The sequence below is a fragment of the Herpailurus yagouaroundi genome, unplaced genomic scaffold (genome assembly GCF_014898765.1).
Source record: "Herpailurus yagouaroundi ecotype Mexico unplaced genomic scaffold, PumYag 322, whole genome shotgun sequence".
Classification (NCBI taxonomy): domain Eukaryota; kingdom Metazoa; phylum Chordata; class Mammalia; order Carnivora; family Felidae; genus Herpailurus; species Herpailurus yagouaroundi.
In genome coordinates, this window is record NW_024412539.1 from 442,030 (window position 1) to 514,118 (window position 72,089).

Here is a 72,089-nt window from a genome sequence, read left to right on the forward strand (position 1 = left end):
ACCAAGCATGGTCCAGAAATCTAGGTAATTTAGGAACTCACTGTGAGTCTGTTCAGCGGCTTTTGTCAAGATGAATGAAGTCCAACCAGGTTGCATTTCTCTGTTACTCCACTCAACATCTGCATTCCAGGGAGGGAAGGTTGCCCATTTGGATCAAAAAAACCCTGACCCTTGACCAGGGGAAGTCAGATAGGCATTACTTAGAGTTCTACCAAGTTCCTCCAACTGAGGAAGTTATTATAGGAGACGGAAGAATAGATTTGGGCAGGTAAAAACAGATGTCTTATCTGGGTGGGTTGAGGTCACTTATGAAGGCTTTGTAAGCTGCTTTGAGGAACGGAGAATTTATTGGGTATGTAATGAAGAATGGGAGGATTTTAGCAGAGAAGTGACATGGTAAATCCCAGGCAGAATCTTTTGGCCAATTTAAGTTATCTATTTTTATCTGTAATGAGTAACCTTAACTCTTCCCACAGTTCTCAGAGACACAGAAGAGTGTCTTTTGCCTCTTCCCATAAGGCCAAACAAGTATACTTTTTGATTTTTCCTGACATTTGTGTAGAGAAAGAGAAGGAACAACGTGACCAAATCTCAACGGAAAAGGAGAGTTTTCATGTTCTTTCTGAATCAGAGTCTTCTCCATTCTACTCAGTAGTGAGCTAGAACTAACTACGTATACTGGCCCGAAAGAATCATTTGCTAAATTTCCTGGACTTTTGTAAGCCAGTTGTTAGGTACAGTCATTATTAACAATTAAACTACATAAACTTAAAGAAAATGTGAGACACAAGGGAATAAATAGTCAAAGCTCATCGCTTCTTAATTATTTGACTATTAGCTACGCTAACGGGGTTATTGGTATCTATTATAAAGTGGAAATCTTTTATAATGTTGAGCAACTATACATCTCTCCCCAGCTCTGTTTTCAGTGACATTTTGTTGGAAGCCTGAAATTAGTAGGGAATGGTTGGAGAATTTACACAGAGGAAATTGGCAAATGCTATAAACCAGGGTTTCTTCACCCTGCAGAGAGCAGTTTGTGAAGTGTTTACCAGAATACCACTGCTCCCCTCCCAAAACCCCAGTCCTCTTCTTCCCCAACCCCTCAATTCCAAAGGAAGGTAACCACGAACTGGGGCAGTCTCTTCACAGTCTAGCTTGGTTGACAAGTCAAAAGAAAAAAAAAAAAAAAAAACAAAGATGGCGAAAAGTCAGGTTAGTTTTATTTGTTTTGTAACAGTCTAACATGTGACTATTAGCTCTAACATAAGGATGTGGAGGGTCGGAGAATTCAGGACCCAATCCCAAGAATGCCTTTCTCCCTTGCTGGAGATTTCCCCCAGGAAATTTGTTAGGAGTATGCTCCTTAGCTGAGTCTTTACTAACCCTGTTTCCTAGGTGGAACGTTTTGCAGAAAAAGGCAATGGAGCCATCAATTTTTCCTTCCAGGAAACTTCATGTGATTCTTCCAGAATTCTTTGTCTGCCCTAGAGAAAGAGCTTCCAGAAGGAAGTGGGGCTAGAGCTAACAGTATGTCCCACTGCTGCCTTGGTGGTCGACTTTGGGAGCTGCAGTGTCCAGGGCAGTGGAGACTGACTTGTCTTCATTAAAGTCTTCTTTTGTCTAACTGCTGAACCTCCAGTTTCGTTTCCTTTTTCTCCTCCCTTCCCGGTTACATATTTAGTTATAGTACAATGATTACAAGAAGGGAAAGTCTCCCTATTTCAGTATCACTTCTAGGCACACACTGACTTTGTTTTACAGATTGGATTTACGCTTACAGGAGTTTTCCATCCAACCAGGCAAACCCTTTTGCATCTAAATGTTGCTAACTTGGGTTGTGTGGTCATTTGCACACAGTATGCATCGAGGAAAAATTCGGGGTGGGGGGGGAGGGGAGGAGTGGGGTGAGCTATGCTGTGTGGGTGGTAGCTTCTTTTTCACCCTGAGCATGACTTAACCACCCTCCCCAGGAGCTCACGGAGAGCAGCTGCCCACACTAGCCTTGCCCCAGGCCTTCCACATGGCTTAAACTGCAGAGTTCCTGCACATAGCTCTGCCAGTATCCAGGGGCTCCCTTCTGCTATGAGTCAGAGACTCCGGTCTCAGGGGCTGGCACATCTCTACACATGAGCCCTGGGAAGCTGACCACCTCCTGTAGCACCACCTTGAGCACTGAATTCTCGCGTGATTAAAAACGTGCTCTTTTCACAGTGTAATTCTTAGGAATTCAGGACGACAGAAACATTGCCCCCCCCCCCCCCCCCCCATTTACTTCCTTCACTTTACTTATTAGCTGACTTTTTGTCGGGATCTTAGTCAACAATCTATGCCGGATTTGAAAGTGGCAACTGTCCTTGCTTCACTATGCATTTTACAATAAGGACTTCTGACAAATTTGGACAAGGCCGTCTTCCCTTTCCTTGATTTCCAAATTAGTGAATTAAAAAAAAAAACACCCACGTATTTCTTCTAGTATGCTCATGGTGTTTCCTGGGTATCAATTCACTTGTTCTATCTTGTGAAGGAGGGGTAAAATTTGTTACACCCCCCCCCCAGTTGACTGAGGGAAAATCGTCATATGGAGCAGGTAAGTGACATCTTGGGGTCCTGGGGCAGCCAACACTTCTGACTTGACCTTCATTGTTCTTTGTGGGTAAATCTTATCCCCAGGTCACAGTGACCCTCAGGAGTATTTGTCTGATTCTGTGTGGGAGATGTCACCTGTGTGGCAAGTTGCAGTGTCACCGTGAAAAGCAGATAGGCCTTTTTATGATGCCCCAAATGCTAGGCCTAGGGATTACAGACCCAGGTTTGAAATTTCCGAACTGAACTTTGAGTTACTCTGTCCCTCCCTGTCACAGATCTCCCCTGATGGAGGAGGTGTTATAGCTGCTGTTAAGTGATTGTTCCTTTTCCTCTGGAGCAGGCTGTACTTTGGATATCCAGCTGTTCACTGATTCTTTTTATCAGTAGGTCTACATGCCCTAAGGATTTTAGTCTAACAAGGGAAGGACCCAGAGTAGGATTTAAAGCTGGACCTACTGGAGCCCAGGGGGGGATTATAATCCTGAGTCGGTCATAATTATTTGCCTCCAAACAGATACTGAGGGATCCAGCTGTACAACGTTAAGGGCCTCCACGGACACAGAGCTGCCTGCAAATGGAACCTGGGGCCTCTTCCAGAGGATGAAAGTAATTGCCAATCTGTCCCCAGTCGTTTCTCAAGGTCAAAGAGCCTCAGGTTCCTACTAAACATATGGGGGTCCAGATTCTGTTTTGAGCCTTCTCTGAGAAAACTGATCTCCAGAGTGTCTATTCCACATTGGAAAAACTCTCACTAGGTAAATGCAAAGCAGGTTGAGAGGGGGGGATGGAAACCACCCATCTCCCTTCCTTCCCAGTCTCCCTGCTGCTAGAGGAATCTTTCAGGGAGTGGTGACACTGGGCAGGGGCGGGGCGGGGAGGGGGGCTCCAGGCTTGGCGGCCAACTTGTTAATCCTTAACGATACCCCTGGAGGTAGGTTGGTGGCAAATACCATCTCTAGTTTGTAGACAGAAAACCAAGAGACACAGAGGTTAAGGGATGACAACAGCACAGCTACTAAATGGCAGAAATAGAAAAAAAAAAAAAATCCTGGTCCCTTGATGTCTGTGTCTATTTCTGCCCCCAAATAGTCTTCCTCTTTTATTGGGGAGACTAAGAGGGAAAATGGCAACTTCCCTGGTGGCGGGGTCGGTACAGACAGTGAGGCTGGATACTGCTTCATCCCGGGAAATACACCCACTTGCAGGCTCATGCCAAGACAAGGAGGCCTGCAGCCTTCACCCCTGCACCAGCAGTTTTCACTTAGAGCAGGGTGAATTCTCTTTTTCGGATGAGGTCCTTGTGGAGATAGACACTCCGTTCTGGTGATGATCAAGCTGTTCTCAGGCTCTGAGTTTATATGTTCTTGAAATGAGTGTGCAAGAGCAAAACTGTAGGAGCAATTGTGCAGCCATTGGGGTGAGCGCAGTGGCGCAGTGTCTGTTCCCAGGCCCCGGGGCGTGTAACTTGTCTCACCATAGGGAAGTTCTGGGTGGAGCGGTGTTGATTGCCAGGGGAAGAGTCAAGCAGTAGCCAGAAAGTCACATGTCTCTGAGATAAATACACCTCTTCTATTCAACTATCCACTGCCTGATACATTCTTTCACTGAAGGTTTGTCACTGTGGATTAACCTAGGTAAAATATATTTTAAGCTGTCTCTTTGAAAATGTAAAAGTTCCCCGGAGTATTTATCAAACAACCATACCTTAGAACGAATTTAATTTCTAGACCACTTTGTTTTAGAATGGGACACCACGGAATGGGAGGGGAGGAATAGTTTGGGAGGAGGCTCTCTCTGCTCTGGAAAATCCTCTTAAAAGGAAGGGGATAATCAGAGGGGCAGCAAAAGGGAATTCCTTACTCCAGGATGGGGCTGGCTGGGGGAAGACAGAATTAAGGCAGTTTTCTGGGTACTTCTTTTGGGTTCCCTGGTGGTCCCATGTCCAGATCTCTGCCGTGTCATTTTGGTTTCTATCCCTCGAAGCATAGCTTTGGTTCAGATAAACCATCCTGGTTATCACGTTGTCCCTCAGCTCTGGGAATTGATTGGCTCTAGGTGAAATTGCTTCCTGTGGGAAATATGTACTTGTACTTGAGGGTTTCTCCAAACTGGACTGCATGTTTGAGGAGTGTTGGTTGTAAGGGTCAAGGGTAGGAGAACTTTGAGATTCTTCTTGTTCCCTTTAAGCCTCTGTGTCCCTTCTAGGGAGGAGGCCTGGCCTGGGACCAGACTTTGAGGTTCTGGCTGTTTGAGCTCCCACTTGGTAAGAGGCTCTCCCTAGGACCGCCGTGATGGTCCTCCTTGTGCACATCTTATGTCTGGGCAAGGCCTGAGAGCTGACTCTCCTCAAGACGGGCCAGCAGACAGTTTATCTGCTGGCTCAGAACTGGGCTTACCTCCAGCCCCTGATAGGAAGGAGGCGTGGCTCTCAGGGTGAGCACTGATATCGGCAGAGGAGAGGAAAGAAGGGCACGTTCTTTCTTCAGGGAAGAAGACTGCGACCAGACCTCCAGGCCTTTTCAGCTCAGGGAGAGGGTCTGGGGCCTTGCCCTCTTTCCCTGATGGTGCCCCAGACAGAATTCCCACCAATTCAAGGAGTATAATCGCATCAGAAACCAGGAGCTACGGTGACCTGAGAGAGAGGTCAGTGAGAATACTGGGTATCTCCTGGGCTGACGACTTTACCCGGACACTCCAAATTGGTGAAATGAGATTTGGGCGCCCTAGACACAAGTTAAGACCATAAGTAACATGACCAATTCCACGGGAAAGCCGGGCTCACTAGTGTAGGCTCACCTTGCACATTGGTGCCCCATGGGTTAAATCTGGCTGGCACACATTTTGCTTGGCCCACATGGCATGTTTAAATTTTAGCTGGCAATATTAAAGAGGTTGGACATTTCACCGAGAAGTTTGGGCTTCTGGATTCTGTGGAAAACTCTGAAATTTCTGTGGTAACACTGCCCGGTAATCAGTGCCTGGCACTGAGCGACAGCTGCCCTCTGCCCTCCCCCCGCCAATCTTCACACCCCTAGACGTCCCATGGCATTAGAACAGGCCCACCCCACCGATTTAAAGCACCTGCCTGCATCCTGTAGGCATTTGAGTTTGGGCCCCCTGATACTTGGTCACACGGCGTCCGCTAGGGAAGCGCTGGGGAGATAAAGTCTGGCTGAGCCAGCGGGCTTGAGTCATGGCTGGTAAACAGCTGTGAGGCATCCACAGTTCTGATCGGAAGGATTCCGATGGAGAAACGGGGCGAAAGCAGAGCTCCCCACTGCAGCTGGGGTAGAGGGGCAGGGCAGTCATTTGAGACTGGGAACTTTGAGGGGACAGTGGGTTTATCTTGGTGGCCCTTTTATATGGGAAAGCTGGTTTCCTAGTTGAACAGCAAAGTACCGTACCCCTGCAGTACCTGTCCAACCAGGGGTGGGTGGGAGGGGAGGGACAGAAGACTCCAATCATGGTGGCATCCTTTACGTTTCATCTTGCCCTAGGTCAGCTCAGGGGTTTTCTTCTCTCTCTTTCTTCGGCAACACTTCACACGGTTAGATCGTCGGACCTGGCGCGGCTGCTGGTCTTGCTCAGCCTGCTCAGTGGTCTGGTGTCATCCCTGCTCGGGTCGGGACACAGTGAAGGCGACTTCTCCACGGGCAGCCCTTGCTTGGCTACCTTCTCAGCCTGCAGCTCGTCCTTCTCACCCTCCTTCCCGACCTCGGGAGTCTCCACTTTCTCCCCCTCCAGCACTGCCAGGGTCTCCTGCCCTTCCGAGCTCACTCTCTCGGCTTCCTGCCTCTTGTCTCCCACCTCCGGTTCCGCCCCCTCCTCCACGGGCTGCTCTCCCCCCTCTCCCTCCTGGGCTCCCACCTGAGCGTAGGAAGGCAGTGTCTCTTGGTAAGCCCGGGACAGGTCCCCCAGGGGCCCGGGGCCCATCTTCTCCTCGAACTGTGCGAAAGGCTTGGCAGAGAGGGGGCTGGTCTCCACCATCCCGACCTCGGTCAGAGGGAAATAGTGGGACACGATTTTCTCTTCTTCCAGCAGCTGGTAGCCCTTGGCTTTCTGGATGGAGGAGACGGCGATGGAGTGCAGGGACTTCTCGGGGATCTCCCCCAGGGGCTGCTCCACGGGCCTCTTGAAGGCCGACCGGATTCTCTTCAGGCCCAGGTGGCTCATCTCCAGAATGTTGAGGAAGAGGGACACGGAGGCCACAGACAGCATGAACAGGATGAAGATGGTCTTCTCCGTGGGCCGCGACACGAAGCAGTCCACCACGTTGGGGCAGGGCCACCTGCTGCAGCGGTAGAGGGGCAGGATCCGGAACCCGTAGAGGAAGTAGTGGCCCACGACGAAGCCCACCTCGAAGAGGGTCTTGAAGATGATGTGGCAGATGTAGGTCCTCAGCAGGGTCCCCTCCAGCCGGAACTTCTCGGTGCCTTTGCTGCTGTTGCTGCCCTTCTTGACGCTGCCCCGGTCGGCGGCTAGGGGCGCCCTGTCGCCGCCCTCGGCCGCTCCCTGCTGGCACAGCTCGTCGGCCTCGCGCTCCTTGCGCTTCTCCTGCATGCGCACGTGGTGCACGGCGTGACCCACGTACACGAGCGACGGCGTGGACACGAAGATGATCTGCAGCACCCACAGGCGGATGTGCGAGATGGGGAAGGCCTCGTCGTAGCACACGTTCTCGCAGCCGGGCTGCTGGGTGTTGCACACGAAGTCGGACTGCTCGTCCCCCCACACGAACTCGGCCGCCGTGCCCAGGATGAGGATCCGGAAGATGAAGAGCACCGTGAGCCAGACCCTGCCGATGACCGTGGAGTGCTCGTTCACCTCCTCCAAGATGTTCCCCAGGAAACTCCAGTCGCCCATGTCTCTCCCACCTGGAGGAGGCAGAAGGCAAGAGCTGAGCGGCCGCGGGGCACCCCCGAGCGAGGCTGTCTGTGCCAACCCTCGGGGTCCCTCTCCTTTCTGAGTTAACTGCCACAGTCCGCGCGTGAGCCGCTCCCCTGCAGCGCTCTTGGCGCAGAGGGTGAGGCGGGGGTGGGCGGGATGGGCGGGGGGTGGGGGGCGGGAAGCAGCCTGAAGGATCTGCTTCCACTAGCTTCCTCATCTGTAAAATGGGTTGAACGCTAACACCTGTTCGCAGTCACTGTGCAAGCAAGCGGTGGTCTGCAAGGGTACGGGAGGCAATAGGTATGGAGTTCCTCGAGTTCCACCCCAAATAAGGGTTCGCGGTTGACCATAGATAGAAACCCCATGGTTTCATGGATTTAAATCGAGACCACAAGCTTGAACTAAGCTTCAAGACGCATAACCCTTAAAGAATACCCCACCCCACGGGGGTGCGGGCCCCCAACACAGTTCTAGGGTGTGTGAGATGGTCTGTAGCCACCTTACTTTTCACCATGTGGGGATGTGTAATGATCGGGCGTTTGAAGTGGAAGGAAAGGAACACTTTTTGAACGTCTCCTTTGCGGCAGACTTTTGACATTACATTATTCCATTTAATTTGATTATGCTGGACTCTAATCTCCACGAGGATAAGGACCACGCCTGTTTTATTTACTGCTACGTGCTCAGTGCCTGCCACAGGGCCCAGCACGTAGTGAAAACTCAAAAGGTATTTAACCCATCTGGTTTGATGAGAAAACAGAAGATCAGAGAGGTTAAATAAACTAAGATCAGACAGCTAAATAGCAGGAGTTTTGTCCTCCTGGTCCCAAAGCCTGACTTCTTTCCACCACTCTGGGGAGATAACATTGCTTTTGATCAAAACTACGCAACTCCTGTACTCACAATTTATGTTTCTTCTGTCTCTGGGTTGAGATTTGGAAACCATTCTTAATAGCTTCACAAATTGAGAGCAATATTTTTTTTATATTATTGGTATAACCCTTTTACATCCAAAGGATGGGGAGAGGGCTTCAGGGAGGAATCATGTTACGGGGTGAGGAAAGTCCACGGAGACACTTTTAGTGTCCCACTGAGTAAAAAAGGTTTCAGGGTCTGTACCATGCGGCTATTTTAGTACAACTGAAAATTTGTTGGAAAAAAATGCCATTAAACATGATAGCATATAATGCCCCTAGCAGCAGCAACGACTAATGCACATGGGATCGAACTGACAGGGTGATGTGTGCAAACTGGGGCATTCATCCACTGCAACCCTGGGCTAACCTATGAAGGACTACGATCAGAACTTCCATTTTGGGGCGTCTGGCTGGCACAGTCCGGGGAGCGTGGAACTCTTGATCTTGGAGTCATGGGTTCAAACCCCACGTTGGCCGTAGAGATTACTTAAATAAATACAAAAATAAAAAAAAACTTAAAAAAAGAAAAAAAAAACCCTTCTACCTCAACCTGTGGCAGATATTCCTCCAGCTTGCACATCTCTAGAGTTGCAGTGTTTTCCTCATCACTGCTCTCAGACCAGGGCAAGAGCCCTTGTCCGAGTTGCTGCTCAGGGCTTCTTTCCGCCTCGCCCTACCCTACAGGATTAGAAGCCTATGGGGGCAAAGGAATATACCCACCACTGACAGTGGTGATTTTAATGACAGCGATATTTGTTAACCACTCGATGGGTAATGAAAAGTGATAGTTTGGGTGTAATTTTCATCGCCAGGAGAGGATACACAAAGTGGCATCTTCAAGCCTCCTTCCGACCTGTGGTTTGGAGCCTGGCCAGACAGTCCTTGGTGGCAGACAATGACGACTGGCATGAGTAATGCCCAGCCCATGCCCTCAGGTTATGTACAACCACCGTCTGCTTTTTGTTGCTCCTCTTGGAACCCCAGAAACTCCCAATTAGGTAGGGCATCCAACAGCAGCTTCTCTCCTCCTGGGAAGGTGAGAGCATCCGGGGCTCCCTAATCATGACTCCAGCATTGGAAAGAGTTCCTTGTAGGCATGGGGGTACCGAGAGTGGGAGAGGGTCCTCTACTCAGAACCAGATGTTCGGAATCCTAATCACATGTGCCTACTTATACTTCTGCAGTTGACACTCCTCAAAGTACTGTTAAATCTAGTCCTTGCCCTGTAACGAGTGGCAGCCATTTCCATCACCTTTGGGGAAAAGATGGGAAGCATCGCGAACAGGCAGCCCAAGCATAAATCCTAGTGGTGTCAGAGCCGGGAAAATCCAAGTTTCTTACAACATGAGTCAGTCTAACATTCATGTTAAAACAACAATTTATGTAATGTACTCCCACAGGATCAACTCTGGCTTTAACATACTCTAAATCTCGTGTTGCTAATGTCTTATCCCCATTGATATGTCAGCTTGCTTTTGACACTCCTCCTTGTACTGTACTGTATCAGTCCTTTGGGATTTCCGTGTGTATTTCACTCGTGTGCCACAATGAATGTGTGCAGCGAGCACACACTCCCGGAACCGTACGTCTATCAGTCTTGTTTCTTCCTTTGAGAATCAAAAGCTCTTGGAGGGCAGGGACCATTTTGTTTTCATCTTCTGTGAGCCATCATGACACAAAACAAAGACTTTCACAGAGTGGGCCCTCCATAAACACCAGTGCATGGGACCAATAGTAATCATTTCAAATCTGAACTTCTCAATCTCTGAGTGTGTGGAATACTGATATTACTTAAAGTCTGGAGAACTCCAGTCTTCTTTGCTGCAGTTAGCAATGGGGAGGCTGGGAACTTGCAGAGAAATGCTAACTACCAAAAAAGGATAGTAAATTAATCCCAAACTAGCTCTTTTGAGGCACTGTTTTGTATAAGATCAAAGGTATAAATAAACTGGAATCTAGAAAAGATTCTTGACATGTGAATGATGTGATATATGTTCATGAAACAAGAGACCCTCCTGAGCACCCCATCAGTAATTTCCAAAGTAAAGCCAAACAGGGCTCTGTCCTTCCACATTCCATGCTGCAATGCTGGGATTGAGCGTATGTGTGTGTATGTGTGTTTCATGTCTCATTACAAGGTTTCTCATAATAATGGAAAGAGAGAAACTAATTTAGGATGAAATCTTTCCAATTCCATCCTATTGAAACAGGCCAACTATGCTTTTAAGAAGAGAAGCTTTAGGGCGCCTGGGTGGCTCAGTCAGTTGAGCGTCTGACTCTTGATTTCCGCTCAGGTCGTGATCTCACAGTTCATGGGATCGAGCTCTGCACTGGGCTCTGTGCTCACTGTGTGGAGCCTGGTTGGGATTCGCTCTCTCTCCCCCTCCCCTGCTTTCTCTCTCTCTCTAAAATAAATAAACATTTAAAAAAAAAACAAGAAGAGAAGCTTTAGAGGTGCTAAGGGAAAGGTTCCTGACTTCTGCACATGAAAATTATACTCAAAGGAAGTCAGATCAGAGTATATCTGAACAAGCTATTCCACTGGAGCAGGGAGTAATCTAAACCAAAGAAAGAATATTTTTCTGCTCTTCTTCAAAGAGGAACAGATCTCTTACAGATGGAAAATAAACCGATGGAGTTCAAGCCTCCACCCCCAGGACATCCACCAGAACACCCACCAGAGGATTATGGTTTTAAGTAATGATAAAAATGACATCTTATGTTTGGGTCTCCCTTGTCTATTTATAACTGATACACTTTTCCATATCTTATTTCAGCCCTTATAACAACCTGCGAACGAGGCCCGTGGTTCTCAGCCTTGGATTTCACAGACTAGTACAATAACAACAACAAAATAGAGTGACCAACATAGGGCTACCAACTCCTAATTGTACCAAGCAAGGACATAAAAATAAGAAACTTATTAAATCACTAATTATGACTACAGTCTGTTTTCACCATCATTCCACAAAAGGGGAATTTTCACACCGCAAAACTAGAAAAGACACAATTTCAGAATAATAGGCCTTTAGACGGAACACATTTAAGTTGGTGAAAAAATGTGCTACATTGTTTACTGCATTATTACTACAGGCTGCTGAAAAGTTCATCTTGGACCAGAACTCACAGATCCACAGAATGACTATTTGAGAAAAAGAGAACCAGGCATTATCACCCCCCTCCCCCCCACCCCTTACCAGATAGGAAGGTAGACTAGGAAGTTAAATAAGTCTAAAGGGTCTCAGCTAGTGAGGGCAGAGCAGAGACGGGAGCCCTGGTTTTCCCGCTTCAAGCCCAGGGCAATTTCCAGTATAACATGACCTTCTCTTGGCTTTAAAGGGGCAGAAAAACACACTTACATCTGTGTTAACCAGTTCCCTGAAGGATTAGATGGCCACTGACCACTCTGAATTGTAAGGGAGTGTAAATATGCCTCCATTCATGTCTCTAGAGCAACCACTTGAAAGGGCAGCTCTCCTAGGGAGCCAACAGAGTCTGCTCCCAGGAAGACTTTTAGGGTCCTTAGCTAGACCTGTTCTTGTGCCCCATTAAATGCTCCAACATGAAAACACAGAGCATGAAGCCTCCTCTACACCCACAGCACTCAGTAGTCACTACCATTACTCCTATCACAGAGTTCAAGTGAAAAAGTGCAAAACTCTTTCATAAACACCAAATCGGTTTAGGTCCCTCGGGATTCCTGGAGGCATGTTAATTCATTCTGAAAAATGAGAAGACCTTAAAAAGTCAAGTTTTAGTTAGAATTTGGACATCTCCGCTCCCCTCCCTCTCCCCCACTCCTACATTCCTTTCCCTTCCAAACCTCTGCCAACTCTTAGGCCAATTCCAAGAGGGTTTTCAGAACTGGACTCTAAATCCAGCCATCCCAACCCAAGACCGAACCTTAGTGACAACGTTTTTCCTTTTGGAGAAGCCTGGATATGGTCCTTAATTAGGCTGGGAAGGAAGCTGGGGTGGCAGGGGGGAAGGCTACAAACCACCATCACCCAAGGAAAACTTGCCAATAGGAGTAAGGTCCCCCGGAGAAATATGTGCTCTCTTTCTCTCTTGGTGCTCAGCAGCAAAATGGCAACTTTGGCCTCCTTCCTTTGGCACCTAAAAGCCCACCTCCCACTTCTCTATCCCGCCCCTACTGTGCTGCACGACTGAGCAGATATGACTGGATTGGTCCTGATGGGTAGGTTTTACTGTCCAGCAATATTTTAAGCTCCCAGCCAGACAGCTTTTATGAAGGGAGGGATGTTTGGAAAACAATGGGAGAGAGAGAATGGGAGAGCTGTGTTGGGCACAGAGGGGAGGAGGGTGGAGAAAAGCTGATGCGGGAAAGCTTAGATGGGCTTCTGCAGCCTCCAAAAGTGTCTTTTAGCAGCAGACTGGCCCTCTGTTGCAGAAAGCCCTGGGCTTCTTTCCAGAGGCCCTGAGCCTGGGGGGATTTTCCCCAAGCCCTACCTTCAGCTTAGAGAATCCTAGGGAGGTAGGGACAGACAATGTTCACCTGTGTGCATCCCTCTGCCCCCGGTCAGACTGTGCCAGAGTCACCCCAGAAGAAGAGTGTTTGGTCTTTTTCAAAGGATGATCTATCCTCTTCTCTTGGGGGGTTGGTCTTGGGTCTCATAACTTGGAGCAGAGAGGGTCTTTCTTTGGAAGGAGCCTTAACACTCCAAAGAATTCTGGTGCCGTTTATCAATATAGTAACACTTCCCTCCTTGGTTTCCTCATAATTACAAATACTTTCGAGAAACTGCAGAGTCAAGGGGATTAGGCAGCGTCAGCTAACAGTTTTAGACACGAGTGCCTCCATCTGTGAAATGGGGCTATGATGGCTTAGCTCCCCAGGAAGCTCTGGAATGAAATACCAATGTGGCCTACTGAAGAATGATGTTTGGAAAGCTAGCTTGGAGGGCAAAACGCATGCTCTCTGTCTCCCTGAGGCCCACCCTCTTCCCGTTGTCTGGGACTGACCATTGAAAAATGGTTGTTTCGACCACAGTTTCCAAACCCCAAGCTGGGGCATTTTATTATACAAGTTTATGTGTGGAAATGATGGAGCAAAAATAGTCGAAACTGGGATGGTTTCAGGAAATCTACAAGGTATGATTACTAAATGGAAGGCAATTTTAGGGTAAGTCAGAAAAAAATAATCTAGGCACTTGCCTCTTCTCTACCCCTATTTCCTGTCCTTTCAGGTGTTATGGGAAAATTGCGTTTTGATGGTGGCAGTTTGAAGGGGGATGGTACCAAGGCCATAGGAGTCTCAAATTCCAATCATATTAAAATGTTCACTAGTCCACAGCCTTCTTCCCTTTAGAATTCTGATTCCTTTTGGACTTCAAATTTGAAGGCCTACTTTAACTGGGACAGAGCCTTCTAGAGAATTCCTTAAAGACAAATGGCCCGTGCCTATTCCTCAATATCAATGAGTCAGAAGAGAGAGGGAAGGAAACCAAATCAGACTTTCTTTTGAGAACATTTGGCAAATGTTGATTCCTGAAGCTTGGAATATTCTGGAACCTACAGACTTTTCAAATGAACTTCTCTCATCGATGGCATCCCTGGCTAACTTGGCTCATATAGTGGAGCAGCCCCATCTCCTGACATCACTGTGTGGAGAGATGGCCATAAAGGATGTGTTTGAGTCTGGAAAAACAAGGAATGTCCTCATAACTCTGCACCGACTCTAGTCTCTTGAGTTTGGACAAATCTAGCTTTGTCACTGAGCACTTTCTTTGCTTATTTACTCCGTTGACATTGAAGACACTCTACCAATAGTGCCCATTTTTGTGGTCAGTTGGTTTTGAATTATTTTTGTTGTCAGTTCTTCTGTTTGCAGTCTTTGAAAACATAAACACTCAACCCCTTACGTCTAGAGGAATGTTTTGAAGGAGATGGGGAGAGAGGCTCATCTCAGGCTCATCTGTCACTCAGAGATGATTGTCTATTCCTTTTTTATTAAAAAAAATTTTTAATCTTTATTTATTTTAGAGAGAGAGAGACAGCGTGTGACCAGGGGAGGGGCAGAGAGAGAGGGAGACACAAAATCTGAAGCAGGCTTCAGGCTCTGAGCTGTCAGCACAGAGCCCGACGTGGGGCTCGAACTCACGAACTGTGAGATCATGACCCAAGCCAGAGTCGGACACTCAACTAACTGACTGAGTCACCCAGGTGCCCCTCTATTCCTTTTTTTTTTTTAAATTTTTATTTAATTTTTGAGAGAGAGAGAGAGACAGAGCAGGAGTGGGGGAGGGGCAGAGAGAGAAGGAGACACAGAATCCAAAGCAGGCTCCCGGCTCTGAGCTATCAGCACAGAGTCCGATGCAGGGTTCGAACCCACGAACCATGAGATCACGACCTGAGCCGAAGTTGGACGCTTAACCAACTGAGCCACTGAGGCACCCCATGATGATTGTCTATTCCTAACCAGCAATTAGAGTCATTTTCTCAGGTCTTTCAGAGGGAAGACTTCTTGTGGTGGCTCTGTTGTTTTATTGGGTGTAAATAAATCTCTAGAACATGGGACATAACTACATTCAAATGCAAATTCTACCGTTATGTTCTGTAGTAAGGAATGGATTATTAGATCATTCACATGTTGGGTAATGTAATGGTGGCATTCTTCTACCAGGGGTACATTTTGGAAACAGTGACACAGTTATGTGTGGGATGATCATGGGATTTTCAGTGGGAAGCTCTGGCTCTGGGTGTGGCCCTTTCACTTTCTGTTTGTGAGCAGTTTGCTCAGCCTCTCTGGGGCTCAGTTTTCTCATCTGTGGACAAGAGATGATAATGACTGCCTTTCCCGTTCTGTGAAAAGGATTTTTTACAACGGTGGTGGCCGTTGATGTAACCCGTGCAATGCTGTGAATACCTTTCCACTTGTTAGTTACCTTCACTGTGATCTCCTCCCCTCTGAGTCTGACCGACTGTGTCCTGCCACCCCAGGGTCATGGGTTGGTTTGTTTCTAAGTGCGCCTTGACTACAGTCATGTATGCTCCCCTTCCAAAGGGAAAATGTCCAAACTGGAAAAGAGCAGGAGAGATCATTGGCCTCTGTTCCCTCATTTTACAGATGGGGGGACCAAAGTTCAGGGTGGAAATGACATCCTGAGGTCACGGGTGCAGCTCTGAGGCCCGGGCACTTTCCATGGCTCTGGATGTCTCCACGTACGGGGCATAGACTCACCAAGCAGCAAGACTCTAGGGAGAACCAGGGGGGCCCTATGGTGGGTAAAAGGGCAGGCAGATGGATGGGGCCCGAGGGGCCCATTCTCAGTCGATCCCAGTGACTACAACTAGGAGACACAGAACCTCTTCCCGCTGCTAGGGTGTGCCAGGGAGAATGAGTCTCTGAGAAACCCAGGACCAGGGGCCATGGGTGAATCGGGTCATTTCCCTGAATGTCCAAGCCTGGCTCTGATGAGTGGGCAACGTTTAGTGATTTATTTCATAAGCCTTTCCTGAGCTCCTACCCTGTGAGGTGTTGGGACACATCAGTGCGTAAAACAAAGATCCCCTGCTGTGGCAGAGCTTCTGGGCGAGTGAGGGAGACGGGTGATTCTCATTAACACGGGGAATCAACTCGGGGAATCACACAGTAGGTTGGCAGGTGATAAGAGTTACCCCCAAAGGCCGGGTGGAGAGGGGATTGGGAGAGCCAGTGGGGGGAGGTGGCGCTCACACAGGCCTCACGGAGAAGGTGAGGCTGGAGCCCACTTTAAGGAGGCTGAGGGAGGGAGCTGGGAAGGCGTGGGGGAAGAATAAGTCAGGCCAAGTCTGGTAGCAGCAGGCAGGCCAGGGCGGGGCCGCACCAGCGGGGGTGGACACAAACTGCTGGGAATGAAACTTTTGTCTCCGGACTGTTTATCCAAGTACGGTCCGTCCACCTGCAGGTCTTTAAAACTTCGACACCACCAAGAAACAAGATACCCAGCACCCGACGCGCCACTCTGCCCTTCCTTTCGGCCACACACTTCTGCCAAGTAGCCAGCGTGTGCCTGGCGCTGTGCTGGGGGCACCAGGATGGGTGAAGCACAGGCCCCCGGGTGAAACCTGGCACACAGAGCGTGCAGAGGCCTCGTGCCCATCTGCCCGAGGAGTGGGGGGGGGGGGACCCTGAGAATCTGGTCTCCCAGGCCCCAATTCCCACATCTGGCCTTAGTTGCTGGGGCCTCCGTCTGGTAGGAAGCTGAACAGAGAAGTGGTAACACACCAGGCTTTGGCGTGAGATAGGTTTGAGCCCCCTGCCCCCGCCCCCCCAAGTCAGCTGCCTGACCTCACTTTTGGGACTTTCCGCGGCTCCTCCTCACTTTTCTCTTGTGAAAAACAGGAACCAGCGTCTCCTCAAAGAGTCATTGTGATTAAATGACATGATGTGCATGACACGGAGTTGGGTACTAGACATTCAGGGAGCACTTGATGCATAGTAACTGCCATCACCACTGTTAGGAAGGTTTAGATACCCCTGCAGTGGGAGCAAGGGTTCTTTGCTTAACCAGCATGGGGATCAGTACCTGCTTTCCCTTGTCTGTGGCACCTGGGGGGGGGGGGCCCAGTGGTGAGCCATGGCCCTCACTGTCCCTCCTCCCTGGCCAGTTTGGTCGGGAACCAGAGATTGTTCTTTATCACGGCCACTTGGCTGAGATTCAAGGGCTCCTGTGCCCTGAGGGGCAAGGGGTGGGCTGGAGCGGGGGACAGGGGTCACTTTCACTAGGGAGAGGATTTCCCGCACAGACGGCTGTCAGGACAAGGCCGGGCACTCTATTGACCGGAGCAGCTCAGGCGTGAGAGCAGATTGCGCCAATTCTATAGAGCACGACCCCTCGGCCCTGGCTTCTCCTGCTAACAAAGTTATCTTTCCCAATCTGCTTAGGCAGAAGGGGGACACACTTCCCGACCTTGTGCTGACCGTGCAGAGCAAGCAGGACCTGGGCCAGGGCTAGGTCTGGCTCTCGGTGTGCCCCCAATTCCTCCCCTGTCCCCACCGGGAGTCTTGGGTTCTCCTCAGCTGCCCTTTTGCCTCAGTGAGAGGAGCACAGGCTACAGAAACCGGCCATTGGCCGGGGGTGACAGCAGGGAGTGTCCTGGCATTCTAGCTGCCTGGGGAGGTTGCAGAGAGAACATTCCAGAAGAGGGGTAGGGAAAGAGGCTGATGCAGCCTCAAATTCACGGGGGCGGGAATAGCTGTTGATGCTGTAAGTCAATGGGTCTCAAACTGTGGTTCCGCATCCCAGCATCGCCTGGGAACCTGTCGGGGGTGCAAGCCCTACCCCAGACCTACTGAGTCGGAAACTCTGTGGGTAGAGACCAGCAAACTCTTTTAAAAAGCCCTCCAGGTGATTCTAACGCATACTAACATTTTAGAACTGTTGCTGAAAGTAGCCCCGGCTACTAGAATTGGTCATCCTGGCCCTGGGGCCCAGAGCCTTTGCAGTGCAACCCTCCCTGATGCCCCCCTGCACTTCCTGACACTCTGCCTCCACCGCAAGGCCCTGGAAACATTTCTCTGGGTCCATCCAGAAAACAAACAACTCTTGTGGAGTTCCCTGTGGTCTCTCAGCTGCCATATTAGCCCATCCTACATATATAATATCATAAATCAGAACGGGAGAAAAAAAAAATTGTACATACATGGCGTAGGCAATTTTACTTCCATTTACCGAGACACCGCGAGGTTAAGTATTTTGCTCGGGGTCACAGACAGAAAGGGGCAGGGCGAGGACTGGGACCAGATCTGCTTGACTCCAAAGCCCATGTTTGCTCTGGCGGCCCATGCTGTCGCCTTTAATTATGAGATTCAGTCCTACAGTGCTGACCTTTCAGAGCATTTGGGGTCTCCGGTCTTTGTGCTAATCGGTTAACATTTGTGTGTTTAAAAAAGGGTGGTTTTTTTTTTGTTTCGTTTTGTTTTGTTTTGAAAAACCCACATAGCTGCAAATATTTTCTAAATAGAGGAATTCACTTGCACGTATTCATATATTTTTTTAAAAATTACAAATGTGCAGCATGAAAAAACAAACCATATAGGAACAGGCAGGATAAAAAGTAAAGATCTCAGCTCACCCTTTCTTTCTATCTCCTCGTCACTGCAACCGTGTTTAACAGTTTGGTGTATGTCCTCTCAGGCGCATTTTGCTTTTTAAAGATATACTTAATATATGCTTAATATATCTTGATATCTTTGCTGTATATGTACAGATCATTTTAATGCCAGCAATTGTGTTCCATACTAAGGACATCCTGTAAATCCGTTCAGTCACATGGTTGCTTCCGTGGTTTTTGCAATTACAAACTTAAAAAAAATAATAAACATCTATGTGTACGTATTTGGGGGTAAATGTAGGAATAGTTTTGAAGGATGTATTCCTAGAGGTAGAACTGATTGTTCGAAAGATAGGTGAAATTTAAAAGTCAGTAAGTACTACCAATTACTCTCAAAACAGACTGCCCTAGACTATACTCTCAGTATAGCGTGTGAGAGGGCACTTCATGATCTGTTCCTACCACCACCGGCTATTGTCCATCTTTACATTTTCTGGACAACAGGATGAACAGAGAATATTCTTTATTTTAATTCACAATGTTCTGATTACTGGATGACTCAGATATTTACTAGCCCGTTTGCATTTCTTCTCTGAATCGCCTACTCATATCCTGTGTCCATTTTGGGGGAGTTATTTGTCTTTTCATGTTGGTTTATAAACTCTTTTTATAGACCATGGCTGTTATTTCTCTGTCATAAATATTGTAAACTTTTTGCAAACCGTGACTTGTAACTTTGCTTTTAGTGTGTTTTGCTGTACAGAGGGTTTATATTTTTGTCTAATCAAATCTGTCACTAAACAACTTGTGGTTTCTCGTCTTTGTGCCTGGCTCAGAAAGGCTTCTACATTTCACTAAAATTCAGGAGACCATTCTGAAAAAATGGAATTGTCAGAGCAATATGAATACTGCCTATTCTCCTCCTAGTTTTGTCTATAGTGGCCTTTTAGTTTTGATAGTAAAGGAATTACATGAATTTTATTCATCATCTTGGTGCATTTGGCAACAGATTTCAACTTCATTACCGTTTTCCAGGGCCCATTCTGATTTGCAAATCAGAAAACCAAACCTGGGGATCATTCGTGTCATAGATGTTTTGTTTTGCCTCTTTACAATCCTGGATGCCTGCTCTGTACTTCTATTCAGATATCACGCGTGGGTGGGAAGAGAGCAAGAACATTATTATTTTCTTTTTCACAGGCGTATTTTCTGCCCTTTAATGGGGAGGACATTTTTTCTTTTTCTTTTTGCCGTGTCTTTGTAGCAAAGAAAATAGCTGTAGGCTGGGCCAGTTACCCCGAATTCCGGAAAAAGCCTGCCTCTTTTCTAATCCTTTAGCACTTGGTTTCTTTTTGACTTAAGTAAGAGGCTTGAATCTGACCAGATTTGTCGGGAAGAACATGGTTCTGGAGGCCTGGAAAACTTCAGTCTATGGCTTCATCTAGTTGGTCTCTCCATCACCAAGGACTTCAGTCCCTCCATCTTTGAAGTAGGGATAATGCCGATCTCCCGTACGTGACCTACCATGGTTCCTAGTCCAAAGAAGACTCAAAACAAATATTGCTTCGTGTCCATCCCTCAGCTTCCTGAACCATAACATGGATAAACAGTGTGACGTACCTGGCTGAGTTGTTTTGAGGGTTAAATAAGAGAATACAGAATTTTACAAATGAACGCGAGGAAAAGGTCAGAAGCAAGCTTGGTTCCTTTTGCCGGGGGTCATGCTGCACTTGTACCACTAGATGGCATTATTAACACAGCAAGCTGGCTAAGGTGGTTCTGTCTGAAGTCCAAGCAGGGAAAGGGGATCCCCCCCTTCATTTTCTTCCCTGTGAATGAAATATATCTAGCAACAATTATTACAGAGGTAACAAGGAAGCTTTCGTTTTTGCTGTAAATCATTTGTTACCGCCAGAGCTTTTCTTAGGCAATAGACCGCCCGAGGAGTGGTTGCAAGCAAGGCCTGGAAGCCAGAGTGGTCTTTCTGAAACACAAACTTGGCCTTCCCAAACTTCGAACCCTTCTGTAGCCTGTTATTATATACAGAGATACTATTTAACAATTTTTATTTCAGTTTCAACCTTACTTTGGAATCGAGAGTATAAAATAAGTCATTCAGGTCAAGGGCAACGTGCCCCTAGTCCTCTCTCCCGGGCACCACAGTGGACCCCTAAAGCTCTAGGAAGGAAGGCTCAAGAATCGCCACAGAATGAAGTTTGGGGCCTGTAACACGCCACATAGGGTCTTCTGCTGTCTGAAGCTTGCCTACTCCTCCAGCCCATATCTTGCCACTCATAGCTTTGCACTGGACCCTCAAAAGCTCTGATCTACTGAGTTCCCTGTACACAGCACCCCGATTCTTGCCTCTGCGCCTTTGCCCATGCAGTCCCCTCTACTTTGAACCTCCCTTTCCAATTCTGACTCATCCATCAAGGCTCAGTTTGGGCTTTACTTTCTCCAGAAATTCTTCTCTGACCCCATCTAGGTTAGATTTCAATAGTTCATTCCTTTGTCTGTCTTCCCTGCTGTTCAATGAGATTTGGGAGTGCGGGGAATGTGCCATTCTCATATCTATTTTAGGGAGACCAGGCAAATGAGAGCACTTGGTGGGTTTTTGTGGAATGAATAAATGAATGAATGATGAACAGAGAGGACATTCCACGTAGATAAGATGGCAGGAGGTGAAGCTACAGAAGTTGGAAAGGGAAGCGAGTGTTTCAGGGAATGGATTGTTTGAGTCCAGGAGTAAGGGGAATTCTTCCCATGCCCCTGGCTGAGCCACTCACGGGAGACCAGGCCCTGTCCTCTCAAAGCCCCAGTGGCGTTCATCATGAAGATCACAGAGGGTGGGGACTGTATGGCAGCTGTAAGAGGAGCCCCAGCAGTGGCCTGTTTCTAAGAATGATTTTGACAGTGACCTTCAGCAGCCTAGGATCGAGGAGCTAGAGCTTCTCAGGCTACATCTGAAAGTGAGGACCCTGCCACACATGACCTTTGCCAGAAATTACACACACACACACACACACACACACACACACACACACACTCATACAATCTCTTTCTCTGTTTTCTTCCTCTTCTGAGACCAGATTCTCTTTTTCTTCTGAGGGTCCCTGAGAAGGGTAGGACAGGACTCCAGGGTTCCTCGGGTTAATGAAGATGACCTTTCTCAAATGGGCAAATACTGGGGGAGCAGCCCACATGGTTCCAGGGGGGGGAAAACTGCAGGGAAAAAGGGGCCGGGAAGCAGGATGGTGGTTCTGGTTCCTTGCGATTGCAGACATGGGGATCAGTCTTGAGCCGGCACCGTGTCTGGGAACCAAGACAGTGGACCGCAAAGTTGTTACCTTCCGGCCTCTGGACCTGTAGGGCATGAGGTCTTCGAAATAACCAGAAGATTTGCTTTCCCCCTAAAAGCAGAAGTGAAATTGACATCCTCCTCACTCTGGAAGCTTCCTAAGCAGCAGACTCGTCCTGCCAAGGTGTTCCAGGTCATACTTTCAAGGTAGGATGTTGCCTTCTTAGTGCCTCACCTCAAGGCTTTCCCAGGGAGTGGCACCACAGCGCCCAGTCGTCTGGCCCCCAAAACCGGAGTCTTTCTTTGCTTCCACCTGTGAGGTTATACGGACCTGAAGAGGCTCGGGTCCCTGACCCGTTTGTGCCCCATCCCACCCTCCAGGGTAACCAGGGGAAGAGGCTGCCCTTTTCCCAAACACTTGCTACCCCAGGGATCTGTTCTTCCTCAGGTCCTGTGGCTACCGAGGAAGTGAAGATTTCCCTCAACTTTCGTGTTTCTGACATGACTTGCTGGGGCCAGCCTCTTTGCAGGCCCCCGGTGCCTTTTCTCTAGACGGTCCACCAAAATAGATCAAAGCCAGTTTATAGTCTCTCAGGCAGAAGGGGACTCTGGACATGTAAATGGAGGGTGTGGGAGCCCCAGGGGAGAAACTTCTCACCCTCCTGACATCACCACGGTCATAGGGCTTCAAATGTGCCCCTAGAGATATGTTAGGTGCTCCCCCCAAACTAAAGAGGGGGCATCCTGGTGACAAGTCCCACCTTACCTGAAAGTATGAGAACTCGAAAAGGATGGAGAAGAGTGTTTTTTGAATCCCCCAGATTCCTGGTGGTGGGTCTATTGCAGTTTAGAGCCAGATCTGCTCAGCCCAGCCCAGGGCCCCAGGGAGGCACACGCCTTCCTGTCTTAACTCCAAATGTCAACCTCCCTAGAGGGCAGAGGGGGCTCTTGGCCTAAAACTGGGAGAAAAACCACTTGGAATTTTTTTAAAAAATTGCTTCTTACTTCATTTTCCTTCTGAGCGGGTCCCCAGGCATCCAAACAATGCCTCTCCAGGCAGCCTGGCATGGCTGTCATAAAACGCAGCTGAAATCCGTATCTATGGAAACAGGCCGGCTCTTGTTGCCTCTCTGCCTCTCCGCTTCTGCGCTGCCCAGGGTGGGCCCAGACTCTGGGCTCTGCACTCTGATGTAGGGGCCGGTCTGGCTGTGCCCTGAGCAGCCTCTGTGCCCGCTCTCCTCTTCCCAGGGCAGAACGGCACTGGCAGTAGAGTAACCCCGGTGTGGTGGCAAAGCTTCAGGTCGCCCCAGACTGACAGTGCAGAAGGGAGAGAGTGTGTCTGCTTAGGGCTTGAGGGAAAGCCGGCAGTGCCGCTCAGTGGGGACAGCACTGACCCGGGCACCCAGAGTTCCGTGCCGCTGTCCTGGCCTTGGAGCTCAAGACCCAGGCACTTACTCAGTCAACAAAGTTCATTCCCTGCCTTCTCCACTCACCCCAGGCTTGGCTACGATCCTCTGGGCCTTTCTTCTTTTGCCTAAAAAGGCAGTTCATTATTCCTTAGGGGTACATACGTGCTGGTGTTTGGTTTAAGAGGTTTTTTGTTTTTGTTTTTTGGATTTAAGACAAATGAAAATCAGTCTGCTTCAACTTGGCGGAATGGGCTGAAATGAAAACAAAGACATCAGAGCTCTCTTTCCCTCCTCAGGCCTCATCTGCCGACTTACCAAACTGAAACATTTTCTTGCAGGGGCAACCTGTCTTCAAAACAGGCGCTGCAGACAGGTGTAGTTGGCTGGGAGGGGGGCGGGGCAGGGTGATGTTAGGGGAAACTCCCTATCCGACAAAACGTGTCATATGTAACAGAAAGGTTCTGAGGAGATCATCTCCATTCCAACAACGCGCCTCTGCCTGGGCAGCCCAAGAAAGCATCCAGAATGAGCATCCGGAATTCCACCAAGATGGTCTTTGCATCACTCCATCACTAGGGGGCGATGCTGTCCCTCTTTTGCTCCACCCAGGTGTGTGTTTTTTGTTGTTGTTGCTTGTTTGTTTTTTGTTTGTTTGTTCGTTTGTTTACTTCTTCAGAGACTGTGAGATTGTTTTTTTACTTCTTCTTCAGAGAAGGAGGTCAATTCCAGGTCTGTTTCAGGGTTGGGATCAAGTGAATTCTATTCATCACCCAGAATAGAAGGGCATGATCTAAAATGTGAGTGGCTGAGAGGATTAGGAATGCAAAAGGGCAAGACCCGGCCTTAACTTGGGGGGCTTTATTGTGGGACCATATTTACTTGCCCTCCCTCACTCTGTTTACCCAACTGGTGGGGCAGGTGCCCCAGAAGGTATTCCCCACTCACTCTCCTCTTTTCCTACTCAGTAGCTCCTTCCATCACTGAAATATTTGCCCTGTTTCTCATGGCCCCCCACACGGCCAAACCTGAGAGTCCCAAGATTCTCTGCTACACCCCCCTTCCCTCTCCCAGGCCTGCCCTGTTTCCTCTGCTCCTGCACTGTTTGACTGTATCCCTGATCGAAAGGGGGGAAAGGTTTGATTATGAAAGGGCGGAAGTATATTTTATAGTGTTGGTTCATGTGGTGGCAAAGCAAAGGGTGAATCAGCAGGTGGCAGGCTCTGACCTTGGAGAGTAGAGGCCCAGGAGACAGCAGCACTCTGGGGCCATTCTGGCTAGGGTAAAGGAGAGTCCGTTCTAAGAGCTATGGCTGAGATTGTGTGAGTTTAACTCACCCAGCTGCTTGCTACCGGAGGCCTCTGTTGCTGGAGGCAGGGTTGGTGGGGCTCCTGGGGCCACGGAAGGTGGTGGGAAGTGGGTCTCCTCTCCTGCCGGCCGCCTACCTTGGACTTGCCCTCCAAAGCCTGCAGGCTGATCAAAAGCCCCTGCGATAGAACTTCAAGCCTCCTACTCATGAGTTCATTCTCTCCTTGGCCTGTCTGCAAACCCATTAAAGTGAAGACTTCCGAGGAACTTCTCTCCCAACTGGATCCAGTGGGTGCATTTTCACGTCCTTTTAAAAGATGAGGGGGGCCTTGCATGGAAGGCTCTATAGTTGGAGTTCATCGTTGACTTTCTCAACATGGTGGAGTATTTCCTTCGCCTTCAGACTATTACCAGACTGCCTGGCTCTGAACCTACCACTTACTGGCTGCATGATATTTGGCAAATTAACCCTCTGAAATCTCAGTTTTGTCATCTGTAAATGAGGATGATTGTTATGGGGATTTAATGAGCTGATTTATGTAAAGTTGGCCCAATGGCTGGCACATAAACGGTCACTGTCATTATCTTGAAATGCTCTAGAGGGTAGTAGCTAAGCCAGCTGGCTCGAATCGGGACTTTACCACTTACCTACTAGCTGTGCGCTCTCAAGCAAATCATTTAATCTCTCTGTGCCTCGGTTTCCTTATAGGTAAAATGCAGCTTAACAATAACACCTGTTTGTTAGGATTGGCTAGCTTATGCCCGCAGAGCCCTGAAAACAGTTGCTGACACATAGTAAGTGCCCAGAGAAGGCTGGCCCTCATTGCCTGCAGAGCTGTTGCTTGGATTATCCCCGGGCGAACTGCTTTTGGCTCTGGGGTACTGTGATAGATGTTTCAGGAGAATTGTTTTCTCGTTTGACTTAGTTTGCACTAAGACGAATCTGTATTTGTTGCTCGTACAACTGGCAAATGCTGAGGCCAGGAGCTCAGAACACGGCCGAGGGAAGCCAGTTAGCAGTGCAAGATATGAAGCAGAGAGTCCAGAAAACAGATCCTTTTGAAGCACTTGTATGGCGCCTTTTGACCATGGCCCTGGATAGTTTTTCTTTGACTATATATCAATGTGGAGAGAAAGAGGATATTGTCAAACCAATTTTGCAAGTGGAGAAATAGGTGAAAGAGACAGATTATGTGCCCGGCACAAGGCGTACAAATCCATGCTTCACCCTCACACCAATTGCATTTAAAAAGAAAAACTAATCAAAGTAGCTTTTGGCACTGCCAGACAGAACAGGCCATGGCCAGTGTGTCTGACGTGTCATCTAACCGTGTTGGCAGCCCTAGGCACAGCTACAGTGAACTTGGGGTAACGCCAGGAGTGGAGCACATCTCAGGGCGCCTATCACACCTCCCTGATTATTTATTTATTTTTAGAGTCTCCAACAAGAAAATTTCAAGGGAAAGAAAGAAAGAAAGAAAGAAAGAAAGAGAGAAAGAAAGAAAGAAAGAAAGAAAGAAAGAAAGAAAGAAAGAAAGAAAGAAAGAGAATACCATGGGTGGGAATCAGGAGAGGGCAATCTAGAAAAATCTGAAATTCTCCTAAAAATGTCCACATATATATTGTGAATTTCAGGTTGCTTTCTAGGTCATGGGCCACTGTGATAAGACAATCTTGAAGAATAGAAAGATCAGAATGAGGGTGATGTGCCATCATTCTTTCTAAAAAAGTGCAAAGAATTAATCTGAAGAAATAACCTGTTAGGGCTGACAACTGTTTAAGTAAAACTGATGAAATGGAATTGGGAAGAAAATCCTCTCCCGACTTCTTAAATGGGACGATGATTTATTAGCAGGGAGAGTTAGGGTGTCTGTTGTCCTTTGCTGATTTGATAATCAGCATGGATTATCCAAAAAAGATCTTCGGAAAATGTCATGGTGTTTGTTTTGGCGGTAGATTAATTTTTCAACTAAACCTGTTAGCTTCGTTACAAATGTTTTATTAGAAAGTGATGGGCTTGTGTGTGCTTAACCTCTTTTTATTCAAGAAATATTTATCGAGGACCAACTGTGTGCCAGGCACTGGGCTAGGAGCTGGAAAGACAATGCTGTGCTTGTTAGGCATGGTCCCATTCCCCTGGAGAGAGGCATTGAACAAATAGTATACATAAGTAATCCTTACATTAATACTGTCTCAGTGAAGTGGACATACAGGGTGCAAAATACGAATACGGTAAAGAGTTAGCCTTCCCAGGAGGTTGGAAATACAAAAGCACTTGGAAAACTGTGAAGTGCTCACTGTAAAAGATGGAATGGTGCCCAACTCCAAGCTTCATCTGGAATCATGGTTAGTTTCTGAACGCACACGAGTTTGCTCCTGCCTAAAGCCTCAGCTGCTGTTTCTGCTGGAACTTTCTCTCTGGAAGGAGGCTAACCTCCTTCTCCAAAGCCTCCATGGTAAGTGGGAAAGGCCCCAGAGGTGGATGGGGACAGGTTGAGAAATGGTTCTGCCAATTACCGGAACAGAGAAATTGGTTCAGCTCTATTCATCATCCACTTTGGTTGGAAATCTCAGACCACACACACACACACACACACACACACACACCCAGTACAGCAACTCCTTGATCAAAACTATCAGCAAGAAGGTCTGCTACTGTCCATCACTCATGCTATAAGGGACTGACACGATGTAGTTCTCGTTTACCAATTATATCCTAAGAGTTAGACATATGTGCATGTGAACGTCAATGTTACTATGAGAAATGAAAACGTTAGACACCTAAAGCTGAAAAGGCTCTTTTCTAACAGTTAGCACTTATTAAATACACACGTAAGGGCTTGTGCTTTTACAAAATACACCATGTCATTTAATCATTGTGTAAGGTCTATGAAGCAGCTCTTTTATTCCACAGATGGAGGAATGGAGGTTAAATGCATTAGTTCACATGTTCAAGGTCACAGTGCAAATGCATTAGCTCACATGTTCAAGGTCACAGTGCTTAAGAAGTGGCAGAATCAGGATTTACACCGGGGCCCCCCTGAACTTTTTTTTTCCTAATTTTCAGGTTTTGTTTTTGTTTTTTGAGAGAGAGAGAGAGAGAGAGAGCGAGGGAGGGGCAGAGAGAGAGAGGGGGACAGAGGATCTGAAGCGGGCTCTGCAGGCAAAGCAGAGAGCCCGATGCAGGGCTCAAACCCACAAACGGGTGAAATCTTGCCTGGGTTGAAGGCCAATGCTTAACCAACTGAGCCACCCAGGCACCCTCCTCCCACCCTGCCTTGAACTTCAAAACCCGTGTATTTTTCCACTATGCGGTACATGTCCTTTGGAGAATGTAGAGGTAGAGATAGCAGCTAGAGTTTGAGACTCGGGTAACATGATTTGCTTTCTCTTGATAAAGAAACAAGTTGGGGTGAGGAGGAGAGAGTCTATAACCAAGCTTTAAACTGGGGATACGTGGAAGTAGACCTTGCATCATTTTGAGTGCAGCACGCTTTATTGGGTGGGCCTGGGACAAAAGGCTAGGAAATGAGACGTCTGCTCTGAGATGGGGGGTGGAAGGTCCGGTACCTTCACATGCCTGTTAGTGTAATCAGTCAGGAGAGGGCTTGGATAAAAGAAACTAAGACATGTAACTGGCAAATAAAAAAGAGCATACAAGGGACCAAGACCTAGGGGATCATAGAGAAATGGGACACATAGCTAGTCGCCAAGCTGGAATTAATTTGGTTGCAACAGACCCCAAAGTCCTCCCCTAGTCCTTGTCCCTCAGTCTTGGTAACATGGAGCTCTGAGGGTCATTCATGCTAACTTCGTCCCCTTGATGGCTCCCTGTGTAATTAGATCCAACCTTTTAAGGAAGAGGGCCCTGGCAGATATGTCTTATGGTTTATGCATAACCCAGTTCCTTTCATGTTTCCTGCTGTAAATTTTTGCTTGTAAATTGCTTTTTTGAAACCCTGTAATAATGGTTCCTGGGGGTGGGGCTTTTTTTTTTTTTAATAACCAAACCAGTTGGCTGCTGTTTGGCAGACTGCTAAACTAGATTGGAAGAAGAGCTGGTAAAAGAACTGTGCAGAGACAGCACGGTAAGAACACTGAGGAGATTAGTGTCCAGGGATTTGGGGTCTCTGAAGTTCCTTCATCTTGTACCGTCTGTAAGAAATCAGCCTCAGACAGGCTTCTCCAGCTGCCTTATAAAATGTTAAATTTCCAGTTGTGACTTTGCTTGTTGCCATTTCTTCTATTCTTGGAAATAAAGAAGTTTTGGTCCCGAAGGGATCTTTCTTCTCTCTCATGTTGGTTTTGTGTTTAATGATTTTTATAACCTCTTTAAACTGGTCTTTCTATTAGCATAGTCAAATGGGGTTCGTATGTATTCCTGCTTAGAAGTTAATCAGCTTAGTTGAAGAACGGACTTAATGCACTCTAACTTGAACTTAAGAACAACTGAAATAATAACCACAATAATAACCCTGATTGTAATCAATGAAAGCAAACCGTACTGCAGTGGGGGCTGGTGGTTAATCCATTTGGAATATTTGTTCGATACACTTACCTGTTGGTCTGACACATATCTAACACCTATCATTCTTGATAACCTGCTCAAAGTCTGAAAGTGTTTACAGTGAAGGTGATCACTCTCATTTCTTAAAAAACATAAAAAAAAAAAAAAGAAAAATAGTTAATTATCCTTTTGTTTGGTTGGGATGATCCCATCCTAGTCATATCTCTGTTATGGAATTTGTTGAGTTGCATGATGATTATTAGTTAACTTGGCTGGCTCCTCCAATAAAATGTAGGTTCCTTGAGGGCATATTAATTAAAATTAATTTTAAGAAGAGTTTGCGGATTCTTGATTAAATTGTGTCCAGAAATTCACTAATAAAAAATGAGGAGTCAAATTAATTCAGTTAATGAGATAACTGGGGCCAGCCAGCTCAGCTAGCCAGCAGGGAGTTCCCCTCGAAATTTATCACCACCTGGCTATGTTTTGGCATCTCCTGGTGGCAGTTGTCTGTTCTAGGTTAAATATTGATGGGGATGCTTCTGGATCCTGTTGTTTGAATTTCCAGAGCAAGAGCAGTGATTCTGGAAATCTCCTGGCTAGTGGTACCCATTTGTTGGCCCAATTTAAGTAGATACGTGGGGATTCTGGGGCACTCCACTTCTCTGATTTCAAAGGCAAAATTTCCCCTATCCTGTCTTCCTCTCCTTACACATTCCCTCCATTTCCCCCCAAATATTAAGACATTTAGATGGCTACATTTGAGAATGGGGGCTGGATGGAGGATAGGAGCCAATTTATAATGGTCTTCATTCTAATTTAATGTCATTGCAGGATTTTACTGTATTGGGTGCTCAGAAAGTGTTTCTTGAATGAACAAATCTAACTTGTCTCACTCAACATCACCGAGCAGTGAGTTGAACTTTTTTAGAAAGACAACAAAATGTGTGAATAACCAATGAAAGGGATCAACATTTGGTCCCACTAAATCTTGGGTACCTAGCCACTGATGTACTAATGATATATTAGCAACCCTAGATCTGAATATAGCAATGATATATTAGCAACCCTAGATCTGAAACCCTGAAAGAGCATCTACAACAGATAAGCCTGAGTTTCAGAGTAAAAACTGTGCCTAATTCTAGCCTAAAGAAAGTCTTGCATTTGGGCAAAACTGGAAATGGCTGTGGCTGTTACTCAAGATTGGACAACTCAACTGGTGCTGAAGTAGAGTAGAGTGTACCAGAGCATCCAACGTAGTTGACGACGGGAGCAGAAAACAAATGGTGATGAAGGAGACTGAAGACTTTTAATTTTTAAATATATATCATTAGATTCTTGGACCACAGAATTCTTCAAATTATGCTGGCAAAGACTGTAACAGCCTTTTATGTGTACTGTGTTGGAGAAAGCATGTTCAGACATATTGGAACAGAATCGTCATGACAGATCAACAAATCTTGGCCAAAGACAAACTGACCTAAAAAATAATAACAAAATTTCGTTTTGATGGTTAGGGGATAAAGTCTTTTGTGGTTTCAGAAGAGAAGCCAGCACAAATGTGATGGTTGGGAAATGTGAAATTACCTCAACCAATTATCACCTGGGTAACTATAGTAGTTTTGACCCCAAAAGGCAAGCAGCTTTGGGAATTAGGGTTTCCTTACATGATACTATCAATTTATACCCTATTTCTTTAGAATAATCCACATGTTTACCATTTCTGTTGTCTTTTTACCTTTCTGTGTCTCCAAACTACCATTTGGGATGATTTTCCTTTTTCTTAAGGAAATAACTTTAGTATTTCTCTTAGTGCCAGCCTACTTTTGATGAATTTTCTGTTTTTGTTTAAAAAATGGATTAAACTTCATTTTTGATGATGGATTTTTTTTGATGAGTTATAGAATTAAAGACTAGTAGTTATTTTCTTTCAGCAGCTTAAATATGTCGTTGCCTTCTGGTTTCTATAGCTTCTGTTTGAAAAGTCATCTGTCAGTCTTGTTTTGCTCCTTTGTAGGTAATGTGATTTCACTCACCCACTGATAATTTTACAGTTTTTTTCTTGGTCTTGGTTTTCAGCAGTTTTGCTATAATGTGCCCAGTTGTGGGGCTGGCTGTGTGTGTGTGTGTGTGTGTGTGTGTGTGTGTGTGTGTGTGTTGCTTGTTTTCATAGGGATTCCAGTATGTGGACTGATGCCTTTATCGGTTTTGGAAAATTCTCACCTGTTATCACTTCTAATATTGCTTCTTCCCCATTCACTCTCTCACTTCCTTCAGGACTTAAATTTCATACCTTTTAGACCTTTCACCATGTCCTGTGTGTCTCTAATGCTCTTCTCTTTCTCCCTTTCTCTCCCTCTTGATATTTTCTATTGACCTGCTTTTTTTTTCCAGCTCATTAACACACTTTTCAGCTGTGTCTAATCTGCTTTCAAACCTCTTCATTGAATTCCTAATTTAAATTATTTTATTATTTCCGTTTTAGAATTTCCATTTGATTCTTTAAAAAAATAGATTCCAGGGGCGCCTGGGTGGCGCAGTCGGTTAAGCGTCCGACTTCAGCCAGGTCACGATCTCGCGGTCCGTGAGTTCGAGCCCCGCGTCGGGCTCTGGGCTGATGGCTCGGAGCCTGGAGCCTGTTTCCGGTTCTGTGTCTCCCTCTCTCTCTGCCCCTCCCCCGTTCATGCTCTGTCTCTCTCTGTCCCAAAAATAAATAAACGTTGAAAAAAAAAATTAAAAAAAAATAGATTCCAGTTCTGTGGAGAAAGTTCCTCATATTTTTTTTGAATATATTATTCACAGTTATTATCGTTTGATAACTTCAAGATCTGAATCTCTCTTGGGTCTGCTTCTATTTTCTTTTTATCCCTCCTTTTGTTCAGTTAGTCTTGTCTTCTAATGCGCCTGTAACTTTTGTTTGAATCCTAGACATTGTGAATAAAATATTGTAGGGATGTTTTGAGACTCTTAGTGACATTATTTTACTTCAGATGATATATACTTTTGCTTCTAGCAAGCAGTCTAGAGGCAATTTATCTCAACCCAATGTATAAGTGAGTTCATAGAAAACTGAGATTTATTCTTTTTGAGGGGTGGTCCATTTCTAGTTCACATTTACACTTAAAGTCCAGCCTTTTAGAGGTCCTAATTGAAAGCCTAGGGTGTTATCAGATCTTTTCCTCTTTGGTAGACACTGACCTCAATTCTCGTAAGGCTGCCAACAGCTCTGCTCAGTTTCCTAGCCCCACAGTCACCCTTTTGAAGCTGAATGTCATACTGACCTTTCCTGAGTCAAAGATCCTTGTCCTCAAGGCCTTGCTGCCTTGGTAGCTGTCTGACCCTTCCAATTGATGTTTTTATTTCAAATAGTTTATCCAGATTCTCTAGCTGTTCTTGGAATGAGGATCGGTCTGTGCAAGTTGGTCTGCCACGGCTGGAAATCTCAATGATGTCTGTTTCAAAGATGAATTTTCCAGATAATTCTCATGTGATCAGTCTGGGTTGAGTTTGGCAGCAAAAGGTTGGTCTGTACAGTGCTTGGCTTATGATGTTCATATTGTGTTAAGAATAATAAGTAATAATGACAATGGCAACTTAAAGGTAGCCACTCAGGGTAGCATGAGGATGGTTTGTCATGACCCCGTGACCAGTCTGCCTGCTCCCAGGCCCAAGACAGTACTGAGAGGAAAGTGAAGTAAGAACCCTGCCACCTACCTTTTCTTCTCAAGAAATTTGTAATCTCCCCAGCAAAGTAGAATCCCTCCTTGATTTATCCTGGCCACCACTGCACTTATCATAGTATCTTGCACAAACTTTGTGCATGTGTTGAATGACTGACTCTTGTCTCTCCATTGCTTTCTGTCACTTAGTAGCTTGAGGAAAATGCCATTATCCAATGCCACAACAGCAGTCCGGGGGTTTGCAGGCTTGTGTTCTTGTCACTATGTGACACAGGGAAAGCCACGCCCTCTCTGGGTCTCAGTTGTCCTTATCTACAAAAATGAGAGGTTTGTACTAGATGCTTTTAAAGAGTTCTTCCAGCTTAAATTGTAAATATTTATAAATATAGCCATCTTAGCAGCATTTTTATTTTTAAAATAATAAATGAACTTCTTTTTTAAAATGTTTATTTTGAGAGAGAGAGAGATAGCGCACACTCGTGTGCATGCACCTAAGTGGGGTGGGGCAGTGAGAGAGAGGGAGAGAGAGAATCCGAAGCAGGCTGCGTGCTGTCAGTGCAGAGTCCAGTGGGAGGCTTGAACCCATGAACCTTGATGTCATGACCTGAGCCAAAATCAAGAGTTGGAACTTAACCAACTGAGCCACCCAGGTGCCCCTAAATAATGAATTTCTAAGTGATAGGATTTGTGGAGTGAACTAGGAACGGGGACTCCTGTCTTTCCCATAGGAAATTGCTCTTATCATCACTTCCACCTGAGAGTTAAAACACTTACTGGGTGCTTGCAATGTGTCGGGTGCTTGTAATGTGTCAGGTGCTGTACTAGACTACTGAATCTCAGCCTTCACTGTCTACTAGAAACTCCTCTGGAAATGTATACAATGCCTAAACCTCATCCCAAAAGATTTTTTTATGACCTAGGTAAGGCTGGAGATCAATATTTTTCAAAAGCTCCTCCTATATTCTAATTCTAATGTATAAACAGGGTGCTGCTGTGCCCTGCTGTACTTGGCATGATGATGGTCACTGCATCTGAGGTCAACTCTATATAAACAGAAGTCTATCAAAGGAAAGCACCTGGACCCTGGTTACACAACCAGTAAGTTGGACTTAAAACCTAGGTCTTTTGATTCAAGTTCAGAGCTCTTTCCTCATCCAGCAGCTAGTGACTGGATATCTTGCAAGCTCAAGATGCTAAGTTAGGTACTTGGAGGGATGGAAAGATGACAAGGATATGGTCCCTGCTCTACAGGTGGAAAGAAACCTTGGCCAAGTGTCTAGTAACTCTCAGTTGCTTTTATACACATCATCTCTATCAGTCCTCAGAATTACCCTCTACTGGGGGACATTATCAACCCAATTTTAATATGGGAAAAAGGAGATTCAGAAAAATTCAGCAATTTAGCAACTTGTACAATTCCAACTAAAAGTAGTAAGTGATAAAGCCTAGATTTGAATCCAGGTCCATTTGTCTCCAAAGGCTACTCCAACAAGCTGCACTTTAGTATCATAGGTGGGAAACGTACAGTGATGACTATGTTATAAGACAGTATACAATTAAGCGTAATACAAAGTACAACCTGGACTAAGGAGGGATGATTTTTTTGAGGGATGATATGGCAGTGCTTTGGTATCTGACTTCTAAGAGACTTCTCTGCTTTCTACAGTAGGATATGTCTTCCACGGTAGTTTGAAGAGTGCTCTAAATGTAATCATGTCAGTGGTTTCCTACAGAATCAGTGAGAAGATAACCCTTTCATATCCAATTAGCAGATGGAAAAACATTTTCCCCAACAAATTGCAGGATGATCCTGGCATCAGCAGCCAAGATAGATGGGCGCCTGGGTGGCTCAGTCTGTTGAGCGGCTGACTTTGGCTCAGGTCGCCATCTTGTGGTTCGTGAGTTTGAGCCCTGCGTCCGGCTCTGTGCTGACAGCTCAGAGCATGGAGCCTGCTTCGGATTCTGGTCCGAATCCTCTCTCTCTGCTCTTCCCTTGCTAGCACTCTGTCTCTATGTCTTTCAAAAATAAATTTAAAATACTTAAAAAAAAAAAAAGAAGGCAAGATGGCTTTCCCCTAGTAGGGGATTAACCTTCTGCTTCATAGCCCTGAGAGGAGGAGGGATCCAGTCAGAAGGAAGACTTTAATTGGCAGTGGTACCATCTCCTCATCAGGAGCACTGAATCTGTCCTTTGGAGACACGCTGCTTGGCCCTGGAGGCCCAGGGTCCTGCCATTACCTTCTCAAACTACCTTCTCTAACCTACATGACTAGGACCCTCCATGTTCTGGGGCAAAATGAGTCTTTACCAAGAGAGCATGCTAGGGATGTTTCTTGGCTAGCAGAGCCCAGGGAATTATTTATAAACCCAATCGCTATATATACATTGTGTATGATCACACTACACTATAGTACCGTGGTTAAGAGTAGAGGCTTTAGAATCAGACAGATCTGGGTTTGAATACTGATCTTGCTGCCTATCAGCAAGTTGTATTTACTCTTTGGGTTTCAGTTTTCTAATTTCAGAGTATGAATAATAATATGTACCCCTAGTGTTGCTAGAAGTAGTAAATAATATACTTAAGGTATCTAGGTCAGTACATACATAGCACATGATAGGTATTTAATCAATATCAATGGTAAGAAAGTATACTCTTGTCTAAGTTTAGTTTTGGTTCTGGGCACTCATGTGCCTCAGTTTTCCTTCTAATTAAAGGGGGAAAGAGACCCATCCATCTCCTAAACTTTGCTTAAGATTAGGAAACGGACATGAAGATTTTGAATGAAATGCTCTACGTATTGACTTAACATATCCCCAGATGTGTTCAGATGATAATTGGCTCACCAGACTAGAAAAGATTTCAAGCAACTCTTGAATTCATTCCTCTGTCTACAAGCATTACCTGATTATATTTTAAACCATCCCAGATAGACGATTGTTCCAATTTTAAAAGATTTATAAGAAAGGAATACAAATCACAAAACTCCCCTGTTTAACAACTAAGCAAGCCCTTCCTTAGAGCTAATCTAAATCATTTGTGCTAGAGCTCAGATTTATTTCTTTTCACACCTTTGCTAGATGGGTAAATTCCTCCAGGATGGGTGCATTTCTCCTGCTCACTGTGGTATCCCCAGCCCTTGGCACATAATAGGCCTTTAGTATTTATTTGTTGAATGAATGGATGACTGAGATAACCCCAAAATTCTGAAATTGAGTTATAGAACACTACAGTCTGATGAAAACATAGGTGTTCGCTAACCCATCCTTATGCCAAAGACAGGATCAACTTCTCCACCTGCTTGAAAGGGTCTTACTGCTCCTATTAGAATACTTCTGCAACGAGTAACTCACTTCTTTGAGACAACCTGTTTCATTATTCAACAACTCTGGTTATTAAAATGAATTTTATTTAGGTAGAGCTAAAGGACTGATTAAAACATTTTTTTTGCAGTTTTATGTGTCAGGCCTGAAAACAGCATGCATGGCTTCCACTCACATGCATGAGTGGAAGGAGAAGGGCATGAGTGGAAGTGGAAAGAGAGAGAGCATGAGTGGGGGAAGGGCAGAGAAAGAGATGGAAACACAGAATCTGAAGCAGGCTCCAGGCTCTGAGCTGTCAGCACAAAGCCCACGCGGAGCTCGATCTTGCAAACCACGAGATCATGACCTGAGCAGAAGTCAGAAGCTCAACTGACTGAGCCACCCAGGCGCCGCAACATAGACATATTTTTAAATTCACTTTGTACTTTAACAGATATCCTATCTCTAAGTCCCATTTTCTAGGGGCAACTGGGCATTTCTTCTGGTATTTATCTCACTATTTCATAATAGAAGATAAGAATATAGGTTTCTTAACATAATCCCCTTTCACACACATTTCCCCCCTTTCCTCACAATTTTAATTGTGTGTATTACGTTTTTCCAAACAACATCTTTGGGAGACTCCCAGACACCAGGAGACTGGCATGTTCAAATACGCCTTCTTTCTACCTCATACTCAATCAGCATTGTACTCAGAAATGCAATTCTAGATTGGAAACATTTCTCTTCAGAATTTTAGGACACTGGTCCACTATCCTTTAGCATCTAATTTTGTTTTTGAGAAGTCCAACACCATTCTGATTTCTGAACTTCAAAATTTTACCTTGCATTTTTTCCTCTTTCTCTTTCTTCCAGGGATCCTGGGATCCTGTCTTTATCACCACCATTCTTAAATTGCACAGTGATGTGCTTGATGTAAATCTATTCATTGCATAGATTTTTGATGGATCCTTTCAATCTGTAACTTTATGCCCTTCATTTTTGCGAACTTTTCTAGTATCATTTCTTTTGTGATTTCCTCCTCCATGTTTTTTCTTTAAAAAAATTTTTTAAAAAATATTTATTTGTTTTTTGAGAGAGAGATTGAGAGTGTGAGCAGGGGAGGGGCAGAGAGAGAGAGGAAGACACAGAATCTGAAGCAGGCTCCAGGCTCTTAGCTGTCAGCATGAGCCTGATGTGGGGCCCAAACTCACGAACCGTGAGATCATGACCTGAGCTGAAGTCGGACACTCAACAGACTGAGCCACCCAGGTGCCCCTCTCCATGTTTTTTCTTTCTGAAACTTTTAATTTATCAGCAGTTGGACATCGTGAATTTATCTTTTAATTTTGACTTGTATTTTTATGTCTGTTTTCTTGTTCTACTTTCTGAGAGACTTCTTCAATTATATCTTTCAATATTTCTATTGAATTATTTTGTTCCTGCTTTTATATTTTAATTTCTAAGAACTCTTTCTACTCCTCCTTCTTCTCGTCCTTCTTCTTGAGTCTCTCTTTCAAATTGTTTGGTTACATAGCTAGGACACATCTTTTTGGAGATTGATTTCATTATTGTTAGATATCTGTGCATTTTCTCTTCATGAATCCTCCCAGATTTCTTATATTATAGTATAATATTTCTTTAATCTTTTCTCATGGCTTTCCTTTTTTCACCTCTTTATTCTGGATACCTAATCTCAATACTCGCCAAGGTCTTCATTGCCTTCTTTATCTGGTCAAAGTATAAATAAAGAAATGTTTCAAGAGATTTAATCTGCAATCTGAACACACTAGTCCAATTTTCAATGTTCATCAATTCAATTCCTATTCAGGAAATTATAGTCAAACTACAATCTTGAAAATCAAAAATAAAATCTGGAAATAGACCCATGGTCACTTAATCTACAACAAAGGAGGCAAGAATATACATGGGGAAAAGACAGCCTTTTCAGTTAGTGGCAGTGGGAAAACTGGGCAGCTACATGCAAAAAAAAAATGAAACTGGACCACTTTCTTACCCATACACAAAAATAAAATGGATTAAAGACCTAAATTTGAGGCTTGAAACCATAAAACTCCTAAAATAAGATACAGGCAGTAATAGACATTGGTTTTAGCAACACATTTATGGACATGTCTCCTCAGGCAAGGGGGGAAAAAGCAAAAATAAACTATCAGGACTACACCAAATACAATCTTTTGCATAGCAAAGGAAGCCATCAACAGAATGGAAAGACAATGTATTGAATGGGTAAAGATATTTGTAAATGGTATATCCAATAAGGGGATAATATCCAAAAAACATAAAAGATGTATACAACTTGAAACCAAACAGCAAGCAATCTGATTTAACATTGGGTGAAAAGAAAAAAAATGGGCAAAAAAGACCTAAATAGACATTCTTGCAAAGAAGACATGCAGATGGCCAATGGACACATGAAAAGGTGCTCAGTGTCACTCATCATCAGGAAAATGCAAATCAAAACCACAACGAGGTATCACCTACCACCAGTCAGGATGGCGAGTATCAAAAAGGCAAGTAATAACAAGTGTTGGTAAGGATGTGGAGAAAAGGGAACCCTTGTGCACTGTTGGTGGGAATATAAGTTGATCAATCACTGTGGAAAGCAGTATGGAGGTTCTTCAAAAAGTTGAAAATAGAAATACCATAGGATCCAGTAATTCCACTACTGGGTATTTAGCCACAAGAAACGAAAACACAAATTCAAAAGGCTATACGCAACCCTGTGTTTATTGCAGCATTATTTACAATAACCAAAATATGGAAGTAACCCAAGTGTCCATCAGTAGATAAATGGATAGAGAAGATATGGTATAGTGGGACACACACACACACACACACACACACACACACACACATACAAATATTATGCATCCATAAAAAAGAATGAGATTTTGCCATTTGTGCCAACCTGGATGGATCTAGAGGGTATTATATGCTAGTGATAGAAGCTAGACAGAGCAACACAAAAACCATGTGATTTCACTTATATGTGGAATCTAAAAAAACAAAACAAATGAACAAATAAACAAAAAAAAATGGACTCTTAAATACAGGTGGTTGCCAGAGGGGAGGTGGATGGGGGGATGGGCAAAATGGGTGAAGGGGATTAAGAGGTACAAATGTCCAATTATAATTTTTTTAATGTTTATTTATTTTTGAGAAAGAGAGTGGGGGGGGGGTGAAAGGGTACAGAGAGAGGGAAACACAGAGTCTGAAGCAGGCTCCAGTCTCTGAGCTGTCAGCACAGAGCCTAATGCAGGGCTCGGACCCATGAACCGTGAGACCGTGACCTGAGCTGAAGTCGGACGTGTAGCCGACTGAACCACTCAGGCACCCCTAAAAATGTCTAGTTATAAAGTAAATAAGTCATGGAGATGAAAGATACAGGAAACATAGTCAATAATACAGTCATGTTGTATGGTGACAGATGGTGACTACACTTACCGCAGGGAGCATTGAGTAATGTATCGAATTGTCAAATCACTTTGTTGTACACCTGAAACCAATGCAACATTGTATGTCAACTATTTTAATAAGCAATTAAAAAGTAAAGAAAATAAGAGGGAAAGGCTTAAAAGCAGCCAAGTTGGGGAGTGGGCACAACATACTGGGACACCAAGAAACTTGTTAGAATTGACTTCTCACAGGAAATAATGAAGGCCAGAAGAAAATGGAATGACATATTTCATAGGTGGAAAGAAAAACAAGCCCCATCCACCCAGAATTCAATACAATTCAATATGCTGTGACACTATCTCTAAAATATGAGATGGAACAGAGCATTTCCATCCTATGAAAGAGGAGCATAAATATGTAGGTAAATATGGAACACTACCTTATTTTTCCCTCTTCATTTCTTTAAAGGGCAAGTGACTGCATAAGAGAAAACTAGCAAGAATATATTGTAGGGCATATGATATAGGTAGAAGTATAATATGTGACAATAATAGCATAAAGGATGGAGGAATAGATGAAAGTATAGTGTGGCAAGGGTCCCACGTTCCATGTAAAGTGGCACAATATTAATTCTCACTAGATTATGGTAGATTAAGGATACCTATGGTAATGTCTAGAGCAACTACTAAGAAAAAAATCTCCGGAGATACAGCTTGAAAGCCAACAGAGGAAATACAATGGAATCCCAAAAAGTCCAATTAATCAAAATAAAAACTAAAAGACAGGGAAGGAGAAATACAGGGGAAAAATCCAGATGGGACATGTAGAAAAGAAAGAGCAAGATGGCAGACTTCTACCCAATGATCTCGAAAATTACATTAAATAAATTTAGACTAAAGATTTTACTTAAAAGATAGATTTTCAGGTGGGTTAAAAAATATCAAGACGCAAGTATGTGATATCTAGAGAAGACAGAGCTTAAATACAAAGAGCACGCATATAGGTTCATCGTCAAAGATGGAAAAAGATCTACAATTAAACAGTAGATAGAAGCAACTTGGTGTGGCTATGTTAGTATCAGTAGACTTAAAGTCAAAGAATATTTCCAGATATAAAGAGGCACAATTCACGATGACAAAAGGGTCAATTCATCAAGAAGACACAACAATCCTAAATATAAATACATCTAATAACAGAAGCAAAACGTGACAGAACTGAAGGGAAAAATAGACAAATATCCAATTATAGGGGGAGATTTTAATAACTCTCCCTAAGCAATTTATAGAACAAGTAAATAAAAAAGTGAGTAAGGATAAAATGTTTAGACCTACTTGATTTAATTGACATTTATAGAACATTCTATCTACCCTGTAACACCAGAATAAACATTTGAATGCTCAGGGAACATTCCCCAAGTTGGACCATATGCTGCGCCATAAAATAACTCTCAATACTTTCAGAAGACTAATATTTTACAGAAATATTCTTTGACTACAATAAAATTAAATTAGAAACCAATAACAATAAGGTACCTAGAAAAATCTCCACATATGCAGCAATATAACAACGCATGTACAAACAGCATGTTGTAAAGAAGATATCGTGAGAAACTGGAAAATGAAACAAAATGTCAGTATACTTCTAAAGGAATACTTGAAAGGAAATTTAAAGTGTTTTTTTTTTTTAAGAAAAGAAGAAATGTTTGGGGTGCCTGGGTGGCTCAGTCTGTTGAGCATCTGTCCAGCTTTGGCTCAGGTCATGACCTTGCAGTTCGTCAGTTTGAGCCCCACATTGGGCTCGCTGCTGTCAGTGTGGAGTCCGCTTTGGATCCTGAGTCCTCCTCTCTCTTCCCCCTTCCCTCTCATGCTCTCTCGAAAATAAACATTTAAAAAAAGAAGAAGAAATGTTTAAAATCAGTGATCTACATTTCACCTTAAGAAACTAGAAAAAGAGGAACAAAATTAAAAACAAAGAAAGTAGAAGGCAGGAAATAATAAAGAGCTGCAGTTGACTAAGTAAAAGACAAACAACAGAGAAATTAACAAAGCCAAAGTTGATTCTTTGAGAAGATTAATAAAATTCATAAGCCCCCCAAGGAGGCTGATCAAGGAAAAAAATTCAAAATCAGGAATTAAAGAAAGAACATCATTATAGATGCTACAGATAAAAAAAAAGGACGAAATGAAAAATTATGAACAATTTTAAGCCAATAAGTATGACAGTTTCCATTAAAATAGACAAATTCACTGAAAAAGACATAATTTGAAATTGACTCAAGAAAAATAAAAGGTGAATAAAAATGAAGAAAATTCACAAGCCTTCTCACAAAGAAAACCACATGTCCAGATGGTTTTATTAGTGAATTTTATTGATCATCTAAGGTCAAAAAATATTATTTCTACATAAACTCTTTCTGAAAACAGAGGATGAGAAAAAACTTGCAAATCATTTTATGAAGTCAACATTATACAGACTAGAAAACAAAGATTCTAAAACCAAAAAGCAAACAAATGAACAAACAACCCCAAACCAAAAACCAAAAAAACAGTCTACAAGGAAAGAAAAAAGAAGACCATTGTCTTTCAAGAACATATTCTTAAAAAGTCCTCAATGAAACATTGGCACATTGAATCCATCAGTGTGTAAAAGGGATGATTAAAAAATAAAAATATTTTTTTGTTTTTTTAATTTTATTTTTAATTTTTAAAATTTATATCCAAGTTAGTTAGCATATAGTGCAACAATGATTTCAGGAGTAGATTCCTTAGTGCCCCTTACCCATTTAGCCCATTCCCCCCTCCTGCAACCCCTCCTGTAACCCTCAGTTTGTTCTCCATATTTATGAGTCTCTTCTGTTTTGTCCCCCTCCCTGTTTTTATATTCTTTTTGTTTCCCTTCCCTTATGTTCATCTGTTTTGTCTCTTAAAGTCCTCATATGAGTGAAGTCATATGATTTTTGTCTTTCTCTGACTAATTTCACTTAGCATAATACCCTCCAGTTCCATCCACGTAGTTGCAAATGGCAAGATTTCATTCTTTTTGATTGCCGAGTAATACTCCTATATATATATACCACATCTTCTTTATCCATTCATCCGTCGATGGACATTTGGGCTCTTCCATACTTTGGCTATTGTTGATAGTGCTTCTATAAACATGGGGTGCATGTGTCCCTACGAAACTGCACACCTATATCCCTTGGATAAATGCCCAGTAGTGCAATTGCTGGGTCATAGGGTAGTTCTATTTTTAGTTTTTTGAGGAACCTCCATATTGTTTTCCAGAGTGGCTGCATCAGCTTGCATTCCCCCCAAAATAAAAATAATTTAAAAAGGATTATATATTAGATCAAGTAGAGTTAATCCCCCCAAATAAACAGATGGTTTAAAATGTGAAAATCAGTATAATATACCACATTCACAGAAGGAAGAAGAAAAGCCAAACAATCAACTCAATAAATTCAGGAAAATATCTGAAAACATTCAACACTCATTCATGGTTAAAATTCTCACCAGAGAAGGAGTAGAGCCTCCTCAATCTGATAATGAATGTCTATGAAAAATTCTACAGCTAACATCATACTTAGTAGTAAAATATTGAATGCTTATCTCCTAAGAACAGAAAAAGTGCTCTGGGTTTTCCACTGGATATTCTTTCCTACTTTGTCTAAGATTAATTGACCATATGGTTTTAGGTTGATTTCTAGGCTTTCTATTCTGTTCTATTGATCTATGTGTCTGTTTTTGTGTGAGTACCATACTGTCTTGATCATTACAGCTTTGTAATACAACTTGAAGTCTGGAATTGTGATGCCCCCAGCTTTGCTTTTCTTTCTCAAGATTGCTTTGGTGATTCAGGGTCTTTTGTGGTTCCATACAAATCTTAGGATTGTTTGTTCTAGCTCTGTGAAAAATATTGGTAGTATTTCAACAGGGATTGCATTATCAACATTAGCCAAATCATGGAAAGAGCCCAACCAACTGATGAGTAGATGAAGATGATGTGGTAGATATGTACAATGGAATATTATTCAGCCATAAAAAAGAATGACATTTTGCCATTTACATGACTTGGATAGAGCTAGAGAGTATAACGCTTAGTGAAATAAGTCAGTCAGAGAAAGACAAATACCATCTGATTTCACTCATATGTGGAATTTAAGAAGCAGAACAGATGAACATATGAGGGAAAAAGAGAGGCAAACCAGGAAATAGACTCTTAACTATAGAGAACAAACCGAGGTTTGCTGGAGGGGAAGTGGGCGGGGGATGGGCTAAATGGGTGATAGGGATTAAGGGGGGCCACTTGTTGTGATGAGCACTGGGTGTTACACATAAGTGATGAATCACTACATTCTACATCTGCAACTAAGACTACACTGTATGTTAACTAACTGGAATTTAATTAAAAACGTGAAGAAAAAAAAAGTTAAACACGAACCTATTCTGCGACTCAGCAGTTTAACTCTTAGGTGTTAAGCCCACAGAAATAAAGATACATTGCCAAAAAGACTTGCGTCAGAATGTTTACAGCAGCTTTATTCGTGAAAGCCAACAATCCTAAGCAACTCAACAGGAGAATGAATAAACAAATTGTGGCATATCTATACAATGGAATTCTATCCAGCACTAAAAAAGAGCAAATTATGGATACACACAACATAAATAAATTTCAAACGAATTATCCTCAGTTAAAGAAGCCAGGCACAAAAGACTATGATTGTACGATTCCATTTATATGAAAAACTAGAAAAGGCAAAATTACAGTGATGGGAATGAGATGCATGGTTGCCAGGGGACAGGGAATGTAGGGGGTGGGGATAGACCGTAAAGAGGCTGGAGGAACTTTTTTGGGTGGTGTAAGTGTTCTATATCTCAATTGCCGTGGTGATTACACAGCTGTATACCCTTGTGGAAATTTAGTAAAGTGCGTGCCTTCAGTGGGTGAGCTCTATTGTGTGTAAATTATGCCTCGCTAAAGGTAATTTAAAAACACATCTTTTTTTTTTTAAAGTAGGCTTCACGCCCAGCACGAAGCCCAGCATGGGACTTGAACTCACAACCCTCAGATCAAGACCTGAGCTGAAATCAAGAGTCGGGAGCTTAACTGACTGAGCCACCCAGGTGCCCCTAAAAACGCCATCTTAGGAGAATAGGCATTATTGCCCCTATTTTATGGATGGAAAGAGTGAGACCAGAGAGGTGACATTAACTTGCCCAAGTTCATACAGCAAGTAAGTGGCACAGCCAGCGTTTGAACCTTCGCATATCTTTGATGCCAAAGGCCATATTCTTTCTGTTACACAAAGAACTTAAAAATGATTGTGTGTATGTTTATTTATACATGTAGGCATCCTCTGTTCCTTCAACTAGCGTGGAAACTCGAATGCTCTGTAACAGGGTGGGGCCGTCTGTAGACTTGAGCTCGCCCAGCAGCGCTGTGTGCGGTGACCTTGAATGGATTACAGGCACGTCTGAGGTATTGGTCCCCTTTGTCCTACAGGCATCGGGAGTCCCTGGGTTAGTTGCCCTGCTGAGATCAGCTCCCTATGTCACCCCGGGGTGCCATACAAATATTATCATTTTCTCTTCCATGAAAAAGATTAGGAAGCACGGGTTTAGACAGGAAGTGCTGCTGGAACTCGAGGGTGAGAGAGGCTAACTCTGTCTGAGAGGCTCTGGGTCAAGGACCCAAGAGGAGGAATTTGCTAATCAGAGAGGAAGGGAAGGGAGTGTGTGGAAGGGGAAGAGGAGACTGGTTTGGAGTGAGATTGGGCTTGACACACGTTTGGGGACAGTGAGCAGAGCCCCCAGGCTGGCACTGGGCTTTTGGAGATATATTGGAGAGGGAGATGGATGCTTTTCTGGTGAGGGCCTGGCACTGGGCTAGGGAGTGGGGATGTGCTCTGCAGTACCACGCTCCCTGTTCAGATTTCACACAAGATTTCACGTGTGTGTTTAGGAGGCTGGGGGTAGGGAAGGAAAAGTGTGTGTGTTTAAGAATAACATGCTGTTCCCGGACTCCACGGCCGACGGTCCTGCTGGATGCTGGGAAGGGCCAGCCCCCCAACCTGGAGCCGCTGGTGAAGTCTGGCTTTCCTTTTCACACAGCATTTGTTCCCAGCCCCTGGCTGTCTCCCCCGGGAGGACATCCGTGGGGACGGTTCCTGTTTCCCTGCCTTCGCAGGCCCCTGCCTTCCTGAACGTGATATGATTGTTTCTCTGGGCGCAGTGCAAAGATGCCAGTGGAGAACGGAAATATCTCATGCCTCGGCAATTTTTTAAGGCAAAAAAGAAAAGGCTATTGAACTTGGGAACCCTGGGCCTGAAGTTCTCTCTTCCTGGTGTGGGAGGGGGGACATTGTACAGGGTCTATCAGTCAGTCGTATGGGCCAGATATCCAACATGGGAACGATTTGACTCCCATCCATCAGCTAAGCAGTGACAATACTACTAAATTCCTTCTTGCTTTTGAACTGCTATATTTATGCTGTTCCCCTTAGGAATACTGGGGCATGGAAATAGAGGGCTCTATCTTCTGGCTCCTCCCCCACTTCTCCTTCCACATCCTCAGCCTCTTTTAATAGTCTTTCATTCATTCACTCATTTATTCACTTGGTCAAGAAGCATTTCTTGAGAATCTGTTATGTGCCGGATACTGTCCTACACAATGAAAAGACAGCAGCGCTTAACAGAAACACCCATCCTTGATCTTATGCACTCAGGGTCTGCTGGAAAAGATCGTCCGCTGGGTGCAGGTGTGGGAGGACAGAAAATACAGGACAAAAGAAATGCAAGATGAGGAGTATATCTCAAAGCTCTTCCAAGCCCGGGCTTGTGTCTGGTTCATCCTTGGCCCTCTTCTAACACATGCTACAATGCATGGTACGTAACAGGTTCACTGTGACTGTTTGCTGAATTAATGACGCCAAAGTAAATGAGAAGTCACATAATATAACACAAAAAGAACACAAGCGCTGGCGTTCCACAGGCCTGAATTTGATTTCCAGCTCTACCACCTCTGGGCTGCTGTGACCTGGGATAAGTCGTATAACCTCTCTGGGTCTCAATTTCCTCATTTGAAAAATGAAGGTAATAATACCTATTTCAGGGAAATTTGGTAAGGATTAATGGTTAATGAGTGTGTAAAGTGTAAGTATGTATAGTACGTAGCACACAGTGAACAAGAAAGAGCTTACATCATTTTTTTTTTGGTGTCACCGATAAGGCATAATAATGATTAAATGGCTAGTAGAGAAAAAAGTTCTGGAAGTATGAAGGAAGGTGTGGCTACAGAGGGCTGAGGTCCTCATGGAGATGGGACGACACTGAGCTGTGCCTGGAAGGTCACCCACAGGTGCATAACTGCCGAGGGGGCCCGAGGCAGTGCAAAGGGCACAAGCAGTAAGAACAAGGCGCCGGGCACAATCATGACGCACCTCCGGGACTCAGCAGAGACAGCCCAGATGCAGTGGAGGGGACGGACCAGCTCAGAGAGCTCCTGCAGGATTTGACTCTGGCCCAGTGGAGTCTTAAAGTGCGGTATGTGGGCACTCGCTGGGGCAGCGAGCCTGGGGTGCCGAGCAGGGAGGCAGTGAGAACAGCTGGGAGATCACACAACAATCCAAGTAGCATGGGGCCCGGATCCAGGGGACAGCAGCAGAATAAAAAGGAAAGCGTGCATGTGACACACTTTGAGGTGGAAGAATCAACAGGATGAGCTTTAGAGAAGCTCGTCCGGGATCATAGAGTCAGGAGGTAAAGAAACAAATACTCCCCCCTCCCCCAAAGGAACCGCTCCTCTAGTGAGCTCCACTTCCCTATCTTAATACCTTTTCAGGATTGTTAAGTATACTCATATTGCTGTGCAACCAATCTCCAGAACTTTCTCACCTTGCAAAACTGGAAACTATACCCATTAGACAACAACTCACTTCTCCCTTGCCCAGCCCTGGGAGAACACCATTCTAGTTTCTGTTTCTAGGGGATAACCCCTCTTTCCCACCTTTTTTACAACTTGAACATGAGTATTCATCTTGAAGGGGCCTCTATAAGGAGACCTGAAGACTTTACCTTACTCTCTGGGCCAGTCTTTGTTTTTTTTTGTTTTTTTTTTTTTTAATGTTTATTTATTTCTTGAGAGAGATACAGAGTGTGACCAGGGGAGGGGCAGAGGGAGAGAGGGAGACACAGGATCCGAAGCAGGCTCTAGGCTCTGCTGTCAGCACAGAGCCCGATGCGGGGCTTGAACTCATGAGCTGCAAGATCATTACCTGAGCCGAAGTCGGACACTTAACCTACTGAGCCACCCAGGCACCCCCAGTCTTTGGTATCTTTATGCAAGAAAATGTATACACCTTTATCAGGGCCCTGCTGCATTTGGGCTGAGCCCTCGGTCCTGCCGACAAGAGGCCGAGATCCCTGGCATCACTGGCAATAAGCCAGTTGTGAGCCCAGTTGTGAGCTCATGACTTCCACATGAGCAGGTGGGACCCTGATCCTGAGCTGCACCCTCACCTTCACGTGCTTTGTATTCAGGTTGTTGACGGGTCACTTGAGCTCGGACTCACGACCCTGGTTCCCATTTGGAGCAGGTTTTGAAGTTTATGTAGGTGATTCCCCAAATTTCTGGCTTCAGCTTCAGCCTTGAGTATCAAACACGTGCAGACGCTTCACTGGCACTTCAAACTCAACCGGTCCCACACTGAACTCAGGATCTTTCGTTCAAAACTTTGTTTTCTCTCATCTCTGTAAATAATGTTTCCCTATTTCCATGTTCCTATTCCTTACTCTTTAGAATCTTCGTTTAATTTCCTCCCTCTCCTTCACCCCCACATTCCATCTACAGTTAAGACCATACGAGTGTAATTCAATGCCTTGCCTGTCTTCACTCTCCTCCCCAAGGAAAACTCCAAGGTTTTCCAGTCTTCTTTCCTTCTCATCAGGAGACCATGGGGTCATCGACAGTTTTGTATAATTTCTGAACTCGGGGGTCTCTGCCCGTTCCAACTCCTCTTGTGTGCCACATCAGTGTTTGACAAACCTATCTCTAGACATATCATCATTCTTTTAATATCTCACATTTGGCATGTGTTATATCAGATATAGACAAGAGATATCAGCCATAGGGCACATGTGTCAGTGTGCTCCCGAATGTCCTCCCATCCTTTTTAGGTATATTAATTATGTACTGCTGCATAACAAATGATCCCCAGACTTAGTGGCTCAAAACAGCACACATTTATTATCTAACAGTTTCTGTGGGTCTAGAGGACGGGTATGGCTTCAGCTGGGTCCTCCAGCTTGGGGTCTCTCATAAGACTGCACTCAAGGCATCACCTAGGGCCACAATCATCTCAAGGTTCGACTGGATCAATAATGCTTCCAAGCTCACCCAGCGATTATTAGTAGGATTCAATTTCTTGTGGGCTGTTGAACTGGGGGCCTCAGTACCTCATAACATGGCAGCAGGATTTATCAAAATGAATGAGAAGGAGAGAGAGAGAGAGAGAGACCGAATGAACAAGATGGAAGTCTTTTTTTTTTTTTAATTTTTTTTTCAACGTTTATTTATTTTTGGGACAGAGAGAGACAGAGCATGAACGGGGGAGGGGCAGAGAGAGAGAGGGAGACACAGAATCGGAAACAGGCTCCAGGCTCTGAGCCATCAGCCCAGAGCCCGACGCGGGGCTCGAACTCCCGGACCGCGAGATCGTGACCTGGCTGAAGTCGGACGCTTAACCGACTGCGCCACCCAGGTGCCCCAAGATGGAAGTCTTTATAGCTTTATTACATGGGAGTGTGGGGTGGGGATTCCACAAGGAGGGTGTGGAGGTAATCACTAGGAGGCATTGCAGAAGCTGCCTCCTATACTAGTCTTCTGGACTTGTTACTCCACTGTTTATGCCCTAGGTTCTGGCCACCTGGTGTGCTGACTGTGACTTGAGTACATCCCATTTTTTTTCCACCTCTATGCCATTACTTAGGCTATTCCTTTCACCTAAATGACCCTTCCACCCCCACAGCTACCTGTTCATCCTTGTAAGAGCATTTCAAATGCCACTCTCCCTGCAGAGCCTTTCTTGACCAGATCTAGAGTAGATCTTCCACTTTGGAGCCCTGGGGAGCCCCCTGGGGCATGTGTCTCTCTTGGCTGTTAATCACATTCTGCTCCGTGGCAGACTCATTGGTACAAGTCTACTCCACAACTCTCAGTAGACTGAGTTCCTTGAGGGTACGGTCATATTTCAGTCCATTTTTCAATCTCCTTATGGCCGTAGAACAGTTCTTGAGACACAGTAGGCGACCAAACATTTGCTGAACTGTAAACAATTGTGAGGTCCAAGAGCCCAGGTCTGTGCAGATGGAATGCTGTTATGGGCAGTGGTAGGGGAGAGGAACCCCATGCTTCTCAAATAGCCCCGCTTAGCTGACTTATAGAAAAACAGCTGCCTTGCTGTGACTCCAGGGATTAGTCAGGCACTGGGACAGTCTGCAGGGACTGTGGGCTGCTGGGGACCAGAAGCCACTGATATCTGATCTCTCTGCAGGAACTTGGGAAGACTAGTCAGGGTGTCTTATTCTGATTATTCCGTTTAAAGAAACCCTCTTCGTGACCTCAGTAGAGCCAATGAGCTAGAAATTGAAGGGGAAAGGAACAAGTATTTACTTAACCTATGAATTTTGCTAACATTTAGTACTCAGGAAAGTCCTCCATAAAGTGGTTACTATATGCCCCTTTGGAAGATGAAAACAAAAACAAAACAAAATTCAGAGGGTAAAAGTAACTAGATGGAACTTAAGAGTTAAAATAGTGGGGCGCTTGGGTGGCGCAGTCGGTTAAGCGTCCGACTTCGGCCAGGTCACGATCTCGCGGTCCGTGAGTTCGAGCCCCGCGTCGGGCTCTGGGCTGATGGCTCAGAGCCTGGAGCCTGTTTCCGATTCTGTGTCTCCCTCTCTCTGCCCCTCCCCCGTTCATGCTCTGTCTCTCTCTGTCCCAAAAATAAATAAACGTTGAAAAAAAAAAAAAAAGAGTTAAAATAGTGATTCAGATGTAAGCAGGACTGCAAAGAATGGGCTCTATTATCGTCACTCGTCTGCCTGTTTTTATTGAGTACCTGATATGTGCAAATCTCTGCGATAGAGTGTTGAAGGTTTGTAAGGTACAAGGCATGGACCTTACCTTTCAAGACAATCTAGAGTTGAATTTGGGGTGGGTGAGTTGGTTGATGGAGGATAACTGAGTTTAATGTGAACAGTCCTGTACAGAGAGATGGACACCCTCCCTCCCCCCCATTTGTCTGTAGATGGGAATATAGTGAAAAACTGATTAATTGCACTGGGAAGACTGGGCCAAGTTTCTTAGAGGAGATAGAGATTCCAGAAAGGTAGGATTCTGAGTTTAAAGAGGGAAATCTTATGTCTCTTCCCAGCCTCAGCCATGCCTTCCTGTTGAATCCTGGGCATAGTACACATGCTATTCACATTTGTAGGTGTGATAAGGATTACAATGCACCTGTGCTTGGTGATGCCCCACGAACTCAGGCGTAATCAAACCTAAGGAAGGAAATATTGAATTTGCAACCAAAAGGATAAATCAGGGTAAATTTTTATCTAACATGTCACATTCACCAAAGCGAACTTCCTGGGTGATTAAGTGAGAGACGAGCGCTCTGTGAACAGCAGAACACTGGTCGTATGTGAAATACCAAAAGAAGAAGTCCAGCAATATTCCAGTCTTTATGTTTGCGCTGCTGTGCAGCTATTTTTGTGACTCTAAATACAGGACTTTCCATTTATCTTGATTACATTTCACCTTGTTATCCTGGGGAGATGGGATCCTGGATCCTGACTCTGTCAATCTTTGTATTTTCTATTCTTGGCTTCGTTTGGGCTTTACGTTGATAAACATCTTCTCGCGTTTTCATCCAGTGTGTTATTAAAAACGTTGAACAGACCGGGACTGCGGTCTGTGGACAGGGGCAAGCAGGGGTGGATGTGTAATGTCTGGGCACAGTCATCTCCACAGTACCTGGTGGGGGGGCTTGGCGAGGACGCCTCTGGTAAGCAGAGAGACACGAATTTGTTACACTTGGCTCCTTCCCCCCAGAGCGGCCGGGGCACACAAAAACAACCACGCTGAAATGTTGTATAAAGACTCTGCGACAATTAAAAACTCATATCTCTTGGGTTTTCTAATTGCTTTCACATTGATTATCTCATTTGGGCTTCCCAAGAATCCCATGTGCAGGTGTGGCTGTGCTGATTTTCGGAGAATGCTAATGAAATCAAGGCTGTCAGAGTTAAGTAACTTCTTGAGGCTCATGTAGCAACAAACAGGAGGACTGGGTCTCAGATCCTCTCCTGATTCCGAGACCTGGGAGGCTTTTACTTGCTTGATAATATCTATGTTCAGTGAAGTGAAACCAGTCTGGTTCCCCACCTTATTGTGATATCATTGACGTAGAACATCGCGAACATTTCAGGTGTACAGCAGAATGATTTGATATGTGTATATAATGCAGAGTGATATATATATTTTGTGATGAGAACTTTTTTTTTTTTAACGTTTATTTATTTTTTTGGGACAGAGAGAGACAGAGCATGAACGGGGGAGGGGCAGAGAGAGGAGACACAGAATCGGAAACAGGCTCCAGGCTCTGAGCCATCAGCCCAGAGCCTGACGCGGGGCTCGAACTCATGGACCGCGAGATCGTGACCTGGCTGAAGTCGGACACTTAACCGACTGCGCCACCCAGGCGCCCCTGATGAGAACTTTTAATACCTACTCTTAGCAACCATCAAATACGCAATACAGTATTATTATCTATAGTCACCGTGCTGTACATTCCATCCACAAAACCTATTTATCTTATAACTGGAACTTACACCTTTTGACCACCTTCACTCATTTCCCCCACTTACCACCCCTTACCAAAATGTTCTGTTCCTGTGAGTTGGGTTTTTGGTGTTTTGGGTTTTTTTTGTTTTGTTTTGTTTTTAGATTTCACATTTAAGTGTGATCATAGCCTATTTGTCTTTCTTTGGCTGACTTATTTCACTTAGGGCAATGCACTCAGGGGTCATCCACAACTGTCCCAAATAGCAGGGTTTCCTTTTTTATTTGGGACTGTATAATAGCCCATTGTATATATACACACACACCACACTTTCTTTATCCATTCATCAGTCGATGAACACAGGTTCTTTCCGTGTCTAGGTTATTGCAAATAATGCTGCAGTGAACATGGGGGTCCATATCACTTCAAGACAGTGATTTTGTTTCCTTCAGATATATACCCAGAGGTGGAATTGCTGGGTCATGTGGAAGTTCTATTTTTAATTTTTTGAGGGACAGGATTTTTCTCTTGTTGTCCGTCCCTGCACTTGTGAGGACTGGCTGGTTGCATATCTCCCCACCAGACTCTATGCTCCGTGAGCTATTATTCCTAGCTGCCTCCTTTGTTCCTGTTTGGTGATCAGCACAATGTATGTGCTCAATGAATGTGTGTTGAATGAATAAGTAAGTAAGTAAATAAATAAGTCTTATTACCTATAATGTAATTGTTAATAATAACAATCCTTATTTTATTTAGTAAAAGCAGGGCTTAAAATCGCTCCCTTCCAATACGCCCTGAATAAATACAGCAGTATGACTATATACACTGCTCTCTTAATAAAGAACTCAAGATTCTCTAAGTACGTTCTGTTTATCCTCACACACACCTTGACAATAGGTATGGGCTAGTGGTGTTATCATCATATTACCCACAAGAATAGAGAGATTCTTTATCTCACCCAAGACTGCACAGACATTTTCAGGCACAGCTGTTAATAGATTTTATGTTTCTTTATATTCAGTCCATTGCTGAGGCTGCTAAATCCTACTAAAGCTATCAGGCACCAGAGCCTTACGCTGCTTTTCAAGGGTCTGCAATGCTCCCAAGTTAATTCATGGAAATGGTTGCAGGATTGTGCAAAAACAGCTGGTTACCTCCCAGCAGAATTAGCTGTAACCAGTTTCCTCACTTGCTGAGAGAAAGCAGGAAATCAAACGTCAGCAAAATCCCCCCTGATATAATAGCAAGTAAGTCTCTTTCTGAGGAGACCCAGATGGGTGGTTGGTTTAGGAAGATTCAGGGACGGGAAGAGATCTGCGGTCTACAGAATGGGAGAGATTTTAGAGCCAGACCTGGGTCTCTGATTTGGTGATGATGTTACAGATGGGGCAAATCTTGGGAGAATGGTGAGAATGGTTTGCCAGTGAAGTTAAAACAGAAATGTGGACAGGGAGCCTTGAGCTGCACTCAGTCAGCTGCTGCTATGCTGACATTTGCGTCTCCTTTCCACAGCCTGAGATCTGCAACAAACTCTTGCTCTCCACTCCCTCTGTTCCGGGAGGACCCACCAGGAAGAAATGGGGGATACCCTGCCCCGGGGGGCTCAGGTCACAGCCTATTTTTTTGATAGTATCCTTTTCTATGAAGCAGACTGGGAAAGAATTACAAAGTTCCTAAACCCTACGAGTACTATAGAAGTTAACAATTTTTTCCTTAACCATTGGAGAATAGATTGCCAATCTGATTCTCTGTGAGCCCGGAACTTCGGTATCTCCTACAAAGAAAGACATTCTTCTCCATCCCAACAACACAATCAACCAAATTAGAAAATTAACCTCAAACCATTAGACCGCCATCAGACCTCATCCAAAGTGTAAGTGTTGCAATGGTACTTTCTGCAGCAGAACGATCCAGTTGAGAACCACATGGTACACGAATCTGTCTCTTTGGTCCACTGCCGTGTGGACAGTTCTTTAATTTTTGACTGTCACGACTTTCCCACTTTTGAAGATCATAGACCAGTTACTTTGTAGAATGTCTCTTCATTTAGGCCTGTCTCCTATTTTCTTGGATTAGATTATTCGGGTTATGAAGTTGTTGGAAGGGACAACACAGAGCTGAAGCTGTGCTATTCTCAGTGCATCGTATCAGGCGGTGCAAATTCCAGTTTTTCCCTATTCCTGATTGATGGTAGCTTTGCTTTATTAAGATGGTGTCCCTCAGGCTTCCCCAGTCTCAAGTTACCTCTTTTCTCTTGGTAAGTAATAAATAGTTTGTGTGGAACAATTTGAAACTATGTAACCATCCTATTCGTCAACAAGCTTCTAATTTATTCAGTTGTTATTTTCTATCTGTAAGGATTCACTGTTTCTTTCCTATTTTATTCCGTGAATTATGGGTTTTTACTATCATTATTAATTTTAATACTCCAATTGTTCCCAGTTTGCCCAGTGGAAGTCTCTTCGGTCTGGCATTTCTTTATCCCTATCATTCTTTGAGTACTTCTTTGCCTCTGGCAACAAAAGAATTTATAGGCTCATCTTATGATTTCCCTGCCCCAGCCTTCAACGCAGACATTTCTCTAAGAAGCCCCAGTTCCTTTAAGTGAAGAATGGTGTTTAGAAGCCACAAGTTGGATGGGGCGTCTGGGTGGCTCAGCCGGTTGAACGATTGGCTTCAGCTCAGGTCATGATATCTGGGTCCATCAGTTCAAGTCCCAAGTTGGGCTCTGTGCTGACAGCTCAGAGCCTGGAGCCTGCTTCACATTCTGTGTCTCCCTCTCTCTCTCTGCCCCTTCCCCACTTACACTCTGTCTCTCTCTTTCTCCAAAATAGATTAATATTAAAAAAAAAAAATTTTAGAAGCCAGGAGTTGGGCAGTAGGTATGCTTATTGCTAATAAGCAAGGCTCCTAAGACTTCTCATTAGACAGAGCTAGGGAATACATGTATGTACACATACACATGCTTACCTTGACACTTATTTCCATATCTAACTATATCTATTGCAAACTGCTAGCTCCAAATTCAACATCACAGAGTTCATTCTGATTTTCTGTGTTACCATAATTGTAATTGCATTTTCTGATGGTGAGGAACCTGACTCCTGCTATCGATAGCATATTTAATTGCTTGATTAATACCCCTGTGTGAAACTGATTTCCCGTCTTCATGGCCATCCCCTCGCCTGCGAAGATGCCCTCCTCTCTCTACCTCCCTCTCTCCACCTCAGGCTGAGAAGAGGACCCTGAGGCACTGGCAGGAAGGATACTGCTGAAACTACTTTGCTACAACAAGTGCTACTTTTTGTGGAAGAGGAAGGATGGCTCAGAGGGCAGAACACAGGGTCCAGAGGGTGGAGAGCCAGGGAGAATTTATTCTCAAGCCTTGAAACCTAATCAAGGAAATCTAACATGTGCCCGACTGAATAGCAGAGCTGTGAAGGACCAGGGACTCTTTCTTACCTCCCATCTTCCCAGTTTTTGAACCAAGCTAGCATCCTAAGGCTGTCACACCATTGTATTTTGGGCATGTTGGGGGCAGATAGCTTGTCTCTTTCGTTTCAATGGAGAGGAATTGCGTCCCAAGAGCTGTACTTAATAGATTACACCTGGGATTCTCATCAGCACTGATTTAGATGATGAGATTTTGGACTTTGAGTTGATGAAATGATGAGATTGAAATTTAGATGATAAGATTTTGCTGACGATGCACTGAGATGAGGATCATGGGGTAATGAATTAGTCTATTAGAGGTGTCATAACAAAGTAACACAGAGTGTGTGGCTTAAACAACAGAGATTATTGTTCACGGTGCTGGAGGCTACACGTCTGAGATCATGGTTCAGCTGCATTGGTTTCTTCTGAGGGCTTCTATCCTTGGCTTCTGGATGGCTGTCTTCCCTCCGTACAAATTTCCTCTTCTTATAAGGACACCAGTCATATTAGATTAGGCCCCACCCTAATGACCTCTTTAAAGACGCTGTTTCCAAATACAGTCACATTCTTAGGTACTGGGGGATTAGGACTTTAACATATAAATTAGTTGGGGGGGGGGGCTATAGCCTACAGCAGATGGGGGTGAATGTATTTTGCATGGGAAAGGACATAAATCATTGAGGGCCAGAGGGCCAACTGTGGTAGACAGAATTCTTGGATGGTCCCCAAGATTCCTGGCATCTGGTATGCATACCCTGTATAATCCCCTCCCCTTGAGTGTAAGTGGGACCTGTGATATGATAAGGTAGTCCCTCCTGTAGGGACATTGTATGAGATCCCATCTGAGCAGACTGGAGAGAGTGAGTGAGAGGCAGAGAGAGAGTGAGAGAGAGGGAGAGAGCGCTTCTCCTGTGGGTTTTGAAGAAGTAAGTGGCCAGCTTGTGAGAGGGCCACCTGACAGGGAATTTGGGGGACCTCTAGGAGCTTAGAGCAGCCCTCACTGACAGCCAGCAAGAAAGCAGAAATCTTAGTCCTACAGCCACAAGGAATTCAACTCTACCAACAAACACATAAGCTTGGAAGAGAACATAGAGCTCCAGAACAAAATGTAGCCTGGTGGACCCTTTGATTGTAGACTTGTGAGACCCTGAGCGGAGAACCCAGCTACACCATGCCCGAACTCCTGGCCCCCAGGAACTGGGTGATAATAAAAGTATGGTGTCGTAAGGTATGTCTGTGATAATTCGTTACACAGCAATAGGAAACTAGTATACCATCCAAAGTTTCTAGCCCTTGTCAGCTCTAGGCTGCCATTCTCTGCCTTTGCAGCCCTCCCCCCCCCCCCAAGATCTAACCAACTTTGGACTTCCTACCAACCCTAAAACCAAGCACACATATAGTTTTTACAATAAGTATTGCAATCCATTAAACTCACTCTTGCTTCTTCAGCGTCTTCAGGGTTGGCTTTCATGCAAGGAGCCAGCTGACTAGTGCTAGTTTGTTACACTGTCTCCATGACCCTCAGATTTGCATTTGAAGATCACTCTTGATTCTATGTGGCGAATGAATTGGCAAGACCAGCTAGGAGGTTGCTGTAGCGGTCCAGGTGAGCGGTGACAATGACTTGATTAAGCGACAGCCAGGAATCTGAGGAGAAGTGGTGGACTTGAGGAAAGGCCGTAGAAGTCACCCTCAACCTCAGTTCCTGGAGCAGGACCTGGTTCCACGGTCAGCCCTGACAACAGTACACAGCACCCGCCCCTGCCCCGGTCAGAGCTCACTGTTCCCAGCTATTCCGTGTGTTATAACCTATGCATCTCATACCAGTCAACAAGTTTGTCATATTGTAACTACTTACTAAGTGCTTAAAGTGATCTGGAGTGCATAAGGGTACATTTTCAAATGGACTTTAGAAGGGAGGCAAGAACAAGTTGGGTATTAGGAGAGCAGCTGGCTGTGAATTTTTTTTTTTTTTTTAATGCATCCATTAAACAACAGATCAGCCTTCCCCTGAGAGCCCACATGCTCCACTCAAGCCTCCCAAACTTGCCTGCAACCCTCTTTTCAGAGCTTGCGGTCGGCTTCCCAGGAGTCCTCTCATAGATTATCCACATATACACCCCTCCCGCCCTCCCTCTGTCCGGCTCCCACAAGTGCAGGGCCAGTAGGGAAGGGGTCAAGTTAGTGGGGGCCTATCTCGGGTCCTCCTGTAACTATTCTCTCCTCCCACCTTGCATTCCCCAAACCGTATCTCCACTTTTCACCTCCCCCTGTGAGGGACAAAGCAGGGTCTCTTTCCCACACACACTTGGAAAGTTGTCAAATAATTTAAGCCAGGGTGTTTGCTGATAACAAAGGTGCTGTGGCCGATAAGGAAAGTGTTGGCCAGATAGGCTTCACATCCCAGGAATATTTGCATTTTCATGGGGGCCTTCTGAAGAGAGAAGGAACTGAAATTTGGGGTAGTTCCCCGGCATAGTCTTAGACCTCGCTAGTCTTTGCGGAAGTGTCCCCACCCCTTTTGGATCAATGCCCACCGGCTACTAGACGGGTGGTCAGAGACCTGCGGGCCCAACTAGCTGGATACCTGTGTCGCCCTCACGTCCCACCTTCCCCTCGTCTCTCGCAGCTGTGGGAAGGATGGCCGGGGAGGAGGTGGGGGAAATGCTGGTTTCGCCCCAAATTGGGAGACACAGTGTTAGAAGATTATTTCCACTTTTAGCGGCACAGTTACATGAGAAACAAATTTGTGTAAAGATTATGATTTGAAATGAGCTATCTAAACAAGATGGACTATCAAACTGCACTTTTTAGTGCACTGTTGAATATAAATCTCCAAACTGGCCAACAATGACCTACAGTTTAGTATCGTAAAATACAAACTGAACTTGTCTCTTTCAGTGTTTTGTTGGTGTAAGTTCTAAATATCCTCTCATGGGAAGAACTTACTTTTATTCTGAGATTCTTTCCTATCTTTTAAAACAGTCTTCTTTCCTATGTTTGGTATTTTTCCAATGTTTTGGTATTATTATTTCCAATCCTTTTTCTTATATTTTATATTATTATGGTTTCTATGTTTAGACTTACTGTTATCTGTATGTGGTATTCCTATTTCTCATGTGTTTATAATAACAACCATTTAAACATCTTTGTGATATTAAAACATCCTTGGTATTAAAACATGATAAATGACAATGACAGGAGGCAGAGACGTGGTTTTGTTCATTGCTGCGCCCCCAGCCCCTAAGACACTGTGTGGGGCATAGTAGAGATCAATAAATATTTATTGAACAAATGCATATATGAATGATGGGTCTTAGAAATTACATTCTTATCTGTCATACGAGTTGGCAATTCTGTATCAATCCCTAAATTTTAAAGTTACCAATTCATGGGGCGCCTGGGTGGCGCAGTCGGTTAAGCGTCCGACTTCAGCCAGGTCACGATCTCGCGGTCCGTGAGTTCGAGCCCCACATCGGGCTCTGGGCTGATGGCTCAGAGCCTGGAGCCTGTTTCCGATTCTGTGTCTCCCTCTCTCTCTGCCCCTCCCCTGTTCATGCTCTGTCTCTCTCTGTCCCCAAAATAAATAAATGTTAAAAAAAAAAAAAGAAAAAATAAAGTTACCAATTCATGAGATCCATGGGTTTGGAACACAGAACAGGGAGTCAGAGCAGCTCTAATTTAACTTGACCTTGGACAAGTGATTCGATCTCTACAGGCCTCAGTTTCCACACCTGTGGAAAGGAATTGATACCAGTCGTTACTTTGTTGGGTCATTTGAGGATTGCAGGAGGTGTCTTGCAGGCCCTGGCGGGGGACCGGGGGTAGGAGACTCCGTCCAGGGACTGGACTGGCCTCCCGGGCAATGAGGTGTGACTGCCGTTCGTGTTTATGCTTGGCCAGCCCTCTGGATACAGCTTACCCCCACCCCTAATAATTCCGCTCTGAACATCTGAAGAACATAGAGGTATTCTGATGATAGAACGACCTGCCAGTTGGTTTTCCTCAGGTGTAGGGAGCAAGAATAAAATGAGCACACCCTTCAGTGAATTCTGATTTTTTTTCTTAAAAGCTTAAAATTCACTTTTTCAATAGGACAAATATTTTTATTCTTAGAAAAACTAAGCACTTAGTATTAGCAATTGGTTACATACCTGGTTATGGGTTTTCCCCTGCCCCCCACACTCAAACATAATTCCAGGACGTATTATTGTTATCTTACAGTTATGGAAACAGAGTTCAGATTGATTAAACGGCTTGATCACCGTCTCTTGTTAGCAGGTGGGAGAGCTAAGGTTGGGGTTTAGGTCTGATTCCCAAAGCCATGCTGCAACTGCAGCGTGCTGCTGCACGGAAGGGAGATTGCATCTATTTGTCTGTTTGGGTGGAAAATTTGGAGACAGGACTCCCTTTAACCTCTCTCTAGATAAGATTCATTCAGCCTCTGAATGAAATCCTTTTCCATTCTGACTGCTAGAGATCAGGCTCTGCAACTCATTAGCTGTGTGACTTTGAATAAGCTGCACACCCTCTCTGAACTTCAGCTTTTCCTCTTGCAAAGTGGAAACAGCAACTTCTGCCTCTCTCTCTAGGTTGATGCCTTGTGAAGGTGCCTTGTAAAGTGCTAGATACACGCGAGATAGCGTTGTTAGTGAGTCCCCACGATTTCCTAGCCAGCTTCCTCTCCTCTATGGATCTGTTTCACTGATGAAAGAGTTCTTTGCAAAGCTCTTCCTTGTATATTTTTAATTGCCTTGGTTTTTACTTTACCCCAATTGTCTATTTCCTTTAACTTTCCCTTTCTTTCCCCCCACCTTGGGCTATCTTTCCATTAGATTCCACTGATTAGTCAGGGAACAGAACTATTTCAAGTGCTTGGTATTTTGATCCATTTCACACTCTCCTTTTGCACCTCCCTTACCCCCCACCGTGGGCTTTCAGTCGATTGTGCTTAGTCTCCAGACTTCTAGCGCAGGCTGCCTTTAAAAATTCTGCCTTCCAGTATACTCCCTGTTTTGCTACAACCCCTTCCCCCCGCCCCAGGCAGGAAAAAAGCTGATTGCACCACATGAATGGAGGAGAACAGTGCCTCATGACCTTGGGAGGTTGTGTGCCGGAACAAGTGGTGTCCGTAGTGTTAGAAATGTCCCAGCACTCAGTGAGCTTTAGTTCTGCCTCTAAGTGGGTTTCAAAGTTCCAAATATGCATTTGCAACCCAAAACACGGACATGCTCTCTGCTCTCCTCAAAACGATCATCCTTGTTCTAAGTATCAAAGAAGTTCTCGAACCACCCCTCTGTGTTCATCGGGCAGCAACTGTGTACCAGGTCCTAGGTTAGGCGCTGTGGGGATGTCAAGAATGGAACGGAGCCCTTGATCAGTAGGGCTGCTGGGGACAACAGACTTGCAGACAACACGGACATAAAATGAATTCCTCCTTTTTCTCCTCAAACAAAAACCTCAGCCTCAGAACAACACTTCAAGGGATTCGAATATAACCTTCTGAGAACAATCTTATGTTAAGGACCACCTCCGGGCTGAGCCTGATATCCTGGAGCCCCAGATCACAGCTTTAAGTTCACCCCCAAGAGACTCTTTGCATGCAAGAGGCTTACGTGTGCGTGCTTCGGTTGTGGTCAGTGCGGGGACAGCGTCCACCCCCGCCCCCCACCTCTGTACCCTGTCCCCAGGGCACCTCAAGGAATCAGGCCAGGTGAGGAAAGCGGCCACTCTATCTATCCCTGGAGGGGGAAGGGAGGAAGACTTTTCCTCTTTGATTCCTCCTCAGCTCTGGCCAGGTGCTGCCCTTACAGTGTTATCTCCAGCAGCCAGTACCTGGGTTGACCCTGGACTAACTGGAAGCTTCTCCCTACAGAGGCTGTGTGGTGTGAGGGACACATCTTCCATTTCCTAAGAAGGTCAGGGCCACTGTCTTAGTTTGCTAGGGCAGCCATAACAAAGTATCCCAGACTGGGTGGCTTAAACAACAAAAATTTATTCTCTCACAGTTTTGGAGGCTGGAAGTCCAAGATCAAGGTATTGGCAGAATTTGTTCCTTCTGAGGGTGTGAGGAAGAATCTGTTCCATGCCTCTCTCCTAGCTTCTGGTGGTTTTCTGGCAATATTTGGCGTTCCTTGGCCTGTAGACCTCTCAGCCCATACTCTGCCTTTATCTTCACATGGTGTTCTCTCTGTGTCTGTCTCTGTGTCCAGATTTCCCCTCATTATAAAGACACAGTCATATTGGCCTAGGGCCCATCCGGCTGACCTCATCTTAACTTGATCATCTACAAAGATTCTATTTCCAAATAAGGTCACGTTCCCAGGTACTGAGGGTTAAGACTTCAACATCTTTTGGGGGAGACAGACTTCAGCTCCTAACAGCTCTCTCCCTCAGATGGCTCAACTTTTCCTCAAGATTCCTTGGTATTTCCACCTTCTGGCTCCTCCTCGGTTCCAGAGGAGTCTCCCTCTGGAGTTGCCCAGGCTAACACCTTCCCTGGGTCCCCTGATTCTGTCCTTTCCCGCGTCCTCCAGGGCCTCCTCTGTCAGTTAGCCTGTCCTGGGCGCCTCTTCAGGATCTCCCAGACTTATAAACTTGTTTAGGCTTTATAGCTGCTTCCCATGGTCCTGCCGTTCCTGCGTTCCGTTCTCCTGGTTTTGTTTTGTTTTCTTTCACAAACCGCTGTGTCTATTCCTCTATCAGTCACCCCCTCTCCACCCCCAAAATCAAAGCTTGCCCTGTCAGAAGAGCATTTGAGAAGCGGTGGACCCTGATGTCCGAGTGTGCAGGCTTCGGAGTCAAGACTACCTGGGTTCAAATCCTTGTTCACTTAATCTGTCTAACCCTCAGTCTTATCCGTCTGTCCCTGTGCATGACGACAGTGTCTACCACATGGGGCGTTTTGAGAATAAATGAGGTGGCACGTTCATTACCTTAGCACAGCTCTTGGTAGACAGGGAGGTCTCAGCTACGTGTTAGCATTTCAATTTTTGGTGATTTCAGCTTTTCCTATTGCCACGAAGATGGTAATTATGTCTGCGTGTTCTGCTGCAAGTCAATTACTTTCCACCTTTCCACCTCATCCTAGACAATTTATTTAGAAATGCTACTAACATTTCAATATATCCCCCAAACTAAGCCCTGTCCTTGCCTTCCCGTGCCCCCCTCCCCCTGCCCCCAACACACACACTCCTGAGCTTCTGTCTGATTTTTCTATTTTTGCTAATGGCACCATTACATTCGTATCAGCTCTGGACACAAAACTTGGAGTCTCTGTTCCCTTTGTTGTACCAACTATATCTAAGCGATAGCTAAGTTCTGTAAATGTTGTTAGTGAAACATTTTAAAACACACGTGCTCCTATCTATCCTGTCCTTCCATTTCTTTCTTTTTAAAAAATTTTTTATGTTTATTTATTTTTGAGAGAGAGACAGAACACAAGCAGGGGGAGGGCCAGAGAGAGAGGGAGACACAGAATCGGAAGCAGGCTCCAGGCTCTGAGCTGTCAGCACAGAGCCCGACGCGGGGCTCCAACTCGGTCAACCACGAGATCATGACCTGAGCCGAAGTTGGATGCTCAACCGACTGAGCCACCCAGGCGCCCCCAGACTATTCCAGTAAACTGCACTCTGGGTCTCCAGTCCCTTCCTGTCATGATCACTTACACACACTGCCACCAGATTATTCTTCTTAAAATGCAGCTTGATCATGGAAACTCTCCTGTAGAAAAACATTCAATTGCTCCCTATTGCTTATCAAGTAAAACCCAAACTTTGGCATTCAAATGCCTTTATAGTAGGGCTTTTCTTCCTTCTAACCTCCTTGTAGGCGCTTAAGCTTTGACTACACATTTCAAACATGTACAGTATCCTCTATTTTTCATTTTTTTAAAAAATTTGTTTGAATGTTTATTTTTGAGACAGAGAAAGAGACAGAGGGAGAGAGGGAGAGAGAACATGAGTGAAGGAGGGGCAGAGAGAGAGGGAGACACAGAATCAGAATCAGAAGCACACAGACAGATTCAGAAGCAGGCTCCAGGCTCTGAGCTGTCAGCACAGAGCCTGATGCAGGGCTCGAACTCACAAACTGCAAGATCATGACCTGAGCCAAAGTGAGATGCTTAACTGACTGAGTATACCCAGGCGCCCCTCTATTTTCCAATATTCTTCTCAAATATACTTTTCTTTTGGTAGGCTTCCTTGTTCACTTTACTGGGGGCGGGGGTTAGTTCTCTCCCTTTGCTGGTCTTCAATATCTTATTTGGTATCTACCCCTCGCGGGGCCCTGAACACAATCTGTCCCATATTCCCTGGTAGCTAAGAGGACAGAGACATTCTTCTGTCCCATTGTCATATCTCCTGCAACTTTCAAACAGTGCCTGTTACATGTCGATACATATAATTGTTGAGACTTTTGACCTGAATTGAAGAGTACTCAACCTTCCGTATCGGTTTCCTTTTCAAAAGGGCTTCAACAGACAAATGTGAATGGATGCTGGAGTCAAGTGTAAAATCAGAAATTCATCTCTCAGCCCCCTGGAGCCTCCCTCTGCCTGCCCCGCCCGCAAGGTCTCTTCATGGCTTCCCTTGCCTGTCATCCACACTGGGGGAAATTCATGGTTTCAGGGCAAGTGTGAACTTAGGACTTGAAGACATACCTCCTTCCTCCCTTCCCGCACTCCTTTTTCTTCCTAATCCTGGCAGTCTCTCAACTTGTACTTCATGCTCAGATTCTTTCTTCTCTCTGCTTCTTTTCTTTCTACTTTTTCCTCTTTGCATTACTGTCTGCATCCGCATCCAGTTGTAAACAAGATTCTGAATCTGGGGCTCGGCTGGGGATGGGCAGCAGAGAGAATCAGACATTAGGGCTGGGGAAAGGCTAGCCCATGGGGCCAAGTCATGGCCCCCTCTGGCTTCCTTCTGGCCCAGCAGCCAGGCTGCAGACTTGACCTAACTGTCCTCCTCACTAACCGGGGACTCTTAGACTTGCAGCAACTTCTCTTTGTCCTATTAGTGGGATTTAATGGAGAACAGAGAGGCTTTCAAAGTGATGGCTTTATTCACAGAGACCTATGGAATGCAAAGTACTTTTCTCTTCCATTTACAGAACCAACAGCTGAGAGTCAGGAATTCTCCCCACAAAGCCCTGCTAGCCATTCCTTCCCTCCCCCTGGCTTCTCACCTCCAGATCCCTCTACCCCACAAGTGCACTATCAAATGACTGTGGGCGCCCCAGGGAGGTGCAATTTAATCTTCAACCTGTTTCTCCACGGAGACTGCTTTTCTGGAGCACATTTTTGGGAAAGCATAAATGTTTTAGGTCTGATCAACTAGCATTCCTTGTCCTGCCCATGGCTGGGCCCCTCTATTAATGCGTCCCTTTGTCTCCATCAGCAGTCTCTTTGTAAACCTGTTTTGTGATCTCTGGCCGCATCGGTGACCCCTCCCTTGCTGTCATGATTCCTCAAGCCAGGTTTGCACCAAATCACCCATGTGTTTGGAGACCATTGCGCTAGGAAGGAAGATGGCTCACATGGGCATGTCCGAGCGCTCAGTCAGCCCTTGTCTGTCGCAAAATAAGCCCGACACCCCATGCACTCTGAATCCTCTCAAGGAAACCAAGTCGTTGAACTACATGTTAAGTTGAATTCTGTTTCTGGTGTAAGCATTTTCGGGGACTAAGAGCACACTTTGTAGACTAGGTTAAACTCACACGAAACACATTTGTAAATCCAAGGTATTCTTTATCACTTACTGCTATTACTCAGAATAACCTGGTTTTAGCACATTATAACAGGAAGGTGGTATTCCTCGAGTATACTGCAACCCCTCATGCTTGGGGCTAAATTTCTTGCGAGTGTAACAAATGTCTAGAGATTTTGTTTTCTGAGCCGACCTCAGTATAGGATATCTGTAACTCCCAGGGCTCCTGGGGACAGCCAGCCAGTGCAGCAGTAATCTTCTGAAAGTGGTTGGTCGACTATAACCATCCCCAACACTATGGATAAAATTCACAAATAAAATGTCGAGAGAAAGAAGAGAGTCATAAATAATAAAATACTCTAGGATTCCATATTTTAAAGTTTAAAAGTAGAGTAAACAAATCTATTATGCTACATGTCAGGATAGCGGTTACCTTGGGGAGGTAGTGACTGACACACAATGGGGAGCACCTGGGGTGCCGGTAACATTTCCGGCACAAGTAGGTTCTCTTTGTGAAATTTCACAGCACTATACTTTTGTGATTTGTGCACTTCTTTATATGTGTGCTGTATTCTGATAAAAAGTTCTGTTAAAATGTGGTTTGTCAAGATTCTGGCTGCTGGGCTTGGAAGCAGTGACAGGTGAGAGGATTACATTGCTACTGTAGTAAATTATCTCCTTCAGGGACTCTTGAAGGTAGCAAGTTCCTTCCAGCCTCCACAAATGGCTGTAGAAGGGGCAGTCTCAAGGGCCGACTCTCAGTCAAAGTACACGGTAAAGCTTAAGAAGATCTAGGGATTTTACCGGACACTCCTCATGCTCTTGGATGCTCTACTTCTGAATCCTAAAATAAGGGAGGAGGGTGAGAAGATCGAGTCTCCCATTAGGAAAGCCAAGGAGGGAAGGTAGCCTTCTTCCTGCTCCCTGCCACTGGGGAGTGGCTGTGCAGCCCAGGCGTGGCCAATGGATGCAGTGGCCCTGGTATTTGAATCTTTGGGGCAGTTGAAACTGTTCTAGGCAAGAGAGGCGGAGATTGAGGTGCCTAGGGACTTCGTACTGAGTGTCCAGTAGAAGCGAGAGGCCATCAATGGCGGAGCCTGCCACAGCCTTCTCGACGGCCTGGTTTTGTTGCGTGATCTGAACGAGTTCTTGGCTGCCCAGCCTTTCTTAGACTCGGTCTCACTTCCAAGCCTCCTCCTCAGTTCTGAGGATAATATCAGATACCTTTTCTAAGTCCCTTTTCTGGTTAAGGTAATCAGAGTAAGTTTCTGTTAGTTGCATTCAAGACCCTTGACTAGTAGAAGAGCTCCCCAGTGAAAGAGATTGCCAATTCCGCTTGCAATTCTTTACCAAAACTTTATCACATAGCTTCTCATTCACTAACTAGAGATTATTTGGGGTTAACTATGCTGCTGTTTCAAAAATACCAATGTTCCTACAGGGCAATTTGTACCTCGATGTGAATTCTTTGAACCCAGTTGGTTTTTCCTTTGTGTCTATCTGCGATCAGTACATAAGGAAAAAAGGATGGAGGGGGCATCTGGGTGGCTCAGTCGGTAAAGCATCTGACTCTTGATTTCGGCTCAGGTCATGTTCTCTAGGTTTGTGAGTTTGAGCCCCACATTGGGCTCCTCGCTGACAGTGTGGAAACTGCTTGGGATTCTCTCTCTCTCCCTCTCCATCTCCCTCTCTCTCTCTCTCTCCATCTCTCTCGCTCTCAAAATTAAAAAAAATTAGGATGGACGGGGGTGCTTCAGGAAGAGTTCATTTTGGTCTTGGGCCATTTCAGGGAGGGCAGGAAGGTGGGGTGGGAAGGTACCAAGGTGGGGAACCTTACGCGGTCAGAGAGTTTCACGAGGTCACAGGATTCATAGGGGGGAGGGAAAAGAAGACACCATGAAATAGGAAAGGGATCAGAGCAATGTGTCAGAGAACCAAAGATACATTTTGCAATTTACCTTCAGGCCGCTCTCTTGCATTGGAGTATTTTTTGTTTTGTGTTAGGGTCGGTAGTTGGGAGCTCTGGTCTGTTAGAGTTCTGGGAGTGATTACAGGTGATTTATCATGTTACTGCAACTCCCAGCTTATGTACAGACACCATCAGGAGAAGCAGTGTGGGTTCAGGATCCACCCTGCCGGACCAATCTTCATAAAACAACGGGAGCTCACTCAGAACCAGTTATGCAAGACTAAGCTCATTTCCTTTGTTGATGGGGTTACTAGGCTGGTGGGTTTCAGCAGGATATAGGCCTTGTGAGCCTGGTACAGTTAAGTGGATTTGTAATTGGTCGAACCATCCCACACAAAGACTAATGATTAATGAATCTGTGTCAAGTTTCAGGGAGGGCTCTAGTCATTTGCTGCGGGGTCTCAGTCAACATTGTTATTAATGACTCGGACGGGTTCACAGGACACAGTGATCAAATTTGCTGGGAGGGTTAGCAACTACGTTGGATGACAAGATCAGGATTTAGAATGCTCTCAGTGGACTCAAGTGACATCCCGGGCGTAACAAGGTGGGATTTAACAGGGATAAAGGGGAAGTCTTACACTTAACCCTAAAAAGCCAACTGTACGTGTAGAGGCTGGAGGTGACTTGGGGTGACGTGAGCACAGCTGAGGGAGAATCACCCTGAGGCGGGGCCTGGCGTGCCTGAGAGCACGGTGACTCCGCCTGCCCCCACCTGCAGAGGGGCTTCATTCCGGGTGCCGCCCTTAAAGAGCAGCAGAGACAAACTGAAACATGGCCAGAGGTGGGACCCGGCCATGAAGGGGCTCTGAAGCCATCTTGTAGGACAGTGAACAGCTGAAGGACGCCTAGCCTGGAGAGGAGAGGGCTTGGAGACAGGCCACCTATTTTGAATCTTGGCAGGCCTGTAAAGTGGAAGGTGATTCAGTATGGTGATCTGATGTCTCAAAGGGTAAAACTCACAGCTGTGGGTGGAACTTTTGGCTTCTACCTAAAATATAAAACTTAGGAAAGCTTCCCAACAACTAAGGAAGCAGGAAAGCACAACAGTAAGACCCCAGGCTTAGGAGTTCAGCTTTGGTTTGAATCCCAAATAGTCTACTTCTTAGTTGTGTTTTGGGTAAGTTTATCTCACCTTTCTATTTTCAGAGGGATTAACTGAGATAATACTACAGCACCTAGCCTGTGGCCTGTTATACGCAGGGACTCTGTAAATGAGAGCTATTTTATAATGGTTGTTACAATTGCTCACAAGTACCCTGGGGCGGGGGGGGGGGGGGGGCGGCTCATGGCTTGGTCCACTGAGCGTCCAACTCTTGATTTTGGCTTAGGTCATGATCTCATGGTTCCAGTGTGGAACCTGTTTGGGATTCCCTGTCCGTCTCCCTCTCCCTCTCTGCCCTGCCCCTGCTTGTGCACTCGTTTTCTCTCTCAAATAAATAAATACACATTTGAAAGAATGTATTCAGGTGGAAGTGAGCTTGAGCATAGCTGGAATGAGGGAGAGGGAATTTTATGTATTTTATGGGATGGTAAGGGAAAGGTTGGTTGGTAGGACCCGCTTAATTCTGAGATTTGATGTCTTTTGGACAAAATGAAATGTGCGTCTTAGCAGAGGAAGGAACAAGGGCTATGCCCCGTTTCTGTATTTTTTTTCCAGATGTATTCCCAGAACAGCCAGGTTTTATGATTTACGCTGCCTAAGAAGTTGTTCTCTTCCTCAAACTCTGTACATTTAAAACTTGACTTTTGGGCCAGATATAAAAAATATAAATCCTAATCTTAGTGAGACCTTCTCTTTACTGAGGCTATGTTATAGGCTAGGCAGTGTGTTAAATCACCTTCCATATATCTTTATGACAACATCCTAATATGATGCCAAAGGAATAGTGTATAATAAGTATGGCATAATAAACATCTAATATAATGACATAGGAATATTGTATAATAAGTATCATAGAACATTTTAATATGATAATATGAAGTATTATATAATAAATGTCACAGGAACATTGAGAGGGAAGCAATTAATTCTTTTTTTTTTTTTTTATAATTTTTTTTAACGTTTATTTTTGAGACAGAGAGAGACAGAGCATGAATGGGGGAGGGTCAGAGAGAGGGAGACACAGAATCTGAAACAGGCTCCAGACTCTGAGCTGTCAGCACAGAGCCCGACGTGGGGCTCGAACTCACGGACCGTAAGATCATGACCTGAGCTGAAGTCGGCCGCTCAACCGACTGAGCCACCCAGGCGCCCCGGGAAGCAATTAATTCTAACTGGAGGATTAGGAAAGGCTTCTTGGAGAAAGTGGCATATGAGTTGGGTCTTAAAGGATGAGTAAGACTTTAATTGATGGGAGGCAGTGGGGGCAAGGCCATCCAGGCTGGGAAATGGCTTAAACAAAAGCACAGAAGTAATTAGTGGAGATAATGAGCCATCTTCCCAGGGCAGACTCTGCCTTTCTGATTATGGATGCCATCATCCTTGCCATCCTTGATGATAGCACGTTAGTATGAAATTATAGGAAAGATTTTGCAGTCAATGAGTTGTTACCGTTGCTCCTGTACCGAGGTTATTTTCGTGTGTTCTCATTAAAGTAGATGGAATGCTTGCGACATGCGAGCAGAGCCCCGAGGTCTGGACAGGCAGGTGACCCTGGACAACTCAGGAAGGGAGATCAGTCAGGGAGAGCTACGCGGCAGGAAAGGAGGTCCGGGAACCCACACTGAAGTAGGCCTTCTCCACCTACCGGGGAGAGGCTGTTGTGGCTTTGAGAAGGTCATCTCTGGCTGGAAAAAACCCACCAGGTGGAAGAGGCTCCGTGGATGGGAATCTAGCAATACTCGGGCTGGAGGACCCTGTGCCATTGTTTTCATGCATGCCTGTACCTATGGGAGGAGGCCTGGAAGCTGAGAGTGACCAGGGGCCAATGGGAGGCACAGAGAAGCAAGACCTCAGGTCAGGGTGGTTTCCCATGGATGGATGGAACCCCCTCCACCCACCCCAATCTGTCTGCTCTCAGAAAATGAGGCGCTCTGAGAGTAGCTGCACCTAGCTGTCAACCAGCGTTAGGGCAGGACAGTACTTGAGGAGCTACCCTGGTCCACATTGACCACAACTGGCCTATCAGTGACCAAGGGGAGTAGGGTGAGTGATGACTCCAGAATTTCCAGATCTGCGGCACTTAGGGACAGAAGTCAGGTTGGGGGAGGTGTTGGGATTCTTGTCTTAGAGCTGCTGTTGCATATCATGCACTGTTTTCACTTGGATGGTATGGTGTAAGTCAAGGAGCAAAGCAATGCTTTTGAAATATGCTTTTGTTCACATTTCATATAAGATTAAGAATATGCCCACTGTCCATTTCAGTGGGAGAGGTGCTGATGGAGATTAAAGGGACTGGGCTCGAAGCCACCCCTTAGCAGGTGGACCAGGTAGAACCCGGGGCAGAGCCCTGGTGCCTGGGATTGTTCCTGGGCTCCAGCCTGAAATGGGATTCAGGGATAGGACTCCAGTGTCCTTGGTGGAGGGAACGTTTAGTCCTCTCTGGAGAAGTGGGAGAGGGCGAGAAGGCTAAGATTGCCTAAACCAAGACTAATAAGTAAAGTCATCATTTATTGGGCACTTACCATGTTGTAGATCTTGTCTCACTCCTGACAGTAACGTAGGTTACTGACGCAGGTATTTCCTGTACCCATTTTGCTGAAAGGCTGTGTGACATGTTCAAGGTCACAGAGCTAGACTCCAAAGCCCATGCTTGCAACTACCACCCTAACCTTGGGATGGGCCTGGGAAATGGGGCAGGGCTAAGAATAGAGGGAGAATGGCTAATTAAGGGGCTGGAGTATAGTAGGCGGAGGTAGGAGCTGGCTTACACCCTCAAACTGATGCTAACTGACACATACTTACCCGATACAATTTTCATCAAAGAATTTATTCTAACAAGGAAGGGTAAGATCTTGGGCACTGGTGGAGGGGGGAGGGGGGGCAGACACGATTATCAGAAGAAGACATAAGGGGGAAAAAAAGGGTTTGAGGCACATTTTGCTAGCTCGTAAGTTTTTCATGGGCCGGCCTGGCTATAGATAAGACTGGTCTAGTGAATGGGGAGAATTCGAGAATTGAGCCAGCGAGATGAATTACCACCGTGCGTCTTAATCTAGTCAAGCTGGTGCAATTCCATCTGAGGAAGAGAAAGCAGCTGGAGAATTCTCTGTGGTTTTGGGGATTAGCTCTCTGAAGGGCAGTGCTAACCAAGGGGGAGATGACTACACAGGCCAGTCATAATTATGTCTTTCATTGAATGAGCATCTTCTAGTTGATTCGGTCATTTGAAGCAATCGATCTCTGAGCTGGGAGGAAAGGTTGGGGAAAGGTGAAGGGGAATAACCAGTCTTTTTGCCTCGACTGAGGAATGTAAGACGTGACACCAAAATGAGCTACCGCATTAAACCACCCAAAGCAAAATAATAATACAGCAATTTGACCGATTTCCAACCTTGCATCTGGTTACGTGTCTATTTTTGGAGGATTTTTCTCTTCATTCCCGTCACTTGAATACCGACCGCTTTCCAGGCACGTCAGCTCAGTAACACTCAGGGTGTATGTCACAAGATCTGTGGGTCTGAGGAAATCGCAGCACACACAGCCAAGGACCAAAATGTCCCCGGCTGCTTGGCAAAGAAAGGTCAACCCACGGCAGGCGCCGGGGACATAGCATCGCTGGCTTGCAACGCTAACAATCCTTAGTGATTAGCAAATGAAGAAGATGTGTCTG

General features: G+C 45.1%; 1 protein-coding gene across 1 annotated transcript; it reads right to left on the reverse strand.

Moving 5' to 3' along the window:
- Positions 1-1,201: 1,201 nt before the first annotated feature.
- GJA8 (gap junction protein alpha 8) lies at positions 1,202-12,582 on the reverse strand. Its single transcript, XM_040462482.1, has 2 exons — positions 12,416-12,582; positions 1,202-7,463 (listed from the first exon to the last, which is right to left on the reverse strand). Exon 2 carries the CDS (start codon positions 7,450-7,452, stop codon positions 6,130-6,132), a length of 1,323 nt encoding a protein of 440 aa, XP_040318416.1. The 5' UTR covers positions 7,453-7,463; positions 12,416-12,582; the 3' UTR covers positions 1,202-6,129.
- Positions 12,583-72,089: the final 59,507 nt, after the last annotated feature.

What these genes read in the sequence shown, in the direction of transcription:
- GJA8 (XM_040462482.1), bottom strand. Translation starts at nt 7,452, where the DNA reads ATGGGCGACTGGAGTTTCCTGGGGAACATCTTGGAGGAGGTGAACGAG.